The following is a 52,991-nucleotide window of genomic DNA, read 5'->3' on the forward strand; positions in this document are numbered from 1 at the left end:
TCTTCATCTCCCGATTACCTTACAATTAGAGTTCTGGTTCTAATTTGATGCAGTGGCAGGATATCAGGACACAAGTAATGACACCCTCTTCCTGCTGCTGCTGGCCTTTTCTCTGCTAGCAGGCAAGGTCATGGAGTTACAGCGTCTTTCTATAGCTTCACTGCAGTGTCCAGTCTTGATTGTGGGAATTAAGAGGCAGTTGTAGCAGTGCTGGCAACAACCTCTGATGCTGGCTTCCTAACAGAACAGTTATCCTAGTAATTTCTTGGACTCAGTATTTCTAATAGTGGATTCCTGACACCTCCCCCCCCCAAAGATAGAGATCTCCCTAACTGATCTATGCTGCAGGGTTCTAGCAGTCATTCAGACAGTCCCAAGCCTTTCAAGGATTTGGGAAACATCAAATTCCCCTAATTAAGTTCCTTTCTTCTTTATTTTTTAAATGTTTATTTATTTTGAGACAGTGTGAGTGGGAGAGGGGTAGAAAGAGAATTTCAAGCAGGCTCTGGACTATTAGTGCAGAACCTGACAGGGAGCTCCATCCCACAAACCATGAGATCGTGCCCTAAGCCAAGATCAAGAGTTGGACGCTTAACCAACTGAGCCACACAGGGGCCCTGGAAGTCCTTTCTTATTAAAACACCTAGATTAGTTTCTCTTTTATGCACTGAACTCTGACTGATAAAGTGAAAATAAGGAAATCCAGTGTCTGAATGAGAGTATCCTGGTATCTGAATGAGAATGATACTGCTAAGATTTGTGTTTGATAAGACAAAATAATTACTATTTCAGTTAAAAAGACAAAGTGATACTTTAATATTAATCATAAAAATAATATTTTTAAAAATATTATCATGTTAAATATATAGTACTTTTTCAAAACAAAAAATGCTTGTTTTCCAATGATACATACTCAATATCTTGTTCATGCCATTTCTTATTTATACTAGAAGTCTAAAGAATCAACTAATTTTAAAATATTAATCAACTTTCAAATAAAATGGGGCTTTTATTTTATATTAAATATATTTATATTAAATTTATTTTTCTTTGTGATAACAACTTTAAGTCATTAACTACAGTTTTTTTATTTTTTATTTTTATTTTTTAAAGTTTATTTATTTTGAGAGAGAGGGAGGGAGGGAGGGACAGATAGGGAATCCCAAGCAGGCTCCATGCTCAGTGCAGAGCCAGACTTGGGGCTTGATCTCACAACTGTGAGATAATGTCCTGAGCAGAAATCAAGAGTCAGACGCTCAACTGACTGAGCCAACCAGGCACCCTAGCTACGTATTTTTAAATGCTCTTATAAAAACCATGTCCAAAAAAGGCCTGGCTTTCATTTGCTATACTTCCCTATAATTTCTTTCTTTTTGATTTGGTCACACATATATATGTTTAACATATACAATGGACCCAAAGACAGTGTTATTTAAAACAAAATATGAATGTACCAGTTTCTAGTTTACTTAAGTCTGATCAATGTAAATATATATATATATATTTTTTTTTAAGTTTATTTGAGTGAGAAAGAGAGACCGAGAGCAGGGGAAGGGCAAAAAGAAAGGGAAAGAGAGAACCCCAAGCAGAGCCTGACTCGGGGGCTCCATCTTGAGAATGGCAAGATCACAACCTGAACTGAAATCAAGAGTCAGTAGCTTAACGGCCTGAGTCACCCAGAGCCCCTGGAATATATTTCTATATACTATTTCCTTCCAATCACTGGGATGGTAGAACCCAAGAAATTGAATTTTTCAAATCCCCACCTATTTGACAGTCCTCCAGAGAGGCAATCCACAGTGGAGAACCCTTTGTTTAGTAAAACATGGTAATGAGTCTATAAGCCCAAAGGAATCCAGTACAGAGTGAAGACCTCCATTTCTCTTTCAGAAAGAGCCCTAGGGAGAAGAAGTAACAGAGCTCAGGGGCAAAGCAAAGTTTTGCTTGGGCAAAAGACAGCAGGAGGGGCAATGCTTCCCATTGGGGAAAGAAAGAACAGTCCAATGACAAGAGTGAGACTTTAAATTCAAAGGGAAATCGGAGCAAGAAGTGGCTAGGATAAACTCCCTGCTACCTCCATCAACCATCAAATATATAAATAGAATGCTGGAAAGAACGTTTGAGCTGTTTTTATATAAATATTAAATAAAAGACATCTGACATTTGGCTTGTGTGAACATTAGCCATCACGAATGCTGTACACAATTGGGGAGCCATGGGGTTGGGGAGTGGAAGATGGCCTGGGGCGTAGAGAAGGTAGAGTTGGGGAGAATGATTAGGAGGCTCTTGCAATAATAGTTCAGATAGGTAATGCTAAAGACCTGATCAAAAGCAATGGCGGTAGGAATGGCGAGGAAGGGAAGAATTCCAAACATTTCAGTTGTAGAATCAATTGGAGTGGTGACTGATGGACAGAGAAGCATGGTTGGGATGCCTCCAAAGTTTCTAATATGAGTAACTCAGTGACCAGTGATGAAGTTATCAGAATTTTAAAATACAGCAAAGGTGGCAGGTTTTGTGGGGAGAGTGGTGCTTTTTATTTTTATTTTTAATGTTTACTTATTTTCCTTCAGTAAACTCCACACCCAAGGTGGGGCTTGAACTCACAACCCCAAGATCAAGAGTCCCATGCTCGACTGGGCCAGCCACGTGCCACAGGAAGTGGGGATTTTTAATTGGGACATTCAGTGGAGAAATCCAGGAGACAGTATATTTTGAAATTGTAAGCATGACTAAGAATCCCTAGAATAATAATAGTTTTAAGAGTAATTCACTCCCAACTTCTTAGGTTCTCTCTCCCATTTATCTTACTAGCTGCTTGTACTTCCCTAGCTTCCAACTCTTGGATTCTAAAGGTCAGTTTTGAGAAGCAACGTAGAAAATGGAGTGGAGGATCCAAACTTTGTTTTAGGTGAGCGGTACTACCTCGCACTTCATATGGTAAAAGAAAATTAGGTTAGGTCTCAATTCTGCGATCTACCAACTGTGGAGACGTAGATAAATCAGTTCATATCTCTGCCCCGCAGTTCTTTGTTTTCCCATCTTTTAAATGGGGTTAGAAGAATTTACACATGGGGAGTGGGTGGGTCAGGACTCGTTGAAAACACAGGAATAGCCACAGAGACGTCTGAATTCCGTGGATCTTAGTGATACTATCTCTCTGTGAAAGACTCCACCCCAAACGTACTGACCCTGAGTGGGGTGGGGCCCGGGAATCTGTATTTTAGTAGTTCCCAGGTGATTCAGATGCTCAGTCAGGATTGAGAACCAAGGACTCTTACCAGCCCTTCTGTTCTCTGAACCACTTCTCCATTTCCTTCTGGTCCCAGCGATTTCCAGCTCCCGCAACAAAAGGAGCGAGTGAGGAGGAGCGAGAAGGCGTCAACAAAGCCCGGCCGGCCCGGGTCCCAGCCTCTCCCGGGCCCTCTCCCTCCCAGGGCGACCGGCGCCGGACGCTAGCCGCCAGCCGCCACATTACATAACGGGCTCACGGCCCGCTCTCGCGAGGTTTCCACCCCCCCCCCACCCCCCCCCCGCCCCTCCTCGCTCCACGTCAGAGGGAACCGGGCGGAGCGGCCAACATGGCGGAACGCAGGCGACACAAGAAGCGGATCCAGGTAGTAAAGGCGAGCCCCGGGGTAGGGGGGCTTCAGGGCGCTCGGGAGTAGAAGAAGCGAGGGAAGCCCCCGGAAAGGCGAGCGAAACCGAGGGCAAGACGGGGTGGGGGGTTCCTCCGCGAGGCCTCCGGGCGCGGGCTGCGTCGTTGTGAGGGGCCTGAGGGGGGGCGGTGTTGGCGACGGCAAAGACCGAGGCGGAGGTGGTGGGGCAGCGGCGGAAGGTAAGAGGCGCCGCGCTCGGAATCGGCGGCGGAGGCGCGTCCGCCAGCCTAGGATTCCTGTGACTGCTCCGGCCCAGGCCTCCTCGCGAGCTCGGACACCGACCTCCCCGGGCTCCTCCCCTCCTTTTTTTCTGCCTCATCCTCTCGCCTTAGTTATCCCGAAATTAAGGCCATGGTAATTAGGGTAGGAGGAGGCGGAGGGCTGACCTAAAGCATTCGGTTCTTTGTGCGCGAATGGGAGGAACGTAGGTGAGGGAGTAACCTAGGTTTGGTCAGCTGCCCCGGGGGCCCGGGCGACGGTCTGGCAATCCAGATGTTCAGTTGCGTATATCCTCCTTTCTCAGTGTTAGGAACAGGCCAGTTGAAGCTTTCCGGCTTTCTTCCAGGCGACACGGTGTAAATAAACACAGCGTCGTTGGTACTGCGACGACCTGGTCGCTCCCAGAAACCTCTCACATGCCAGTGTGCCGGCCCCATAACCTACATAACATGCTTCCCTCCTTCCACATGCCTGTCATCTGTGCCCATCTTCCCTGCCGTTTTCCCCCTGTTGTTCTAGCTTTTTGCCAAGAGGATTAAACACATGGAACGTCTTAGACTCAGGACGATTTCTGTTAGTCGTTGCCTCCTGAGCTTATCTGCCTAGAAACCTTCCGACGGCATCACAAATGGATAAAATGTTGTGAGTTGTTACGATGCCAATCACAAATTGTGACACTCATCGTTGACTTTCTGTTTCTTGGTATTTCATTGCCTAGAATGACTTTTTTCTGTGTAATGTTTTATTCCTCCATTAAAAAAATTTTTTTATGACTTAATTGGACTACACCAGAGGTGATTTGAGCCATGCACGTTAAAATTCTCCTGAAGACTAGGAAGCGCTAGGGGGGGGAAAAAAGATGCCAGCGGTCAGTAAATTTGGAATTGTGGGATTGGGCAGAAGTAAGAAAGTCTTCCGAGCAGAGCGCAGAAGAGAATCAGAAAGAGACAAGTTCCCCCAGGTTCCAACAGGTCATCAAAGCAGGGTTTAAGGGGATTATGGAAGAAGTTTCTAATGACCCTATTCCCAGTGGCAGGATTTGGTGTTATCACCCTTGCATTAGAGTTTGTATTGAAGTTGCCAGTCAAATGCGTACTCACGTACGTAAACTCACACACAGAGTGCATTTTATGCGCTTTAGCACGCAGTATTTGCCCAATTTCAGCTTTAACGTTGTGAAGGTGAACCTTACTCACTTTTGAACAGCGGCTTTTTTTTCCCCGTCTCGATCCTGTCTTAAAGAGTAAGGTAGATGGAGAAGCTGTGTAGTGGTGGTTGTGTCAGGGACCTAAAGCTTGAGCCAGAGTGTTCTGTTTGCACCCTCGTTTCACCGGTTACTGGTTGTGTAACTTTGGGCAAGTTACTTAACTTTTCACCTCGACTTACAAATTGTAAGAAAGGATATGTACCTCAAAAAAAGGAGAGGTTGTAGGGTTGTTGCAAAAATAGGTGAGTCAGTGACTTGTTATTAAAGATTATAGACGTTATTAGGAGTGTTTGGCCTGTAACTCCTTCCTTTCCCCTTCTCCAAAAGGATGAAAGGTTTGGGTTGGCTGTTTTGGTTTCTGTGAAGCACTCTGACGTACTGAAGACAGATTAACAGCTATCCATTCAGTGAATAAACCATCACCTTGTGAATTCCGTAAATATAGCTATTTATCCACTGCTGTGAATTTGGGGATTAGATATATATGTGAGGATCCGATTGTTAAACATCAGTTTGGCATATTCCTAAATAAAAACATACTAACGTTTATTATTCCCATCCTGGAGGTTTACACATAGCTGTACTAGAATGTTGTAGAGATCTTGGGAGTGCTATTTGGAGTACTGCTGTGCAGTGTTAACAAACTAATACAAGTGTACAATATCTTACAATGTCCTTGGGTCCCCCCCCCCCACCCCCCAAATCAGAAACTGTAATATTGGCCTCACTTTGGACAAAAAGATCAAGTGTAATGTCAAAGTTCAGAGTTTAAGTTACAGAAAAGATTCTTTTATAAGACTTTTGGGCAAAAAAGTCTGTAATATCAACTGAGTTTCCTGTTTGTTACTTGATGTTTCATATTTAGAAAAGATTCTTATGTTTAATAAATTCAAGTGACCTTGACTTGTAATTTTATATTGGAAGAAATGATTGGTATAATATCAGAGTTTCGAAAAGTAGCTAATTCATTTGCTTTTTCTAGTGTTACATAATTTCAGATTCTGATATCCCATCAAAGTTGGAAAGAAGGGGACTGTTTTGTCACACTTTCTTCTTGGATTCACTTTACTGATCACTGAAAACTGGAAGTGAGCTACATGTTTATTAATGTTAGGAGATTTTAATGATTGAGATTCTCAAATGAGAGTGATCTCAATCCAAATTAATGAACCATTTGAAAATAAATAATTTTAAGATTTAAGAAATGAATTATGCAAGTTTTAAAAAATATACAGTATGTGCATATTGGTTAGCAAAGTGCTTACTGGTTTGGAATCCTGGTATCATGAAAGTTTAGAGTTGAGAAGGATTTTCAGATAGTAGAATTTGTTTGGAATCCTTTTGCACAAATGCCATTCTTATGGGAAAAGCAAGATGGTAAAGCCCTATAACCTGGTACCCCCTACCATTATCCCATACTCATTGTCCTTAAACTATTTTTGGGACCTACATCTAAAAGTATTACTAGTATAAAACTTACTGATCTAATATATCACCATCATTTTATGGATAAACTAAGGTTCAGTGAGGTTATGTGACTTGACCCAGAGTCAGTCATCAAGGTAGTAAAACCAGATTTAGACCAAGTCTTCTAGTTCCCAGTTGAGTGTTCTTTATACCTCCCCAGTGGTTAAAAAAAAAATTTCGGAAATACTTTAACCCTGAAGTCCTTATATTAAATAATATAACATAAAGATTTAACATGACTTGTCCCTGCTAAAGAGAGAAACCTCCCATTTAGTATTCTGTTTATGTGTATTCGGTTGAGTTTGGGGACATTTAAATGGCTTACTAATTCTTAGAACTTTGGTAATCTGCATCTCAGTTAATTTTATTGTACCCATCTGTCTTCCTAGCAGTAAAACCCTGACATGTCATGAGCCTGTATGCTTAATTTCAGAAAAGGGAAGGAAAGAGAAAGTTTGTGACTATATAATCTGACTCTCTGAGACCTTCTGAAGAAAATAAGACAGAACCCATGAAGCCAGTCCTAAGTCCGAAAACTCACCCAGAGGCTTACCTGGAGGGCTTGCAATAGGAGTCAAACACAGAAGGGCACTGTCATAGTCAAGATACAGAGACTCTTGTGAAGCTTTATTAGTAACATGCTGTGTGACTTTAAGCAAATAATTTACCTAAGTCCTCCTCCAGCTTTCAGGTTTTACTCTGTTAATCTATTTGCATTTCACAAATATTTTACACTGCTTGCATGAAGATACGAATTTATAATTTGTTAACTAACCTTTTTCTTTTTTCCTTACTTCACTTCACAGATCAACCAAACTTATTTCTACTGAATGTAGCAATTAAAAAAATTCTGTAAGATAGAAGACTGGCTTTTTTTTTTGTTTTTTAAGTTTATTTATTTTTGAGAGACGGACAGCACAAGCAGGGGAGGGGCAAAGAGAGAGGGGGCGGGAGAGAGAGAATCCTAAGCAGGCTCCACTCTGTTAGTGCAGAGCCCAACACAGGGCTCAAACCCACAAAACTATGAGATCATGACCTGAGCTGAAATCAAGAGTTAGATGCTTAACTGACTGAGCCACCCAGGCACCCCAAAGACTGGCTTACTGACTCTTGATCTAATGTTTTTTCTCAAAAAAATTCTTTTAACTACTGGCTAAAATAAAATACAGCTAAAAATGATAACCCCTATTTCATTACAGTATTTGCATGTTGATCTATTCTAAAGTAAAAATAGCATTTAAGTAATTTAAAAAGAGTGTTCTAACCAGCTTATATAATTTTGGGTTGTGAGTTGCAGCAGCCAGCATCTTGGTATTTGGGTGCAAAGATGGCAGTCTAGCCTCAAAAACATTGGCTCTTTGCTTTCTAAGACATTTGAGCTCATTCATTGAGCTATAAAGTTCTCTTCATTTAAGGGTTGATGAGCTGGCTTCTCTCTCTCTCTCTCTCTCTCTCTCTCTCTCTCTCTCTCTCTCTCAAGACTTTTTAAATGTTTTTTTATTTATTTTGAGAGAGAGAGGGAGAGAGAGAGACTCCCAAGCAGGCTCCATGCTGTCAGTGGGGAGCTCAATCCCACAAACCGTGAGATCATGACCTGAGCCGAAACCAAGAATCGGACACTTAACTGACTGAGCCACCCAGGCACCCCTGGCTTCTCTTTATTAGTGGTTGATGCTATTCCCAAAAGGCCTTCACCTTTTTGTTAGAAGGTTTCTAGAAAAGTTATGAAAATATTCTGAAGATTTGTTCACATCAAAAGAGAACAAAGAGGGGAAGTATTATAGTCTAATGCGTAAACAGGAAGAGAGTAAGACTGTTTTATACTCTTTAGGCTTTAGCAGGGCAGCAGTGAGAGTGGAGACTCCATGGCAGGATCTCCCTAACCAGCTTCCCATGGTCATGTTCTCTTGGTAGTCTTCTTTCTGGCTTCTTCAGGCTTCAAAGCCAGAATCTTTCTATCTGGCTTCAAAGCCCCAGCAGATGGAACAAATTCTATACTTTTCTCTTAAAGGCATTCTACAATATGATAACTTATATGTGGTATAATGAACATTTCATAATATTTCACAAAACAAATTGGAAACCTATTAAGATTTGAAGAAAGAGCAAGGAAGGTTATCAGTTGTGTTACACCAATATCTTGATAGAATTCACTACATTTCTAGGGAATTACTTCAAGGGAAGTTATTGATACTTTTTAATAAAAAAGTAACTGGATAAGTAACTGTATCTACTTGGGAAAGATTATCCAAGTCCATATTTTCTGGGTCTTTTCTGTTCATTGTTGCTTAGTAGTATCCTTAATTTACCAAGGAGGGAAAAGAAATAAAAGTAGATTACTTGAGTCTGTCTTGATGTTGTTAGAAGAGTTTGGTGAACTTTGAAGTTAGTTGTTAAAGTGAGGTTTAAAAGTGTTATGGATTCATGTAGTAACAGATTCCCTACTGTATAATATAATAATAGAATAAATAGACTTTTCCATTTCTTGTGTTTCATCATATCAGATTTTACACGTGATGCCTCTGTCAACAATCAGTAGATGAGTACATTTATACCTGTGTTTAGTAAATGGTTTGATTGGGTGCTAGTATGAGTATAGACTTGTCACGCCTAAAGTTGTGCTTGAGAAATATGTGTCATACGATTTTGGAAAATAACAATTGCTATTTTGTATAATTATAACAAAAGATAGGTATCATGCTTTACAAATTTTGGTATTAACTGAAGCACCTAAAGGTATTCTAGGTATACACTCGGTAAGTATGTATTTGAACAATTTATGTTTATCTAGACTTATTTCCCATGGTTATTTTTAATCAAGCATATACAGTAATAACTTATCAGTTGATTACATAAAACTTTACATTGACAACAGATGTATCAAATGAGAAAAAAATTGAGCATAGGTGGGTGTGATAATAAAATAGAATTGGTTTCCATGAGCCAATTAGTAGTAGCTCATTATTTTCAACTATTTGTAATATTACTTTTTGGAATACACAAATATATAGGATATTATTTACTAATAGATGAGCCTCTTAGAAATGCATTGTATTATTCAACCAGAATTTAATACTATCATTTAACATATGATACTAACATGTTAATATATGTTAGGGTGATTTCAAAAATTGAAATATAGGGGTGCCTGGGTGGCTTAGTTGGTTAAGCGTCCAATTCTTGATTTTAGCTCAAGTCATGATCTCACAGTTCATGAGATGGAGCCCAGTGTAGGGCTTTGCATTGATAGCACCAAACCTGCTTGGAATTATCTCTCTCCCTCTCTCTCTGACCTTTCCCTGCTTGTGCACGATCTCAAAATAAATATTAAACACACACACACACAAATTGAAATGTAGATTTTTTTCACCTTTTAGTGTGTCAAAAAGTATACTTTGTGGTTCAAATCATTATGAACCTTGTGGTTTTAGTGAACTGGGAGTGTTAACTTTTGTGAATTAATTTTTGTTAATAGTGTTAATTTTGAAATGCAATGTTTTCAAGATTCTACTTTTGTATGATACATATTTTTCTATATAAAACTAAAGGTTTTTTATTCACGCAAATATTTTGTTTTTACTGTAGTCTTCATTTGGATTGAATAGTTTGAACTTTGAATTTTTATTGCCACACATAACCCACAGATGGGGTACTAGTAAAGTATAAGAATCATACACTGTTAATTGGGCAACTGGGAGAAGAGGATTTGGAAAATGCAGAGTAAGAAATATGAGAAGTAGCTGCCAGGTGATTTAACAACCAAAGTACAGGCTTTCACTTCATCCAACAAGTTATTCCCTTTTCAGGATAAAATTGAAGCTGGTACTTTGGTTTGTTCATTGTTCCTCATTTTCATCAAACATAAGTGAATTCAGACTTAACTGAAATTTGTGGGAAAACTGACATAAAGACTGATAACTTGGATTATTTTTTCTATTTTGTGTTATTAGAATGTCTTATCTAAAACATAACTGTCTTTAGCATTAATTGTTTTCAGCATCTAGATTCTTGGCAGATAGTTCTTTACGAATATTTGGCACTTCATTTAAGAAACAGACCTTCCCGAAATTACTCACATTTAGATTATACATTGCTGAGAATATTGCTTGAGTGCCCTCTGTATCATGCTTACATATGTAATTAAAGACAGTACTTTTGTTTTTGTAGCTTATAGCACTACAACAACTTCCAAAAGTGTATCAGATGTATACAAATGTAGATTGCCTTCATTTTCTTCAGTATATAGGTGGGGAGAAGACGTACACAGGAGTAATTGAAAGGGAAGAGAATACACCTCTTTAGTATCTGAAATAGTATTCTTATGGCTCCCACACTGGGACAGATCTCTCTGGTTAATTTGGGAATTCCTCCTGTAGTTTGTTGTCCATTGTTCAGGGTACATAGCTTTGTTAAATTTAACATTTACGTATGGCACCTGTTTCTACTTACTTTGACATTTGGGCACTCACTACTGGCAACCTCTTAATCTTTTAAATTACCGCTTTGTGGCTTATAAAAAAAGACCGGGCAAGAGTGAGGTGAGCTAGTACAAAGTAGTTACCATACTGGAAAAACAACTCAACAGAAATGCCTTAGCTGAGGTAAAGAGGCAGGTTTTGGCCCTATCAACAAGTATTTGAAAAACATGTAATTTTTTAAATCTCTATTCTGTCTTTTGTGTATATTATCAGGTCTCCTCCAGAGAAGACTTGAAAGAAAGGCTTATACTCCACTTTAAAAGATTTGTAGAACACATATGTAAATTCAGCACATGAATTTGTGAAGTAAATGATTACACTAAATATTCTTATTTTGCAGGAAGTTGGTGAACCATCTAAAGAAGAGAAGGCTGTAGCCAAGTATCTTCGATTCAACTGTCCAACAAAGTCCACCAATATGATGGGGCACCGAGTTGATTATTTTATTGGTAGGATTATATCAGTAAAATTCTACTAGTGTACATATTTTATGAAGATACCTAAATTTGAGATATGTGGACATTTTAAAAGTGCTTTCCAAGTATTATACAGAGATGCAGCTGGGTGATGGACATATGGCAGTTGATTATCCTGTTCTTGCCTTTTTTGATTACAAATGTCAATAGTAAAAAGACAAAAGAAAGTGCTTTGTAATAACACTAGTTGCAATTTTTTTTAATGGGATTTATTTTCAGTGATAATACTACATTTTGTTCAGATAGTAAAAGTACTTGAAGACAATCTTTTTGTAAAACTCTGGAATAGAATTCAATGGGAAACAAGTTTGATGGAATCAATGTAGGAGCTTTGGTTCTTCACATAATCCAAAGGACCTCATTATAAGCTAATGTCATCTATAATATGGCCCTGTAGCTTATAAATAGTGGTTGAAAAAAAAATAATATGAAAGTAAAATAAATGCTAGTCTCATCAGACCTACTATATTTAGTTTCTTCTTGTGATAGCAGTAGATTGTTCACAGAGCTTATTTCTCAGTGGGTCATGGTAAACTTGATAACAGAATTTCTATTACTGTCGGGAAGATTTTTGGTTAGTTTATTCTACATTTAATTGTGATTATGTGATAAGAATGATACTTATATTGATTTTAAATGTTTTTGTCTAGAACATTTCCACATAATATATCTGGTCTTAGTTCATATTTTTGAATGTCAGTTATTTCCCAACATTACTTTAAAAAGACCCTTATTGCTGTGTTTCACAAATTTAAGTTTTGAGGAATTGTTTATGTATCATGATCATGTCCGAATTAATTTCCTTTGAATTTGGTTTTATTTTCTGATGCCAGAATATCTTATAAATTATTACTTAGACATAAATTCCCATGTATACATAATTTAAAATGATAAATTTTTTCTTTAGCTTCAAAAGCAGTGGATTGCCTTTTGGATTCAAAGTGGGCAAAGGCCAAGAAAGGAGAGGAAGCTTTATTTACAACAAGGGAGTCTGTGGTTGACTACTGCAACAGGTAGTGTTTATTTCTTAGTGATGGATAACATAAGTAGTGATTTCAAAATACTTGCCATAGTCCTAAAGCTCCTTCCCCATTTTTATCATTAAATGTAGTGATACTAGAACATAGCTCAAACAGAGCTTTTTCATGCAACCTGGATTTTTTTCAGTACCTTTGGAAATGCATTTATTTGGTATTAGACTATGATATTTTCATAATTTTAATTTGTATTATATTACAATTATACATTTGCCAGGCTGACCGAGCTGAAAGGTCAGCAATACAAATCCTATACCAGTGTTAAAAGTAACCAAAAAAAGTCTTTCTTTTCTACGCAAATGGCTAGGGAGTCTTTCCCAAAACTTTGGCAGGGATTCCTAATAGACCTGTTATATCTGGGTTGTTTGTTTTTGTGCCTGTTTGGGGTTAGTCAGTCAGGTACCCTTCCTTATTTTGTTGGTGATTGCTAATGTATTCCTTGTAAAATCAAGGCAACCACAGCATCTGCCTTTTCTTTTTTTTTTTTTTTTTTTTTAAATTTTTTTTTCAACGTTTTTTATTTATTTTTGGGACAGAGAGAGACAGAGCATGAACGGGGGAGGGGCAGAGAGAGAGGGAGACACAGAATCGGAAACAGGCTCCAGGCTCCGAGCCATCAGCCCAGAGCCTGACGCGGGGCTCGAACTCACGGACTGCGAGATCGTGACCTGGCTGAAGTCGGACGCTTAACCGACTGCGCCACCCAGGCGCCCCAGCATCTGCCTTTTCTTGATTCCATGGTGAAGCATAGATAGTTCAGTAACATATCCATGTTTTTCATAATAGGTACTTCTCCTTTGAGAAAAACTTCTGATGGTCAGTGGTATACAAAAACCACTTTCCTCTGAAAATAAATATATTGATTTTTCTTTCAGTTTTTTCTCTTGGCTTACTTACTAAAATAATTAGGCATATTTATTAAGATGTTAATAAACCAAATTTTGGGGCGCCTGGGTGGCTCAGTCGGTTAAGCGGCCGACTTCGGCTCAGGTCATGATCTCGCGGTCCGTGAGTTCGAGCCCCGCATCGGGCTCTGTGCTGACAGCTCAGAGCCTGGAGCCTGTTTCAGATTCTGTGTCTCCCTCTTCTGACCCTCCCCCGTTCATGCTTTGTCTCTCTCTGTCTCAAAAATAAATAAACGTTAAAAAAAAAAATAATAATAAATAAATAAACCAAATTTTGTCTTTATCACTGAAGTTTATAATTGGTAGTAATCTTACATTTTAGATTATTTTATGTTTGGTAGGGAGATACACATAGTATTTGCTAATATGTTGATTAATGGCATTTAAAGTATCAGTCACATGACAACCCTCTAAAAACCACTGTTTCCCAACCTGGTTTTAAAACTGAAGTTAGGGGCGCCTGCATGGCTCAGTCAGTTGAGTATCCGATTCTTGATTTCAGCTCAGGTCATGATCCCAGGGTCATGGGATTGAGCCCCACATTGGGCTCCACACTGAGTATCAACCTCTCTACCTCTGCTCCTTTCCCCAGCTCACTGACTCTCTCTCTCTCTCTCTAAAGCAAAACGAAATAACAAAAAATAAAACTGTGATGTTAAAGAACTATCAAATATTTCTTAAAATTCTTAGTTGTCAAGGGGCGCCTGGGTGGCGCAGTCGGTTAAGCGTCCGACTTCAGCCAGGTCACGATCTCGCGGTCCGTGAGTTCGAGCCCCGCGTCGGGCTCTGGGCTGATGGCTCGGAGCCTGGAGCCTGTTTCCGATTCTGTGTCTCCCTCTCTCTCTGCCCCTCCCCCGTTCATGCTCTGTCTCTCTCTGTCCCAAAAATAAATAAAAAACGTTGAAAAAAAAAAATTAAAAAAAAAAAATTCTTAGTTGTCAAAAAGTAGAGTCACTGTTGGACCTTTCAAAAACAATGAAAATTTCACTGTTGGGGCAGGAATGAGCTAACAGTGATGTACCTGGTATTTTTCTTTACAGCCATTTCTGTAGAGCTCCAAAGTGCAAATTTCTCTGCCTGCCTCAAAAATAGATTTTTATTTTACATATGGTGTGAAAATTAAGATACTATACATGAAAAAACAGAGAAGCTAGGTAATTTACTCAAAAGTAGTAGAGCCAGAATTCTAAATCCAACACTCTAGCTCCATAGTCCATGCTCCTAACCACCATGATATACTACCTCCTCCAACAAAATGATGATGCATTTAATGAAGCAAATTAAGATGAAGGATTCATCTGTCAATACTATTTGAATATTAAATCTGTGAGCCCAGAGAGAGCAGCAAGTATTAATCCACATCTCTTGTCCTTTTAGGAGCCTTGATCCCTTGTTATATGAAGAGCCTTAAAGACCTAGAGATATACTCACTTTTCGTTGTAGATGTTATTCCCATTCATGCCAGGTTGTTTGTGTCCTTTCTACATGGAAATAGAGAAGCATAACTACCTAAATGTTTCAGAGCCACTTCTAATAAGCCATGGCCAGCCCTCGTGGGTTCCATCCTGACTACAAATAAAACCACAGAGATATTTGTCTAGTCTCATTTTATGAAGTTGATCAGTAGACTTGAGGGAGTCTGAAGAAAAACAAAACAGGAAGATGTAGAATGATACAAAGAGCAACCTTTTCTAATGTGCTCTGTGCCTCATAATGGCCTGCTTTGAGTATGAATCTAACTCTACATGTGACTTTGCATCTCCAACCCACTACTCCAGTAATGTCTTTTTCACTCTCATTCATATACCACACTCATTCTTTTCTGGTCTTTCATTGATCATAACCTGCCATTTTCCCCAAATGGTTTTTTGTCAATCCTGCCTGCCTCTCAATATAAATATCCCTCCAGTTCTGTCTCTGCCATGTGCTATTCCACAGGTCCTCCAGCCCACATTAATCTTTGTATCTAAGGTTCTATAGCATTTATAAAGTTAGTTCATACACTATACCCCTTAGCTATTTGAGAATTGTTGCATATGAGTCAGTTTTTAAAATTTCCTGCCAGCCATATCTGAAGGCAGTTATAGGACTATTTTCTGCTTTAGTGTAACTCCATAGCAGTTAGCACAGCGTGGGCATTTAATAAAACGTTACCATTGCTACATGGGTGAAAGTCTTAAACATGTCTGGCTTCAATAAATGTTTGTTAAACCTGAAAAAAAAAGTAAGAGGTGAGGAAAAAATACAATTTAATGACTTTGCATAAGCTGCTTTTAACAATCCATTTGTGTATTCAGCAGTTATAAAATATCTGTTGTATTCCAGGCCCCAGGAATACAAAGATGACTGTGACTTGGTCCCCACCTCCAAAGTACATATTCTAGCCTTTTAGAGAAGACTCATGACTAATTACAATGCATTGTGTTCTATAAGGAGGACAGGGATGAGAAAACGTCAAGAATGGCTTCACAGAGAAAAGGTTTAATCAAAATTTGAAACATAAATAGGTGATTACCCAGCAAACAATGGGAGAAAGGACAGTCAATCCTGGCAAAGGGAGCAGAACATACTGGAAGAAGGAAGTAGTTCTGTGGAAATGTAAGAGAGCTTTGTGTGAGTGATTTGTACTATATGATATGTTAAATAAATGAAGGCACTGGTTTTGTTACAATAGTAAATGTCATCTCACTTTTCCAGTCATAGAGTGAGTTGAAGTAGGCATTCTCTAAAGACCTGTCAAGGAATATGTCAGTAATTTTACTTACTAGTGAATAGATTGATGCTATAATGTAATAATATGAAACCAAAGTATGTGTATGTATATTCTGTAACTATTAAATGAAATTCAAGGTTTTGCTATAGCAAAGTTTGCTTACTTTGAGTACATATATTCCAGGCACCATGCTATAAACAATCTACATGTGATTGTGAGATAGAAATTTTACTAAAATTAAATAATGTACCCAAACCCACATAGTTAAGTGGTAGAGGTGGTATTTGAGCTCATGTACCTGAATATGACTTGTTCGACACCAGTTTTATTGTTTAATAGTCTGCATTTGACCCTTGAACAACCTGAGGGTTAAGGGGTGTCAACCCCACACAGTCAAAAATCCATGTTTTTAACTCCCCTCCAAACTTAACTACTAACAGCTTTCGTTGACTGGTAGTCTTACCGAGAACATAAACAGTTGATTAACACGTATGTGGTATATGTGTTATATGCTGTATTATAAAGTAAACTAAAGAAAAGAAAATGTTATTAAGGAAATCATAGGGAAGAGAAAATACACTTATAGGGCATACTGTATTTATTAAAAAATAATCCGTGTATAAATGGACCTGCGTAGTTCAAACCTGTGTTGTTCAAGGATCAACTGCACATGGGTGGCAGATACTAATGGTACAGTCTGTGGGACATTTCAGACAGTTGCAGAGTTTTATGCTGTGTAGATGTGAACAAGTAGAAGGCCAAATGAGAAGACCTAGAAATTAGTTTTGTGGAAATGTTCATGGAGTGGACCCCAGTTGGGCAGCAGAATAAAGCCCAGCCAGGCAGTTCAAAACAGAGGCCTCAGAGGGCACAACATAATGACCAGAAATAAGTGGTCACTGGACAGGAAGAAAGCACTTAGTTAAGAAGTGGTATGATGTGCTGGAGCAGGCATTAGTGGAGGTAGTGGAGGTAGAAAGGTGGGCAGTCAGCAGGCACAGATGGTGGATTTGAGACTTAGTTTGTATGTTGTGTTTGGTAGTTGTACATTATCAAGGAAGCAATGAAGAAGCAAATCAGGAACTCTGAAACTGGAACATAAGATTTGAAAGGATGGCTTTTAGGTAACAAAAGTAAGGGCAACTCAGTTTCTTGAGTAGGATTGTGAGGCTAGAAAAGAACTACCACTTAGATCGACTTAATTTAGGGTCTTCTAAGCTCATCAGATGAAGAAATGAATAAAGCAAAGATATCTTAAGTAGTTTATGCTAGTAAAGGGAGCAAACAGACATAAATTATATATTAAGTTAGAAGATGAATGCAATGGCTAGGATAACAGGAAACAGGAGAGAGGATGGGGATGGGTTTATAATTTTAAACAGGATAGGGCTACTTGAGAAGGTAACATTTGAAGGAAGTGAGGGAGTGAACCAAAAGGACATTCTTGTTTGAGGGAAGAGCATTCCAGGCAAAGAAGGGCATACAGAGCAAAAGCCCTCGGGTAGGAATGTTTAAAAAAAAATAATTACTGAATAAAGAACAATGCACTGAGAGAAATTAGTGAAACAAGGAATACTTGGTGTTTTGCCAGTATATTGTACAATTTTCAGTTTGTTACTGCTGTGGTTGTTTTCAGAGTCCAGGAATATCACCTTAGCATATTTAGTTATTCATTACTTAATTGAAGATATTTCATAATAGTGGCAGGCTGAATCGTGAGAGAAAAAAATAACATCAAGGAAGACTGCTGAAAACACGATTTAGATCATTCAAATCATGGGCACATTTTTAATCTGCTAACATTTCTTAAACTGTTTTATTTATTTTCCCCTTCTATCTGCTCTTGAATTTGAAATTTAACATTAAATAAAGAAGCATCTTGATTTACTCTTAATTCAGAGAAAAGTTTCATAAGGATAATTCCAAACTTGTAATCTGTTATATCTAAATTATATGGTTGAAAAATAAAAATTAGATGAAAAACTTATGTAATCAAATTGGCAGTACATGTTTTGATTAGAGGTGGGTTGACTATTTTTCCATGGATTTACTAGTTGTAATTTCTTTCATGAGTTACCCTCATTTTGGGGGGGTGGGGGCAGAGGGGTTACTGTTTTTTCTTTTCAGTCTATATCTATATAATTGATAAGGAGTGTAATATCATGCCATTTTTCCCATAGGCTTTTAAAGAAGCAGTTTTTTCACCGGGCACTAAAAGTAATGAAAATGAAGTATGATAAAGACATAAAAAAAGAAAAAGAGAAAGGAAAAGCCGAAAGTGGAAAAGAAGAAGATAAAAAGAGCAGGAAAGAAAATCTAAAGGATGAAAAGACAAAAAAGGAAAAAGAAAAAAAAAAAGATGGTGAAAAGGAAGAATCCAAAAAGGTGATTTTAGCTAAATTTAAGTAAAAATAAAAAATTATTATTTGCACATGATCACTGGCATATGAGCATTTTTGAAATGCTGTGCAGCAACCACTTAAGATATATATATTAGGGTTCTTACGAATACCATGGTTGAGAATTTTTATTTCTGTGTCTCAAATAGTGAAACTTTTTTTGACTATGAATGAATGTCTTATTGTTTTTCCTTTTTGTGTTTTTTTTTCGTTCTGCTTAACTTGTGTTTTAATAGGAAGAAACTCCAGGAACTCCTAAAAAGAAGGAAACTAAGAAAAAATTCAAACTTGAGCCACATGATGATCAAGTTTTTCTGGATGGAAATGAGGTGAGCATATCTACCTTATAAATAGAAATCCAGTTTTCCATAGGAGTTTTTAGAGTTATCTGTGATGACTTTACTAAGAAAAGAAGTAATTTTGGTAAATCTAACCACATAGGCACTACTTTTTAAAAAAACCAATAATTTCTCTGAATTAGAGTTACAAAAAATGTATAGAATATTAGCCAGAATTAGGTTCAGCTGTCTGTGAGTAATAGGAAACCTGAAATAACAGTGGCTGAAAACAGAATAGATGCTTACTTCTCATCAGTTAAATCTGAAATTTAGTAGTACAGCTAATGGCAGCTCTATGGTGCAGCTGTGTGGGGCAATTAGTAAAGGTTACCTTATGGTCCAAAATGACAGCTAGCCTTATATCTGCATCCAAAGGAAGAAAGGAGAATGAGGAACATGCCTCCTCTTTAAGGACATCTTCAAGGAGGCTAGCAGTTGCATTTCTGCCTGGATTGCCATGGCCAGAACCTGGTCACATGGTCATGCCTACCTGCAGTAAAGTGTTAGAAATGTGCTTTTTGTACTGGTGGTCATTTGCCTAGCTAAAATGCAGGATTTCCTTACTATCAAAGAAAAAAGAGTAGAATGGTTAATGGAGGGCACCAATAGTTTTCTGTCTTTTATATTCAGACTATACACTGACTATACACTACTTTAGAGGCCTAGGATTTTCAATGTTACTTAATGCTTTACTCAAGGAAATTGTATTTATTTCTTTTGTAATGGAAGATTTGTGTGATGGTAGCCTTCCATGAAGACTACTTAACTTAGTCATTTAACCAATACAAAAACATTAGTTATACACTGGCCATTGAATTCTTGTGAATTTCAAGGCATATTTGTTTTTGTTGTATCTAATACAAAAGTAGTATATATAAAGTAGTGGTTCCTAGAGCTATGAGTTTGAAATTCTGGGAAAGCTTTTCAGAAAATATGTGCTCTTGGCTCATTCTAGACATACTTGCATGAGAATCTGTAGTATGGAATATAAGGGTGGCACGTGTGTGTAATTTGTCTAACGTGTCCCAGGACAATTCTGATGTGAATCTTTGGTTAAGAACTGCTAGAAGAGAAGACCACAGTTCTCCCCTAATGTGAAAGTTCAAACACCTTCAGTTAAACATCAAACATTAGCTATATGCAAGGACATTATAGGTGCTTGGAAAAGCATGATAAATAAGATAAATTCTCTTCTTGGAAGTGCTTGTAGTCTAGCAAAGATACAAGCTTTTAAACGTATCACTGTATCATAGGTTGGTGACTGTTAGGATAAGAGAACATCAGTTAAGAATAGTAAATTTAAGACAGGATAAGGAGGGTCTGGAGACCTTGAACACTTGAACTAAGTTTTGAAGGATGATTGGCAGATTACCAGGTACACTGAAGGAGTGTACAGATCTATTAGGTGAAGGACACAGCCTGAGCAAAAGCAGGAGTGCTTGCATTCCTGAAAATACTATATTTTGTTCTATAGAAGGCAACATGCTTTCAAATTTTAAAAGTGGGAAATGTCTTTAAAAACTGGATTTTTAGAATGCATACTGGCAGGTGTGATGTCTATGGGTCTGATTTCTAGGGGAAATGTGCAGTTAAAAAAGAAGAATTGTGGGCGCCTGGATGGCTCAGTTGACTAAGCATTCGACTTCGGCTCAGGTCATGATCTAGTGGTTCATAAGTTCAAGCCCTACCTTGGGCTCTGTGCTGACAGCTCAGAGCCTGGAGCCTGCTTCAGATTCTGTGTGGCTTGGGTCATGTGATCTTGCAGTCATGACAATGAGCTCCTCGCTTTATGTGGAGCCTGCTTGTGATTCTCTTTCTTCCTCTGCCCCTCTGCCCTGCTCACGTGTATGCTCTCTCTCTCTCTCTAAAATTAAAAAAAAAAATTTAATTTTTTAAAAAAGAGAAATGGAACCCCCAGTGTTAGAATGAAATCAAAGACAATAGAGTTCTGGTCAAAATAGAATCAGGAAATGGAAGAGTAGTGATATTTATAGAAACTAAGAGATAAAAAAAAAAAAAAGAAAGAAAGAAACTAAGAGATAAAAGTAGGAATTTTAGATGGTGATTGGAGCAGAGTTCTGATTGTTCTGAATGAAGTAAACTTCTCTTGTGTAAAGCAAATCAAGCTTTAAAGCAGTGGTTCTCAGCTTATGGGCTACAGACTCTCCACAAGGGAGGAGGCAATGAAATTATTGCAGTTAGTCATGGAATCTTTATGTTCACTAAGCATGGATCTTCATTAATGATTCTTTTGTGTTTCATCAAGTGAGAGGGAATAAGGTAGAGTTGATTGCTGCTGGATCTGTAATAGGGCCTGGCTGAATCTATCTTAACTGTGCTCTTAGCCCAGACTGCTTCTCCTTATACCAGTGTGCACCATTATGTTAGGAACAAAAAGTTACACAGTTGCTGCTCTTTGGGTCAAAATAAGCAATGGTTTGCACACATGAACAAATTGTTAAATGCATGCAAGTACATGGAAATTTACTTAAGTGCCTTAAGGAATTTATAGTTTAAAAAAATTTTTTTCTAACTGAATAAATACCCAAAGAAACACTATTCCTGAAAGAAGGGTCTTTGGAATTTGTTTTCTTAGAAACTTAGTTCTTATATGTGAAGAAGTTGGAAGTGACTGTTATAGATGATACAGAATTAAGCTTAACTTTCTAATGTAACCTTAAGCACTGGGGTTTCTTGATTCTTCTAGGTATTTGTGTGGATATATGACCCGGTTCACTTTAAAACATTTGTCATGGGATTAATTCTTGGTAAGTACAATCTCTAAAATTTAGAAAGGAAAATAAAAATGCAAAAGCCATAGAGAAAAATATTTAACATAAAATAGTTATTTTAAAAGAGGTGTACTTGAAATAAGGTCAGAAGATTAATGACAAGCTGAGAAAAATATTTACAAGACATTAAAGCAAAAATGAGATTAACAACCTGGTAGAAAAATGGTAAAGGTGGTCCACGGGTAAAGAAATACAGTGATCAATAATCAGCAATAAGGTAACTTAGCCCTGAAGGGGTTAAATAACTTGCCTAGAGTTACTTAGCTTATAAATGATAGAGGTAGAATTTGAATCCTGATCTTTCTTGCTTTCTAAAGACCTAGAACCAGACTTCTGATTTCTTCTGATTATTCCATGTGGTCCCATTGCACTTAGAAAAAAAACTGGAGATGCTTGTATCCAGTTTCCCTAACTACCGAAAAACCATCAGAATACCTGCTGAGCTTTTCAGTCTGTAGGTGCCCGAGCTTCACCCCAGACTCAGAATCTTCAGAGTGGAATCATTTTTTGGTTTAGTGTTGTTCGGAGGTTGTTTCTTTCAGCTCCTCTAGTTAGTAGACAGATACATTCAGACAATAAGACATTGCATGAAAGCAGCAGCAGTCGATCATTTAAGGAGCTGACAATGTCACATTTTTAAACAACACTTTTTTTCTAACTGTATGTAATTTATAGTAGAAAAATCCTAGCCTCCAAGAGTAATAGTTAAAATGTTAGGTTGAGCTATGTGAAATGGCTGATAAAATTTACCATTTTCTATCTATAAAAATGGCAATTTTATATGTCTTAATATGTTTATATTTCAGTTTTTCCCCCTAGGAATATGATGACTGTTACTGCAACCAAGCCATTTAAGTTTTAATCTAAAAGTTCTCTATGTAACTTTGTCATTTCTTGTTCTAGTAATTGCAGTGATAGCAGCCACCCTCTTCCCGCTTTGGCCAGCAGAAATGAGAGTAGGTGTTTATTACCTCAGTGTGGGGGCAGGCTGCTTTGTAGCCAGCATTCTTCTTCTTGCTGTTGGTAAGTAGCATTAGTAAATTTGACCTCAGTAAGGAACATACCAAGCAATTTGGGCTATAATCTGGAGCTTCAAGTAAAGCTTAATTGCAACACGAATGTAGGCAAATCAAGGAGTATATGGACCTACTTTTTGGGTCATATCCCAGAACTGACTCAGGCTTGAGGTAGAATATGTACCTGATTAGATTTGGTCTGTTGTGAAGAAAGTATTTAATGTGTCTTCATCTGCATGTATATATGGCTTAAAGTTTAGCTATCACAGAGACTAATATTTTTACGATGGTTGATGATTTATGAGACATAATCCTTTTAGTAAGACATTTTTGTATTTTGACTTAAGGCAAATGAAACTTGTATTAAATACTTAAATTGTATAAGCTTAATAAATATATATTCAATTCAGTAAATGCCATTTTGGGGAAAAATTTTGCACCCGTGTACCAAAATAAATTCTAGATGCATTAACGTGTTATAAATGGTTTTTAAAAATCAAACAAGGAGACATAAGTAGTGTTTTTTTTTACACGCCTGGATGAATGGGGTCTTTATAGCTAAAGACAAAACAATATAAAAATAATCTACTTCAAATGAGGAAATTAAAAACAAATGATTAACAAATAGCTGAAAAATTCTTATCACTAGTAGTCAAACAGTAAAATTAAGATAACGGAATAGTTTTTTGCCTGTTTAATTAGGAAGTTTTGTTTGTTTGTTTGTTTTGTTTTTTTGGAATGGAGATACTCAGGGCTCCTGGATGGGTCAGTTAAGTGTCCAACTCTTGATTTTGGCTCAGGTCATGATCTCACAGTTCTGGAGATCAAGCCCTGCGTCAGGCTCCATACTGACAGCACGGATCCTGCTTGGGATTCTTCCTCTCCTCTCTGAAAATAAATAGATAAACTTAAAAAAAAAAGAAAAGAAATGGAATCACTCAGTGCCAGGGAAGATCTGACTGAAAGGAAATGCACTTAAATATGAAGAGCGATGGTAGTTGTGAATAATTTTAATGTTGTTCTTTATACTTGTCTGTATTTTTTACAATGAGTATATTACTTACCATGGGAAAAAAACCCATTATTTTACTTAAAATCCTAGTCTTTGAAGATATTTCCATAAAGGGTAGGCAGATTTAATTTAACTTTTTTATTTTGAGAAAGAAGTGGAAATTTTTCTCAGCTTATCTAAAGCTGTGTATTGATATTTAAACTTACATACAGTATATTATTCCTTGATCCACCTAGATTTTATATTGGTATATGGTACTAAGTTCTGATTATTTTCCCTAACTGACAAATCCACCTTTCCACCAAGGCATAAGAGAGTACTTCCTATACAAAATTTAAAAAATCACATTATTGATCTAATATCTATTGTTAGAGGACATACTTTGACCAAGATTATCTGAACTGAGCAAATGTTATTCTGAGGTTCTGTGATACATAATAGATTGCTGTGTTATAAACCATTACTCCTGGGGCGCCTGGGTGGCTCAGTCGGTTAAGCGTCCGACTTCAGCCCGGGTCACGATCTCGCGGTCCGTGAGTTTGAGCTCCGCGTTGGGCTCTGGGCTGATGGCTCAGAGCCTGGAGCCTGCTTCCGATTCTGTCTCCCTCTCTCTCTGCCCCTTCCCCGTTCATGCTCTGTCTCTCTCTGTCTCAAAAATAAATAAATGTTAAAAAATAAATAAATAAATAAAGCATTACTCCTATAGTCCTAGCAATTTGCCTCTGCATGACCCTTCACCCTGGATATCAGGGTGTCCTGAGTTAGTGCCACTAACTGCACCCTGTAGCTTATGTAGTATTTTCATTCAGTTTATCATGTTTATGGGCTTCTCTTTTTTCTCTGTGATCTCTGACTGTGAAGCTTTCTTCACCCACCTTTCATATTTTCCCTCTTCGAGCTTAGTCACCTTCAGAAAATACCCTGATGGTTCTGCATGTAACACAGTGCATTTGTGGGCCAAGAAATTATATCTAAGATTGTGAAGCAGCTAACTAGTGGTACTATACTACCTGCATCAAGAATGAGAAGCTATATTAGGGCACCTGGGTGGCTCAGTTGGTTAAGCGTCAGACTTCAGCTCAGGTCATGACTTTGCGGTTTGTGGGTTTGGGCCCCGCGTCAGGCTCTTTGCTAACAGCTCGGAGCCTGGAGCCTGCTTCAGATTCTGTGTCTCCCCCCCCACCCCTGCCCCTCCCCTGCTCATGCTCTGTCTCTCAATAATAAATGTTTTTAAAAAATTAGAAAAAAAAAGAATGAGAAGCTATAAACTTAAATTAGTACTTTCTGGCTCTCAAATCCCTGAAAATTTAGAAGCTCTTTCTTTTTGCTCTTTAAAATATCATTTTTTCAGTAGTGTTTTCTATCATCTTTCATTTTAAATATCCTATGGATTTAAGTATGCATTATAGATTAAATAATCTTGTAAATTAAAGCAGAAAACAAACCCAACATTTTGTTACCTCTCTTAGGCACTAGAGTTCCAAATATACTTTCAAATAGTTTTGATCTGTAGCTGAGTTATAAACTGGATATTTATTTTATATTATCCTATGAAGTATTATATATTAGTCAAAATTCTATTTGGTGCTACTCTGAATATGTATAAGATCTTTGGCGGTTTTCTAAATGGGTCCCGTTTAGTATAAGGATGGTGTGACAGTACATATCACAATGGTTTTCCCATGATTCTTTCACTTTTGCCCCTGGTAATCTAATGCCCCATAGAGGAAGAACTGTAAAACCTGTTAGGATTCTGCTATGCCCAGTTTATATATGTGGAGAATTTAAGTTTCATTTGTGCCATTTCCATACTGCTTTTCGTTGGATTTGAGCCAAAATTTCATATTATGGACCACTGGTCTTACAGCCCTACAAAGTCTATAATAGTATCATAATTTTATTTGGAGAAAAAATGTGCAGCCTCCTTAAAAGACATTTCTTTTTATCAGTGGAATTTATTAATAAATCATAATTGCAAACATATTTGCCATTTCTGTTTGTACCACAAAAGACATTAATGTGTACAGTCTTTCAGAATATTTATGTTCTTTGTGAAAATAGAAATTACTGCTTCATAAAAGTCAAGGCAGCTATAACTATTTCCTTTTATTTACTCAAAGCAGAATAATGGAGGAGGCACAAATGGCTGAGCTTTTTGCAGACCTGATATGTAACAAAACAAAACAGGAAAATCACATAGCTCTGTATAACTGGTAGATGAAGAGAAAACTATATGAAATACTAGGGTTTGTGTTTGTGATAACTTATTGCCCTAAACTTTAAAATTCTCAAATTCTTCCATTATCTAACCACAGTTTTGAGTTTGAGTTTTGAGAGTAACCTCAAGTGCCATTTGTTTAAGCAATCTTTGCTTTGTTTCCTAATATTAGGAGAGGAATCATCCTTAAATAAGCAGAAGTGACATAGTTAATTAACAAAATTGTAGCTAGAAAAATGTTCTTTTATTGTTCAGAAGTGTGTAATTTTACTTAGAAGACTCACCATTTAGGCAGAGTATGCACATGTCTTGGATCCATGATATATTTAGGGCCCTTTGGAAATGTATTTTTGTTTCTTTTAAAATCAGCAGTAGTAATATATGCACATGTATATAACAACCTATGCAGGATTATTTTATATGTATACTACTATGGTCATAAAGAGTATAATTTTTAATATTTTTCTACAGAGTAATTGCCTCACAAAGGCAAAAATGCCTACTAGGAAAGTCAGGGTGCAGCCTTTTTCCCTTTTAAAGGCTTCTTAAGATATCCTTCATCCCTTACTACTCTGTTCCCTTTTTCTTACATCAGAGTCTCATGCATACTGAAAGATCTAACTGATGGCTGTGCTTATTGATATACGATGTAGTCAGGTGTGCCCTCAGCATCGGAGCAGAATGTTCTGTGCTTGGAATACTGTGGTTGCTGCTAGATTAGTCAGGATTTCATTGTTTGTATATAAGGTACATGTAATGTGCAAATAATAAACTCTGAATGCTTCTTCAGTGTTTTATTAATATTCCTTGCTATCCGAGTCAATGCTTGAATTATTCAATTAGAGCCATTTTTCTCCTATAGCTCGTTGCATTCTATTTCTCATCATCTGGCTCATAACTGGAGGAAGGCACCACTTTTGGTTCTTGCCAAATCTGACTGCTGACGTGGGCTTCATTGACTCCTTCAGGCCTCTGTACACACATGAATATAAAGGACCAAAAGCAGACTTAAAGAAAGATGAGAAATCTGAAGCCAAAAAGCAGCAGAAGTCCGACAGTGAGGAAAAGTCAGACAGTGAGAAAAAGGAAGATGAAGAGGGAAAAGTAGGACCAGGGAATCCTGGAACAGAAGGCTCGGGTGGAGAACGGCATTCGGACACAGACAGTGACAGGAGGGAAGATGACCGATCCCAGCACAGTAGTGGAAATGGGAATGATTTTGAAATGATCACAAAAGAGGAACTGGAGCAGCAAACAGATGGGGATTGTGAAGAAGAGGAAGAAGAAGACAATGATGGAGAAACAACTAAATCTTCCCATGAAAAATCATAATCTGACTAATTTGGGACTAAAGTGCAAGAGGTTGGATTTTCTATGTTGGCTGATCGTCCTAATGTACACATGACATTTGTAGTATTCTTTAAATCCATTTGCTGAAATGTATTTGACATCCAAGCAATTATATTCAGTCCTTCATTTCATAGAATACTATTATTGGTACAGTCTAAAGCCATTTATAAGTTGTATCTGTTTGATAATTTTACAATAAGTAGGTCTTACTTGTTTTGATAGTTATCAAAGATGCATTTTCCACAATGATATTTAGATTAATGGCATTTTTGATAGTTGTATGGCTTTTTACTGTTAGATTAATCAAAATAACCAAAAGGGATAAAAGAGAAACACCAACATTTCAGATTATGCGTAGTTATGTAGCCATTTCACAGTTTCTTTAAAATGAAATGCTTAAACTCCTTGTTCTTGATAGTTAAGTTTTGGTTGATTATAAAAGTATACCAGGGAATTTCTGGGATTCTGAGTTAGCAGGGTTCAAAAGCATTTTGTGGAAACAAGCCAACTAGTAATGGTGCAGTAACACTTTTAGTTTAGCTACAAATTCTCCTTTTCCAACTTAGGAAATCCAAACTGATTTGTACATCTGACTCAGAGAAAGATAGTCATCTCCAACAGAGGAAGCAAACAGCACTGGTTGGAAGGTGATGGCTCTTCCCATTTCCTTGTCGTAAAGTAAAATGTATTCTGTACATAATTTACAAATAAACATTTTATTTTAATTGTTACTTATTATTTAGACATTTTTCTCAACACTTAAATTTGTAAAATTAAGACCATGTAAGGGTATGTTTTTAGAGAAGTGGAAGTTTCAGTAACCCACAGAACATCTGTGCTCTTTCTACAGCAGCTTCAGTTTTGTGCCAACATTCCATGTATTTGAATATGAGTTAAAAAGATCCTTAATAAATAAGAGCAGACTTAAAGTAGCTGTTTGTATGCCTTAATGTTCATTTTGATTTATCTTAAATCGATACATTCAGAAAGGAGGTACTGTATTACCAGATCAGGAGGCACCTCTATGAAAGATAATTTACTGTTCTAAAATAATCCATTTAAAATAAAGAACATAAAAGAAAACATAAGAGAACCATTGGACTCTTAAGTGCTTTGAACTAGTTTTGCAGTTTGATTTTATGCCTTGCATTACCTTAGTTACAAATCTTTCAGAAAAATCTGGTGTTTACCTATGAGCATATCATTCCTTGGATTTAGACACTTCTAAAATGATGATGAATATTAAATTATTTTCCTTCAGTCACAGAGCATTTTGCTTTGTAGTTCAAATAGGTGTTGTGGGTAGGTTTTTTTTCTTTAGGCTGTTTCCCATCTAGTGTTTGACTAAAGATGTTAAATTTTTCTAATTGTGAAAAAAGGCATTTTCTGCATACTGACACATTTTATTAAACATGGCTTGACTGCTTCTTTATAGTATTCCTTGTAAGTGGACAGAAATACAGCTGTTGATGTTAATGCAACTCTGTCAAGGCTACAGTCATTTTAATAAGTTTCCTCCCGGCAAATGTTCATTGATTTAAGTGCCTGGGTGTTTTCCCCTCACATTTTCAGAACGCTGCTACTGCTTATTTTCACAGGAAGGATATGCATAATTACAGCTTCGAGCTTCTTAATCACCAGTAACACTAATCCCTATTTTGGGGTATGATAATGGTACCAAAAGTGTTTTTCAGAAATAAAAAATGACCTAACTTTTACTGCTGTGTTAAGACCCAGGCACTCAATATTTATCCTAAAGCTCTTTATAATATATGTAGTATGTCTAGTCTTAAAGACATTTGGAGCATGACAAGAAAGTCAGCTTCTTATTGATGTTTGTGGATTCTTACAGAAAGTTAGTACAAATTTTTATAAATACCTGGTGGTCCCTGGGGGAAATAACATCCTTAACGATAGAAAGTGGGTTAGAAATTTCAGGTCAGTGTCTCCTACTATTTGAGGTTGTATACCTAAAGCAACTAAAAATCAAAAGGCTGCCACTATTCTATGCCTCAAAAGCATCGCTGGCTGTCTTGTTGGCTAACATTAAATATTCTTATGCCAGAGCATGGAGGAATTGTCTACATTAGTCAATGGAATGGTGATTTCTTTTTTACAAGGAACTTCCAAGTTTGCTATGCTACTGTAAGTAGAAGCATGAAGCTTTTGGATAATGTATGATTTATTGTGGAGTAGGTATAAATTGGCCTAAGGACTGAATTAACCAGCTGAGTCCAGATAATAAGAATAAAGCATATGTAATTCTTTAACTTAAAGTCAATGTATTAGATTGTTTTCCCTTTTCCCTCCCACTAATTTCTTCAATTTTCCGACTATATGGCCTAGACAACTCTAATTGAAATAATTTGGAATTAGTCAAATACTATTCGGAAACTAATAAATTTTAATGTATCACATCGAAATTATGCGGTGGTGATGGGTTTTAATGTTTCTCCCCTCTTTGGCTTTACAAGTACCAATTAGCTGCCAACTATAGAAATATGTCTTTTGTAACTTGAATTTTCTTTGTTGAATCTTTATTAGGAACTGGAAAACTGCAAGTACAGTTGATTGTTGTTCTTCATGGCAGTTAGATTCTATAGTCACCACTAATACAGGACTAATACAGAATACTGAACCATTGCTCCTAGGGAAAATACAGGCCTATTGTTCTGCAAGCCTCTGGTCAACTAGTCAATACAGAAGCTTGTTTCAGGTGTCTTTGTGTTTTGTTGATTTACTAACATTGATTTACTAACATTGAAGTCATGGTCAACAGCCCTGTAACTTCATGCTTCACCGAAGCTCACCTAACATGTTATTTTCTGCATGAGGCATATCACAGCCTTCTTGCACCTATTAGGAAAAATTAGCACTTCAGCACTACATCTGGGGGGCATTTTAAACAGGGAAATCACCAATGAAAGCACAAAAATGCAAAAAAAATGGCACTAACTGGAGCAAAGGATATTCATCTACAGTATGGGAGGTGAAACACCTTGCTCAACCCCAAGTAGGAACATATGCATTGAGCAAGTCAAAATTTTCACTCTAGAGGTGACCATGAGAGCACCAGGGAAGTTTTAAAGAGTAGGCAAACACGGAATCCATGAATGAGGATGCTCAGTTGTACTTACTATGTTATAAAGCTATGACATCCATTTGCCTGAGCTATAGAATAGATCATCATGCTCCCATATTTCCATAACATTTTAGAAAATATTTTTAAGTAATCTCTACACCCAGCATGGGGCTCCAACTCATGAGATCAACTCTGCTCCACTGACTGAGTCAGCCAGGCACCCTTCCATAACATTTTAAATGTCCACTGTCTGAAAGTAAATACTTAGTTCCTAATTATTGGTAGTCGATAGTTTGCTTTTACTCTGTTTCAGTGGCATGGCAATTCTCTGTTTAGTCATTCAGTAACATTGAGTACTTACTGTGTGCCAGAATTTTATTAGGCACAGCCATGAATTAAAAATTACAAAAATAGGGGCACCTGGCTGGCTCAGTGGTTAAGCATCCAACTCTTGATTTCGATGGTCTCACAGTTCGTGAGATCAAGCCCCAATTCAGGCTCTGTGCTTTCAGCATGGAGCCTGTTTGGGATTCTCCCTCTCTCTACCCCTGCTTGCTCTGTCTCGCTCTCTCTCCTCTCTGTGTGTGTCTCAAAATAAACTTAAAAAAAGTTACAGATTAGTTAAATATTACAGCCCTCCCCCCTTAGACCATCAAATACTGTGATATGTGCTATGGTAGGGATTTGTCCTATGTGCTGGATATCTCTATCCCTTCCATCTCTACTCCACCCTCTTCCCCATGAAGCTGATGAATGGACCACAGCAATGAGCTCCTTTGCCTCCTGGCCTCTGGGTGGGTTTGGCCGAGGAGTGCCCTGGTCAGAGATAGACTGATGGTCAGAATACCTACTCTTTTGGTTCTGTCACCATCTTTTCCAAGCTTCCCTTCACTAATTTCCTTGGATTTGCCACTCCCTGTGCTTTTCCTTCTGCCCAAGAGGTAATATCAGCTCTGCTGCCACTAATCTGGAGTTGCTCAAGTTACTGTGCTTCCTGTTGTGGTTCCCTGCTCCCAAACCTTTGTGCAGTATCTCCTCAAAGTATCTTAATTTAAGGACCATCTGCTTCCCGTCCTTGGAACCAAGACAAATCAACCAAAGAGAAATTCCTAGAGGACAAATATTCCAATGAGTTTACTACCTCTGAGAGGTCCTTGTCGCCAGTTATTAGAAAGGATCTCACAACCTTGCAGAACATGTCCTAACAGTTTTAGTAACTAAAATCCTATTCTAGTAGATATCTATGCAGATACTACACAAAGAAATGAATTTGTCTTCTTGGACAAGTCTTAAGCCAAAGTCTGCAGCGTTTAGCTGTGAGTTTATGAGTAGATCCAAATGCATTTACTCCACTTTTCCAACCTACCCCAGAGATCCTCTGAAACTTAAATAACTCACATGGCTTTTCCATTCAAATAAATTTTCAGGCTGAGAAAGGACATCCTTTCTTAGATTTATAGTTTTTAGGATTGTCCAAAAGGCCTATAATCTCTATCCTTTGCCTGGTGGTGCAAAAGGCAGGAGGGCTAAGTTTCTCTGGAATTAGATCACCGCACTTTGGTCGCATTTCAAATGAATGCCACCATCAATTCAACGTTTTTGTGCCATGGATTCTTTTTCAGAATAATGTTTTTAAGTGCAGAAAATGAAATGCATGGGATTACAAAGAAAACCAATTAGGCACACCTGGGTGGCTCAGTTGGTTGAGCTTCTGACTCTCGATTTCAGCTTGGGTCATGATCCCAGAGTCGTGTTGTCAGGCTCCAAGCTGAGCATGGAGCTTGCTTGGGATTCTCTCTCTCCCTACCCTTTCCCCTGCTCACATGTACTCTCTCTAAAAAAAAAAAAAAAAAAAAAAATTAAAAATAATAATTTTTTTAAGTAAAAAAATTATATTGAAGTACAAGTTATCAAAATAATGTAAATGTATAATACAGTAATTTATGTGTTCATTTAATAACCACATCTAGCAGGAAGTCTAACAACTGCTGTGATCAAAGTAGCATAAACAGTATGATATCTCTACAACAGTTGTGGTATGAAAATACCTGATTTCTATTGTTGACAAACTCACAGCTACTGCCTGATACAGCTCTGGATTGTTGCATTTATAATAAAAAGAAATACTAAATTCCGCTTAAAGTTTAGAGGAAATAATTTTTATTCGCATCCAAGTTCACGTATCATCTGAATTCTACCCTCAAATCTCTTAGAGGTCTGCAGACTCTGGGTTAAGAAACCCTGACCTAGCTAACCAGATATTGGTGGCAATATTTCAAATAGGTATTCAATAACATGGTATTCAAAGGCCAATGATACTTAATTTAGCATGATTTGATATTTTATTTTCATATTATTCACATGTCTACTTCATTAACACATATATAGCAAATTACATGTGTTGTGTGAGGTTTTATTTATAATACATTATATCTTGGGGCATCTGGCAGGCTCAGCTGGTAGTGTACAACTCTTTTTTTTCTTTCTGTTGTCTTTTTAAAAAATTTTTTATTTAACTTATTTTTCTAATTTACATCCAAGTTAGTTAGCACATAGTGCAGCAATGATTTCAGGAGTAGATTCCTTTATGCCCCTTACCCATTTAGCCCATCCCCCCTCCCACAACCCCTCCAGTAACCTTGTTTCTTCTCCATATTTAAGAGTCTCTTATGTTTTTGTCCCCCTCCCTGTTTTTTTATTTTTGCTTCCCTTCCCTTATGTTCATCTGTTTTGTATCTTAAAGTCCTCGTCTGAGTGAAGTCCTATGATATTTGTCTTTCTCTAATTTCGCTTAGCATAATACCCTCTAGTTCCATTCACATAGTTGCGAATGGCAAGATTTCATTCTTTTTGATTGCCTAGTAATACTCCATTATACATATATATATATATATATATATATATATATATATATATATATACACACACACACACACACACACACACACACACACACACCACATCTTCTTTTTCCATTCATCCATCGATGGACATTTGGGCTCTTTCCATACTTCAGCTATTGTTGATAGTGCTGCTATAAACACTCGGGTGCCTGTGTCCCTTCGAAACAGCATACCTGTATCCCTTGGATAAATACCTAGTACTACAATTGCTGGGTCATAGGATAGTTCTGTTTTTAATTTTTTGAGGAACTTCCATACTGTTTTCTAGAGTGGCTGCACCAGTTTGCATTCCCACCAACAATACAAAAGAGATCCTTTTTCTCCGCATCCTCACCAACATCTGTTATTGCCTGAGTTGTTAATGCTAGCCATTCTGACAGGTGTGAGGTGTTATTTCAGTGTGGTTTTGATTTGTATTTCCCTGATGATGAGTGATGTAGAGCATTTTTTCATGTGTTGGTTGGCCATCTGGATGTCTTCTTTGGAGAAATGTCTGTTATTGTCTTTTGCCCATTTCTTCACTGGATTATTTGTTTTTTGGGTATTGGGTTTGATAAGTTCTTTATAGATTTTGGATACTAACCCTAATCCTAACCCTAACCCTAAATTCTTTATAGATTTTGAATACTAATCTGATATTTTGTTTGCAAATACCTTCTCCCATTCTGTCAGTTGCCTTTTAGTTTTGCTGATTGTTTCCTTCGCTGTGCAGAAACTTTTTATTTTGATGAGGTCCCAGTAGTTCATTTTTGCTTTTGTTTCCCTTACCCCTGGAGACGTGTTGAGTAAGAAGCTGCTGCAGCCAAGATCAAAGAGGTTGTTGCCTGCTTTCTCCTCAAGGATTTTGAGGGCTTCCTGTCTTACATTTAGGTCTTTCATCCATTTTGAGTTTATTTTTGTGTATGGTGTAAGAAAGTGATCAGGTTCATTCTTCTGCATGTCGCTGTCCAGTTTTCCCAGCACCACTTGCTGAAGAGTCTGTCTTTATTCCACTGGATATTCTTTCCTGCTTTGTCAAAGATTAGCTGGCCATACGTTTGTGGGTCCATCTCTGGGTTCTCTGTTCTGTTCCATTGATCTGTGTGTCTGTTCTTATGCCAGTACCATACTGTCTTGATGATTACAGCTTTGTAATACAGCTTGAACTCCGGGGTAGTAAACAACTCTTGCTCTTGGGCTGTGGGTTCGACCTCCACAATGGGTGTAGAGATTACTTTAAAAAAATCTTCTAAAAAAAATAATAGATTATACCTTAACTCCTAAACAAAAGTTCAAGATTTTTTGTAAGAACTTTATAAATGGAGGAAGCAGGGTATGATCTTATCCATACTGAGGTTATCTTTCAATCATTCAATAAACACTTGTGGGCCATTCATTAAGCAATCACTGAACACAAGGAGCTAGTTTAGTGAGGGAAGGACAGTATTTATGCAAACAAGAACTTGCAGCAGACTGTAGTGTGATGTCAAGAGTATCAATTACATGCTTATGGGATCACATAGTAGAGTACCCAGCCCAGATAGTGAGGATCAGGAAAAGCTTGAAGGATGAGTTGGCAGTAGGTAAAAAATTGAGGAAGGCTATTTGCAGCCAATGCAATGAGACGCATAAAATAAAAGACAAGGAAGTATGTCTGGCATATTCCTGGAACCAAAAATACTTCGGGTGCAGCTAGAAAAGAGATGAGTCTAGAGAATCGTAGTGTGGTGACTATTGGTCAGGCAGTCTGTGGGACCAGTCTGCTGCCGTGCTGCCGCCATGATTATACCTATGTGCTACGTCACTTGTGGCAAGATGGCGGGCAACAAGTAGGAGGCCTAGCTGGGGTTGCTGCGGGTCTCGGACACTGAGGGGGCGCCCTGGACTCACTGGGCCTGAGTGCTGCACGCTACTGTCTCACGCTGAACTGATGGAGAAGCTGCTCAATTCTGCATCCCTGGAGAAGTAACCGTGCTAGAGCCTCCTGCCACCTGCTGACCACGGGCAGTCAGGGTTGTGCCTGGAGTTCATTCCACTGAGGTAGAAGAGCTGGGAGCAATGCCTGACCACAGCCACGTGGGTATGTGTATGTCCTTCCTCTGGAAGGAACCATCAGTAAAGGTCCTTGAAGAACCAAGAGAGAGGAGAGAGGGAGAGACAGATAGATGAGTCTGGAGAGGGAAGAGATAAAGGTGTCATGGTTTGCCTAGAATCCTTTCCTTTGGGAAACACCCATTTCCCTCTGTTGTACTCCTCATTCTCTTCTGGAGTTGCCCTAAGAAAGAGCACATGACCCAACCCAAGCCAACCGCAATCCTCTCCCTTCCTCAGGATCCGAGTTTGAAGGACCATGGGGGCCTGGAGTTACCGATGGCATATTGCCTCCACATGGACAGAACCTGTCTAGAAACAAAACTAACATGAGAAAACCAGGACTAGGAAAGATAAAGCATGAATGCCATCTTTGAGCTCCTAGTCTAGCGCTGCCTAAAGCCAACCTCAGACTCTTTGGTTACATGAACAAAGAAATTCCTCATTTTTGCTTAAGCTACTTTGAATGAGGTTTCTGTCACTTGGAATTGAAAGGTGACTGACTTACATAGGATGGTAAGGACGAACAGAGACACTGACATCCGTTTAGAGGGAATTGACTCAAAGCAGGGAGGTGCCACCATCCAATTTGCATGGTGGATGACCCTGACCACTGGAAATGGACTGATGAGGGGCATGTCCAGAGGGAAAGAGAACGATGTGGTTATTGGAGTGACCATCGTTTTCTCTGAATGTTTGTAACTATTCTCAGATTTGTATGTTCTACCCACAACTCCCCTCTTGTTTCGAAATAACAAATTTGGGGCGCCTGGGTGGCGCAGTTGGTTAAGCGTCCGACTTCAGCCAGGTCACGATCTCGCGGTCCGTGAGTTCGAGCCCCGCGTCAGGCTCTGGGCCGATGGCTCGGAGCCTGGAGCCTGTTTCCGATTCTGTGTCTCCCTCTCTCTCTGCCCCTCCCCCGTTCATGCTCTGTCTCTCTCTGTCCCAAAAAAAAAAAAAAAAAAAAAAAAAAATGTTAAAATAACAAATTTTTTTCTTGGGGTGCCTGAGTGGCTCAGTCGGTTGAGTGTCTGACTTTGGCTCAGGTCATGATCTCACGGTTCATGAGTTCGATCCCTGTGTCAGTCTCTGTGCTGACAGTTCAGAGCCTGGAGCCCGCTTCAGATTCTGTGTCTCCCTCTCTCTCTGCCTCTGTCCTGCTTGCACGCGTGCACGCTCTCTCTCTCTCTCTCTCTCAAAAATAAATTTAAAAAAATTTTTTTAAGTTTTTTCTTATTACAGAAAACTCAGGAAATACTTAAGAGCAAAAATAAGGAAACAGAAAACCCCCAAACCTACCCTCCATGGACGATCACTGTTAAAACTCATATACATCCTTCTAAACCTTTACATATGTGACATGTGTCTGCAGGTTCACAGAGGTGGGAAAAGGTATTAAGCAAATGAGATTGTACCGTATGTACCTTGTACTTCAAATATCAAAAATCAATGATCTGGAAAAAGAACATTTTTTTCCAGAAACAACTCATTGATCAATTTATGATTTTAAATTGTATTCCTGTTCATCAGATCCAGACTTTGAAATGTGAACATATGTTATGTTAACCTTAGATTAAGTGTATGCCAAATGCATGTCACAGACACAGATTTCCACATTGCAGTGTGTTTGATGATCGACGTAAGAGGGAATCAGAAGAGTTCATGATTAACTTTCCCACATCTTCAAATAGACACCTTCACCTCTTACAGTGATGGTATTTTCCACTGCAAAGAAAAAGTAAAATCACTAACAAGCAAATTTGTCTAAAACTGAGGGAAAGCAGTGAGTATGTAGAAAGGAATTTGCATTTTTAGAATCTAATCAGTATCTGTCAGACTTCACGACTGTAAAGAGCTTTGGCGCACAAAGTAAGCAGGCTGCATCTCTGTCCCTAGTTCTTAGCTGCATAGAGGCTGCAAGGTTTACAGAGTTGAAACTTTTATTCTTAGTAACTTCTTCTCTCACTGAACTTTAATGTTTATTTATTATTGAGAGAGAGAGAGAGAGAATGAGCAGGGGAGGGGTAGATGGGGGGGGGGGGGGACAGAAGATTCAAAGCAGGATCCGCACTGACAGCAAATAGCCGAACACGGGGCTCAAACTCACCAGCCGTGAGACCATGACCTAAGCTGTAGTCACACGCTTAACCAACTGAGCCACCCAGGCACCCCTCTCCCTGAACTTTAACACCAGAGTTCTCCACTGCTCAAATTCCTATGCACTTTCTTCTACTTAGCCTTCCATCCTACCCACAATTTGTCTCTTTCCACAGGACTGGTTGCAGATTTTATTTCTTTAAAATGTATGTGCAAGGACTCTGAAGATGTCTAATACTTCTAAAGTGACTTACTAAGTGAGCATGCAATATTTGTTTTAAAGGTTCTATCAATGCCAAGCCACAATTATAAACAGATAATTTGCCTATAGCAGGGGAACCAACCCCTGGGAAATAAGCTCAAATTTTCGGCCCCATTGCCACCCCACATTCTTTATTCTGCAGTCTATAGGTTGAGAAGAGTGTGGTGATCAGTAGGGAAAGAAGGAATGCCACGTAGACCCCTTCTTCAGGGAGCCATCACAGTTTTCTGCAGCACTCGGGAGGCAGGGCTTCTGAAGAATCTAGAAATTGGGAGAACTGATCCACCATCCCTTCTTTTCTTCATTTAACCAGCACTTCTTGAACCCCTACTGTGTACCAAACAATGGAAATACAACATGAGGAACCTTCAGCTCCCCGTCTGAAGAAGGGGCAAGCAACCAGCCTCTGCCATGCAAGAACAGATATGGTGCAGGAGATCCATTTCTACCCAATGAGCTACAATTTCTGCCACTGGAAAGTTTCCAGCCTGGAGGGGGATAAGGCAGCTACAAAGTCAAACCCATGTGCCAAAGAGACAAAAACATAAATGCTGTGGGACTTTGAGAGAGAGAGAGAGCAGGAAGGTGAGCTTGGGGAGGCAAAAAGAGAAGACCAATGAGATAGCATTTATCCAGCCAGCAAGAATTTTACAGCTGCCATCACTCATTCCCTGTCTTTTTTTTTTTTTTTTTTAACCATCAACAGATGCTTTCCCAAATGGAGAATATTGGCCTCCAAGACTTTACAAATCCAAGTGAGAAATAACCCCTACTGTCTGGGTAGGAAAAAAGGAACAAAATACTTTGGGCCTCTTTGTGATAGAGGCTTCCAGCACCAAGACTTAACATTTGGACAATATCAAGTAAGTATTCCATTTCTCTCTAAGTATCTTGCACTTATTATGCTAAAGTTAAACCTACCTAAAATAAAATCCACAAGGATGCTCATTTTGTTTACTCTACCCTCACCTGCCATGTTACAAAGAGGAAGCAACCCAAGACATTGTTCTAGGCTGCTGAAAACAATTCCATTTCCTTCCTGTTGGATGCTTTTTTTTTCTTAATACAACATGCAATTATGGGAATTTTTTCCCCAAATAGATTTGTGCTCTAAAATTTCATACCTCCCAAAGGAACATTAAGAACCCCCTGCAGATGAAGGCAACCAAGAAGTGTGCATTTAGAGAAGGTGGTTTGCTTTAATTGTTGTATGTGATCAACTTCCTGTTGCCTTTTAATGTTCTGCTGCTAGAACAGTCTAACTGGATAATTTAGAAATGTATATACAGGCACAAGAAATATTTTAAAAGAAACCTTTATTATTATTATTATTTTTATTTATTTATTTATTTATTTATTTATTTTTGAGAAAGAAAGCACACAAGTGAGAGAGGGGCAGAGAAAGAAGGAGAGAGAGAGAATCCCAAGCAGCCTCTGCATTATCAGCACAGGGCTCAATGCAGGGCTAGAACTCACCAAACGCAGGAGATCATGGTCTGAGCCGAAATTGACAGTCAGAGGCTTAGCTGACTGAGCCACATAGGCACCCCTAAAACAAACTTTTACAATAAAGTGTAACATACCTAGAGAAAGCCATACACATCGTAAGTGCATGGTTCAGTGAAGCATCACAAAGGGAACATAACCATGTGACATCAGTCAGACCAAGCAGTAGAACACCAGCACCTAGAAGCACCCACAACTCCTAATGCCTACCAAGAACCTGACTCCTCCCCTCCCCAGCACGCTCACTTGTGACACCATGTGGTTAGTTTTGCCTTTTTTTTTAATGTTTTATTTTTAAGAGAGCGCAAACAGGAGGGGGGCAGAGAAGGAGGGGGGGGGGGACAGAGGATCTGAAGCAAGCTCTACACTGACAGCAGCACAAAACATGAGATCATCAATCATCACCTGAGCTGAAGCTGGACACTCAACCCACTGAGCCACCCAGGCACCCCTAGTTTCGCCTCCTTTTAACTTCGTGTATATGAAATTATCATACGTAGTTTTCTGTGTTGAACTTTTCAACATTGTGAGATCTATATTGTATATAGCAGCAGTACCTTCATTTTCTCTGCACAGATGATTAATCACATCCTGGATGGGAGGAGAACTACAGAGTGTGAGGTTTCTCTCAGACTGGGACTCCAAGTGCAACTCCATTTCCTCACCTCCCGGTTTAACTTTGGATGAACAGAGCTGCCATTATCCACTGAGAGTGGATTCCTGGCTACAATAATAAATTCCTGAGAACTTCCCAACCATTGTAACTCAATCCCTATTAAGAATTTTTCTGTTCCTTCCACTGTGAATTCAGCTAGTATTTGCTGAGCATCTGCTATGTACAAATCCTTGTGCTAGATGAGTACAGCAGCCATGTAATAATCCCAGCCATGAAGCTCACACTGAAAAGAAGGAGTAATAAGACAAGTACACAATGACTATCTTTCAAGGGCATAATCTGATTAGAAATGATAAGAGACATACAAGGTGCTTTGGGAATTTTAATGTCAGAGGAAATCACACTCATTCAAGGGATCTGAAGAAGCCTTTAGGATGGTGTCTGAGCCTTTGAGGACTAATAGGATCAGTAGAATGATCTGTGTATTTGGGTTTTTTGTTTGTTTGTTTGTTTGTTTGTTTTTAGGGAGAGAGAGTGCAAGATTGGGGGAGAAAGGCAGAGAGAGAGAGAGAGAGAGAGAGAGAAAGAGAGAATTTTAAGCAGGCTCCATGCTCGGTGTGGAGCCCGACACTGGTGGGGGTGGGGGGTGGCACTTGATCCTACAACCCTGGGATCATGACCTGAGCTGAAATCAAGAGTTGGACGCTCAACCAACTGAGCCATCCAAGCTATAATAATCTGTGTAAATATTCCAGGCCAAGGCTATATCCTGAGTAAAAACAAACCAACAAACCAAGTAAGCAAATTAAAAAAGACAGGGGCGCCGTGGTGGCTGAGCTGGTTAAGCATCTGACTTCGGCTCAGGCTCATGATTTCCAACCCCAAATCAGGCTCTGTGCTTACAGCTCAGAGCCTGGAGCCTGCTTGGGATTTTGTGTCTCCCTCTCTCTCTGCCCCTCCCCTGCTTGTGCTCTGTCTCTGTCTTTCGAAAATAAATAAACATTAAAAAAAATTTTTTTTTAAGAATCTTAAAAAAAAAAAAAACAAAGACAGACTATGGGGCATTTATAGAAAATATTAAGTGTCCTGATTGCCTTAATTATAAGGAATATTGGGAAGTGAGTCTAGAAAACAAGATGGGAATCATACTACAGGAAAATAATTTTAATTAAGCAATCTCTACACCCAACATAGGGCTTGAACTTATAACCCCTGAGATCAAGAGTCTCATGCTTGACTAACTAAGCCAGCCAGGCACCCTGCAGGAAAACTTAAATGTCAAGGTAAAGAAGAAATCTATTCCAGTGGCTTCTTCCACGGGTTTCTACCCTTCAGCCTACAAATGTGCTCAGACCTCTGCCTTTTCCAACAACCAATTTCTTTACACTTTACTTCTCTCTCAAATATCTTTATCCCTCCTTTCACTCCTTGTCCTTTTTAAGAACTCTTATTCTCCACTTCAGTTTAACCCACTGCAAGCTGGTTTCTGTACCCAACATTCTTCTGAAATCATTGCTGCTGAGATCTCTGTATCTCTCAGAGCTCTTGGTGACAATGAATTAAACCAACTCTGGCTAGAGGACACGGAAATGGGATTTTTGGGGAAGGATGTGAATGGCTCCCAAGATTGAAGGGAAGTCTGGAAAAGTATGCTTAGAAAATAGGAAGGAACCAGGAAATATCTGGCAGCCTAGAAACCCAACCACCAGAACAGGCTACTCAGGTTTTCAGTGCCATTGAATCCTGCCACCACACTTCTGCTTGAATGATCCGACTGCTCTCTTTGCGTCACTCTTTCAAGAGTCAAGGTTCTTGGTGGGAGCATCCTTCTGGCTGAGCTTGGATCATGGGTCTGGCCCCTCACCCAGGTTGGGAAAATGAATTAAGAACAGACAAACAGAAAGAAACTAGAGAGATGGTATATTTAAGGCCAACACTGAATATAAATGGTTTAAATAAAACTAAAAGGCAGAGGAGATCAGCTTAGATAAAAATTAATGCTTAGATAACTTAAAAGGAAAAAGATAGAAAAAGATATACAACACAAACGCAAATCAAAAGAAAGCTTCAGTGGATTTATTAATATCAAACAAAGTGGACAATAATAAATAGGGTCATTACATGATGATAAAGGAATTATTCATCAAGAAAATATAACAATCCTAAATATGTATGCACCTAAGAACAAAGCTTCAAAATACATGAAGCAAAAATTGTTAGAATTGATAGGACAAATAGACTATCCTACAGATAGAGTTAAAGACTTCAACACTATTGTCTCAGGACAAGTAGACAGAAAAATCAGAAAGCATATAGAAGAGAATTATACTATTAGCCTCTTTGACTTAATTTCCACTTATAGAACACTCTGCCCAATCAGAATACAAATTCAAGTGCCAATGGAACATTCACAAGTTAGATCATATTCTAGGCCATAAACATTTTTTTAAAAGAATTGAAATCATACTAACCTTTCTGTCTACAACAGAATTAAAATAAAAATCTAAAATCTAAAATAGAAATCTAAAATAAAATCTAAAATGGAAAAGATTTGGTAAATCCAAATGTTTGGAAATTAAGCAGGATACTTCTAAATAACCCATGAGTCTAAAAGGGGGTCAAATGGATGATTAGAAAATATTTTGAAAAAAATTTAAATAAAGACAAAACATATCAGAATTTTGGGCATATAACCAAAGCAGTGCTTAGAGAGAAATTTATAGCACTTAAATGTTTACATTAGAAAAATAGAAAGGTTTTTCTCTTTCCCATTTTGCAAGATGGCAGGTGAAAAATCTGAGAAGCCAGACACTAAGGAGAAGAAATCTGAAGACAAGAAGGCTGGTGCTAGTGACAAGGTTAAGAAGGGTAATCTCAAGCCTAAAACGCAAAGAAGGAGAAGCCCCACTGTGACTAAAACCCTGTCAGACAGGGGAACTAGCAGATATTCGAATGGCTGTGTATTCCAGAAAGGCTATATAAGAGGAAGTATTCAGCAACCAAATCCAAGGTTGAAAAGAAAAAGAAGTGGGACGCCTGGGTGGGTCAGTCAGTTAAGCGTCCGACTTCGGCTCAGGTCACGATCTCGCGGTCCGTGAGTTCCAGCCCCGCGTCGGGCTCTGGGCTGATGGCTCAGAGCCTGGAGCCTGCTTCCGATTCTGTGTCTCCCTCTCTCTCTCCCCCTCTCTCTGCCCCTCCCCCGTTCATGCTCTGTCTCTCTCTGTCTCAAAAATAATAAAATAAACATTAAAAAAAAAAAAAAAAGAAAAGAAAAAGAAGTTTCTTACTACTGTCACAAAACCAGTTGGTGGTGACAAGTGGTATCCAAGTGGTTAAACTTTGCAAAATGCCTAGGGATTATCGTATTGAAGATGCACCTCAAAAGCTGTTGAACCATGGTAAAAAAAACAAAAACAAAAAAAAAAAACAAAAAACCTTCAGTCAGCATGTGAGAAAACTACGAGCTAGCCTCATTCCTGGGGTCATTTTGATCATCCTCACTGGGTGCCAGAGAGGCAAGAGGGTAGTTTTCCTGAAGCAACTGAGCAGGGGCTTGCTACTTGTTTTTGTTTGTTTTATGTTTATTTATTTTTGAGAGAGAGAGAGTGCAAGCAGGGGAGGGGCAGAGAGAGAGGAAAACACAGAATCTGAAGCAGGCTCCAGGCTCTGAGCTGTTAGCACAGAGCCTGACGTGGGGCTTGAACTCATGAACTGTGAGATCATGATGTGAGCCAAAGTAGGACGCTTAACCGACAGAGCCACCCAAGCTGCCCAGTGGCTTGCTACTTGTGACTGGACCTCTGGCCCTCAATCAAGTTCCTCTGTGTAGAACACACCAGAAATATGTCATTGCCACCTCCACCAAAATTGATATCAGCAGTGTGAAAATCCCAAAACATCTCACTGATACTTTCTTCACAAAGAAGAAGCTGCATAAAGCCATTCATCAGGAAGGTGAGGTCTTTGACAAAGAGAAAGACAAATATGAGATTACAGAGCAGTGCAAGCTTGATTAGAAAGCTGTGGACTTGCAAATTCTGCCAAAAATCAAACTGTTCCTCACTTCAGGGCTACCTCTGCTCTGTGTTTTCTCTCACAAATGGAGTTTATCCTCACAAATTGGTATTCTAAATCACTTACAAGGAATCTAATTAAATAATTGAGCCATAAAAAAAAGAGAGAAAGAGATAATTATCAAATCAAGGATCTAAGCTTCTACCTTAAAAAACTAGAAAAAAAAAATTAAGCCCAAAGCAAGTAGAAGGGAATTATAAAGCAAAAAAAGGAATATCAATGAAAACGGTAGAGTGAAATCAAGGAAACAAAAGCTGGTTATTTAAGAGTGTTTAAAATGGGTACACTTCTAGCAAAACTCATCAAGAAAAAAAGAAAGAAGACAGAAATGACAAATATCAGATGCCTACAGACATTAAAGAAATCGTAAAGGAATATTGTGAACAATTTTATGACAGTAGATTTGATAAATTAGATAAAATAAAATTCCTTGAAAAATACAAATGATCAAAGCCCACTCAAAAGGAAGTAGACAACCTGAATATTCTTATATCCCACTTTAAAAATTAATTTTGGGGGCGCCTGGGTGGCGCAGTCGGTTAAGCGTCCGACTTCAGCCAGGCCACGATCTCGCGGTCCGTGAGTTCGAGCCCCGCGTCAGGCTCTGGGCTGATGGCTCGGAACCTGGAGCCTGTTTCCGATTCTGTGTCTCCCTCTCTCTCTGCCCCTCCCCCGTTCATGCTCTGTCTCTCTCTGTCCCAAAAATAAATAAAAAACGTTGAAAAAAAATTTTTTTAATAAAAATTAATTTTGTGGGGTGCTTGAGTGGCTCATTGGGTAAGCTTCAGGCTCCTGATCTCTGCTCAAGTCATGATCTCACAGTTCATGAGATCAGGCCCCATATCAGGTTCTGCGCTGTTAGCTTGGGATTCTCTCACCCTCTCTCTTTCTGTCCTTCCCCTGCTGTCTCTCTCTCTCTCTCTCTGTCTCAAAATAAATAAATAAACTTTAAAAATAAATAAATAAATGCATACATACACGCACATACTAAATTTGTATTTAAGAACCTTCCCATAAAGAAATTTCCAGGTTCAGATGGTTTCACTCATAAATTTAAAAACGTTACACACTTTATGATTCCATTTATATAATATTCTCAAAATGCAAAACTATAGAAATGGAGAATGGACTAGTGGTTACCAATAGACAGGGATAGTGGTTGAATATAAAAGGGTAGCACAAGGGAGACCTTTTGTGGTGATAAAACAATAATATCTTGATTGTGGTGGTATTACATGAATTTACATGTATGATAAAATTGCACAGAACTATACACACAAATACAAATGTATATTAAAAATGATGCAACCCAAATAAGCTATATAGCCTAGTTAACAGACGTGTACCTATGTTATTTTTCTTGATTTGCTCCTACACTACAGCTGTACCATTGTGAGAAACTGAGAGAAGAGTACAAGGGACTCTATGTATGCTTTTGCAACTTTCTGTAAGACTATAATTATTTTTAAATAAATTATAAAAAATGAGCCAAGCATTAGTGAGCTGTGGGACAACTTTAAGTAGCTGAATATGTGAGTAATTGGAATCCCTGAAATATGTGAGAAGGCAACTGAAAGAACACCAGAAGAAATAATGACCAAATTTTTTCAAATTTGATGAAAACTTTAAACCTACAGGTCAAAAAAATCCCAACAAACTCCAAGCACAAGACACATGAGGGAAAACAAACAAACTATACCAGGGTACAGCATAATCAAAGTGCTCAAAACCAGGGATAAAGGGAAAATCTTAAGTGCAGAAATGGAAAAAACACATTATATACAGAAAAACAAAATAGAGGTGACAGCGGATTTCTCATCAGAAGCAACACAAGTGAAGGCAACAAAAGCAAAAACAGGGGCACATGGGTGGCTCAGTTGGTTAAGCGTCCTACTTCGGCTCAAGTCATGATCTCACTGCTTGTGAGTTTGAGCCCCACATCAGGCTGTCTGCTGTCAGTGCAGAGCCTGCTTCAGATCCTCTGTCACCCTCTCTCTCTGCCCCTCCTCCCCTTGTGCTTGCTCTTTCTCAAAAATAAATAAATGTTAAAAAAAATAAAAAACAAGAGGGACTATGTCAAACTAAAAAGCTGCTGCACAGCAAGAGAAATTATCAACAAGATGAAAAGGCAACGTCTTCAATGGGAGAAAATATTTGCAAATTATATATCTGATAAAGGGTTAATATCCAAAACCTGTAAAAATCTCATACAACTCAATAGCAAAAAAACAATCTTATTAAAAAATGGGCAGAGGATCTGAACAGACATTTTTCCAGAGAAGACAAATGGATGGCCAGAAGGTACATGAAAATATGCTCAATATCACCTATCATCACATAAATGCAAATCAAAACTGCAATAAGATATCAGTCCTTACCTGTCAGAAGGTCAAAACAACAAGTAATAACAAGTGTTGGCTAGGATGTGCAGAAATGTGAACCTTGTTCACTGTTGGTGGGAATATAAATTGGTACTACCACTATGGAAAACAGTATGGCATTTCCTCAAGAAATTAAAAATACAACTACCATATGATCCAGCAATCCCACTTCTGGGTATTTACCTGAAGGAAATAAACATACTCACTTGAAAAGCTATCTACACCCCCACTTTCATTGCAGAATTATTTACAATAGCCATGACGTGGAAGCCATCTAAGTGTCCATCAATGGGTAGATGTATAAAGAAGATGTGGTATACAGAAATACAATGGAAATTTATTCAGCCATAAAAAAAAAAATAAGGAAACCCTGCTGTTTGTGAAAACATGGGTGAACTTTGAGGGCATTATGATAAATGAAATAAGTCAGACAGAGAAAGACAAATACTATATGATCTCACATGTAGAATCTAAAAAAAAATGAAATAAAAACCTGAACTCAGACACAGAGAATAGATTTGGTGGTTTTCAGGAGACAGATGGTGGAGTGTGGTAGAAATAGGTGAAGGTGGTCAAAAGGTACAAACTTCCAGTTATTAAACAAATAAGCATAGGGATGTAATGTACAGTATGATGACTATAGTTAATAAACCTATATTGTATATATTGTAAAGTTGCTAAGCGAGTAGATCTTAAAAGTTACCACAAGGAAAAGTTACTATGCATGGTGATGGATGTTAGCTAGACATATTGTGGTGATTCTTTCACAATACATACAAATATTGAATCATTATACTCCACACCTCAAACTGTTTTAATGTTATATGTTAATTATAATTACATCCCAATAAAAAAAAAAGAAATAGCTTAAGTGAAAAGACAGTGGAGCAACACCATTAAAATACTGAAATAAAACATTGCCAATCTAGAATTCTACCACTCCAGTGAGAATATCTTTCAAAAGCCAAAACAAAATGAAGACTTTTTTCAAGCATGCAAGTTGAAAGAATTTATTACCAACAGACCTCCATTGCAAGAAATGTTAAAAGGAAGTTATTCACACTGGAGGAAAATGGCGCCCAATGGAAGTACGGATCCACGCAAAGAGTGAAGAGTACCAAAACTAGCAACAGTTCTCAACACACGGTCTGGGGACTGCTGCTTGTCCCTTCCAAGAGGTCTGCAGGTTCTAATTATTTTCATAATAATGCTAATATGTTCCTGCCTTCCCATGCTCATTTTCTCAAAGTGTACCATGGAGTTTTCTGGTGTGATATGGCAAGAGGAGAAATGCACAGGCAGATATGAGAATCTAACTTTCTTCTATTAAGCCAGACATTCAAGAGATTTGTTAAAAAATCGTACCGCTCTTCCCACAAATGTTTTTTTGAAAAACATATTTATGGGACTTAAATTAACATGTAATCTCTTTCGCTGTTGTTTTAAAATCAATGAATAAATTTTTTTTCAATTTCTGCTTTAAAATTTTTCAATGCAGTGAATAATCTACAGAAACAGAAGCTTTTTTAGCATCCTCAATCATTTTTAAGATTATTTAAGGAATCCCGAGACCAAAAAAATGTGAGAGCTGCTGTTCCAGATCAGCTTAGCATTTAAAGGCCCTTGACAAAGATGATGAAAATAAGGGTTTGGTGACACATAGAGCCATGTGGTGAGAAAAAGGATGAAGGAAAGGCTTTAGAAATGAGAGGCAGATAGAACAGAACCTAGAAAACCCAAGCTGGAGGTTTGTACCAAGTAAAGGAAGGGCAAAAGCTTTGAGGAGATTGTCTCTGGGGTGTAAATCATTTACCTGCTCACCGTGGACCAGTTGTTCCTGGCAAATATAATTGCCTGGCAGCTTCAGAAATTAGTTGTTGGAGACACAAATATGATTGCAGATTGTGGCTGCATTTAATAATACTACCATTTGTATTGTATTGGGGAGCACCTTGCTGGCTCAGTCAGTAGAGCACACAACTCTTGATCTCAGGGTCGTAAGTTCAAGCCCCACGTTAGGTATGGAGCCTACTTAAAAATAGATAGATAGATAGATAGATAGATAGATAGATAGATAGATAGATAGATAAAGGGAGCGAGCCACTTGGACTTTGCCTCTAAATTCATTTTGTTCTCATAGCAATAAGTGAGGGTTCCAATTTACCACATCCTCCCTCACACTTGTTACTGTCCATCTTTTTTATGACAGTCATCCTGGCCATGGTCAATTTCCATTGTTTACAGCTAAAATAACTGTGGATCATCTCAAAACAAGTCAAGTCATAAGCAGGTCATGGAAAACCCTCATTATGTAATGCTTCAGCTTCCAAGTTGAGGGACTACTCTGCCTTGTATGAGCACAGAGCAGTAAGGAGTCAATACTGTATAACCCTGGGAGGCAAGTATCATTTGTCCATGAGGCTGTGAGGAATTTTCCATATTTCTGAAATGGAGAGTTCCTGAAAATATCTATCCCCAATTTCCAAGTCCTAACATTTGCAAACCTCTCTCTGAATCCTGGACTCCACATATAAATCTGGCCACAAGTTCCAGAGAATTAATACATCCCAGAAGCAGCCTTCAACCAATGACTGTTGGGGACTGGTTGATAGGTATTCCAGTTCCCTCATCCCGCAGGCAGGATAGTTTTGTTAAAGATCCACTCTCTCTCTAATTGAGGAAAAATTCACATACCATAAAACTCACACTTTAAAGTGTGCAATTTAGTGGTTTTTATATATTCACACAGCTGTGCAACCATCACTATTCAATGTTCTAGTTCCAGAACATTTTCATCACACCGAAAAGAAACCCTTATACCCCTTGGTAGTCACTCCCCACTCCACCATCCCTCCAGGCCCTGGCAATCACTAAAACACTTTTTGTCTCTATTGATTTGTCTTTCTAGGAATTTCATGTAAGTGGAATCATATCATATGTGGCTTTTTGTGACTGGCTTCTTTCACTTAACACGTTTTCAAGATCTATTCATGTTGTAGTATGTATCAGTATTTCATTCTTTTTTATTGCTGAATAATATTCCATTTTATGGATATACCACATTTTGTTTATCCATTCATCAAGTGGTTCATTTGCACTGTCTTCACTTTGAGCTATTATGAATAATGCTGCTATGAGCATTCATTTTACAAGTCTTTGTGTGGACAGACATATATTTTCAATTCTCTTGGCTACATACCTTGGAGTGGAATTGCTGGGTCATATCATAACTCCATGTTTAACTTTTTGAAGAACTGGAAAACCGTTTGCTGAAGCAGCTGCACCAAAATCTCACCAGTAAGAATAGGGTTCCCACTTCTCTATATCCTCATTAATACTTGTTATTAACCATCTTTTTAATTATTAACTATTATTCCCTAATTATTTATGATGCTGCTATAGACTGGATGTATGTGTTCCCCAAAATTCATATGTTGGAGTCCTATATGATGGTATTTGAAGGTAGGATGTTGGGAGGTAATTAGGTCATGAGGATGGAGTTTCATGATGGGATTAGTGTCCTCATGAGAAGAGGCAGAGAGCTAGCCTTCTCTCCTCCACAGGAGGATACAATGAGAAGACATCTGCAAGCCAGGAAGAGGGCCTTCTCCAAGAACTTGATCATGTTGGCACCCATGTTGGACTTCCAGCCTCTAGAACTGTGAAAAATAAATGTTGCATAAGCCACCCAGTCTATGGTATTGTGTTTTAGCAGCTCAAACAAAGACAATGTTAAACATCTTTTCTCGTACTCACTGGTCATTTGCATATCTTCTTTGGAGAGATATCTATCCTTGTCCATTTTTAAATTGGGTTGCCTTTTTATTGCTGAGTCTGGCAGGACAATTTTGAGGTGCACATTCCACATTGCCTACAAAGTTGTCCATTTGAGATTAAGACCCATTAGAGCACAATGGTAACTTGCCTGATAGCACATCATTTATTGGTGCCTTTTCTTCCATATTAGTTTGCTGGGACTGCCAGAACAAAGTTTTACAGAACTGGGGAGATTCGACAACAGAAATTTATTGTCTCACAGTTCTGGAGGCTGGAAATCCAGATCAAGGTGCTGGGCATCTTAGTTTCATCCAAACAGAGAAAAAAATCTGTTACATTCTTTTAAACTAGTTTCTAATTGTTTGCAATCTTTGATGTTTCTTGGGTTACAGAAGTATCGCTCTGATCTCTGCCTTCATATTCATGTGGTTTTCTACCTCTCTGTGTGTTTGTGTTCAAATTTCCCCTTTTAATATTGGATTAGGGCCCGTCCCATAATCCAGGGGTCTGTATGACCTCATCCTAACTTAACTAATTATATGTGTAATATCCTATTCCCAAATAAAGTCACATTTTGAGGTGCTGGGGGTTAGGAATTCAACATAAATTTTGAGGGAAAACAGTTCAGCCCATAACACCTCATTATTTCACTTTCTTATTCCCCAGTTGATGTTTGCTGAGATCACTGCCCAATAAACTACATGCACTCAAATCCTTGTCTCAGGGCCTACTTCCAGGAGAGCCCAAGTCAAAGCCAACCATCAGGCCCTCGCTAAGCTTCAAGGCAAACATCACTCCCAGGTCCTGTGATCACCCTCTTCCAACAGGACTGAAAGTCCCAGTGACACTCATCCTTTCTGAAAGCTCCAAGGGTTTGGTCTGGAAATCTGAACACAATGGCTACTTAAGAACTTAATATAACTTGGCAATTCTAGGGGTGGGAGTCTTTGTCAATCAAACTTTTGTGGCTTATTTGGTGACATTTTAAACTTATAAAAGGATTTCAGAGGCACCTGGGTGGCTCAGTCAATTGAGCATCTGAGTCTTGATTTCAGCTCAGGTCATGATCTCAAAGTTAGTGAGTTCGAGCCCTGCGTTGGGCTCTGTCCTGACAACGTGGAGCTTGCTTGGGATTCTCTCTCTCCTTCTCTTTCTGCCTCTTCTCTCTCTCTCTCTCTCTCTCTCTCTCTCTCTCTCTCTCTCTCTCTCTCTCTCCCTCTCCCTCAAAGTAAATAAACTTAAAAAGAAAGAGTTCAAATGAGGTAGGTAGATTAGAAGGAAAGTCTTTTGCCAAAATCATGAAGATTGAGTTAAGATGCTGTCTAAAACTCTAGATAAAAATTGGGTACATCAGTATTCACTTCCCCCAAAGCCCCTCCGGCTTCTAAAGAGCTGGAGTCTTAGATTTCCCTAAACACACCAAGCTCTCGTGTATCTTTCTGCCTTTGCCTGGGCTATTTTCTCCATCCCACTAACAATTCACAAGCTCTCACACATTAAGTTCCAGCTCAAATGTCACTCCTTATTTTAAGTCATTTCCAACTTAGTTTAATCAGAGTGAATTCCAGGACCTGTGTGGCAGCTATCAGTCCAGATAGCCTGGTGGCCTGGAGCTCCTGGCAGTCATCTTGCCACCATATGGAGTCTGAGAATGAAGCCAATATGGAGAAGAGTGGAAAAGAGAGATGGAGACAAGCCAAGAACCAGGACATCATTTAATTCCTGGATCAAACTATGCCAAACCCTGCCAATCCCTTGACATTTCCATGTCATGTGCCAAAGTATTTCACCCTCTTGCTTAACTCAATGTGAGTTGGTTATTGCTTTTTATAAATGAATCAGAGATCTAAGACTGATTCATCCATGAGCTATGACTTCCAAGACATGGGCAAGATGGCTGTGGACCATTTTGTCACAGCAGGGGTCCTAGAATGACACAGCACCTAACTCCTATGTCGCGTATCTTCTGGGTAGAACATTTTGTTAGTCAAGTCATATAATTTGGAAGTTCCTTTTATGTTATAATCTAAAAAACAATATTCCCTAATGTTTTAACCGAACAATTGAGGAAATCTTTATATTTTCACTATATCTTGCACTTAGTGGATATTCAATTAAAATACCTAGTTATAAGTTTTCTATTCCTTAGAATCTCGAATTTAGAACTACAGGGGATTTTAAAGGTCCAGAGTGTGCCCCTCTAGTTTTATAGATGAGGAAACATTTGCGTAGACAGGTTAAATGGCTTTACAAAGATCCTGCTGCTAGCTAAAGACTAGCAGGGAAGACTAAAGGGAAGCCAGAGGGATAGAACCTGGGTGTCTCAAGTCTCATGCCAATTCTTTTGCATTATATGTCTATCCCAAAGCATCTAGCACAGTACTGAGCACATGGCAAGTGCCTGATTAATGAAGAAATAATGGATGACCCACAGGGCCTGAGAGCATCAGCTCTGAGACTTCTCCAAGAAGACAGGATAAATGCTTGAAGAGCCTCCTGGTTGCAGGATTCCTAGTTTAGTTGGCCTGCATTAGCCCACTGAGTGCTGTTTTGGATAGCAGCTCAAATCTCAAGTAAACGGGTTTCTTGCAAGTCAAAATGATTCCTCCAGGGTTGCTGCCAGCAAATGCTGGAGGCAGCTGGGATTGAAATTGTGCTGCCTGAAGCCACACTCTTTATTGCTGCTTTGCAGAACCAGGTGATTCAAAAAGCAGGTCTCCGGCGCTGAAATAGTAACTTTCTGGTCTTTTAGGGGGAAAAAAACCACATAATCACCTTTGAGAACACATAATCCACCCCTGAGGTGCAGGTGGAAAACAAGCTGGCCTATGACATGCTCCGTTGTTGAAGGATTTGGTGTCTTGAAGTCACCTTCTTCCCCAAGTGATGGGAGATCACAGACAGGCCTCCCGATTAAAAAAACCTACACCATGTGTA

The 52,991-nt window shown here is 38.5% G+C and overlaps 1 protein-coding gene and 2 pseudogenes across 1 annotated transcript; all 3 read left to right on the plus strand.

The window, feature by feature from the left end:
• The first annotated feature begins 3,500 nt into the window (after window positions 1–3,500).
• SEC62 (SEC62 homolog, preprotein translocation factor) lies at window positions 3,501–28,218 on the plus strand. Its single transcript, XM_058730463.1, has 8 exons — window positions 3,501–3,617; window positions 11,371–11,479; window positions 12,414–12,519; window positions 18,342–18,546; window positions 18,797–18,889; window positions 21,606–21,666; window positions 22,594–22,713; window positions 26,799–28,218. The coding sequence occupies exons 1-8, from the start codon at window positions 3,582–3,584 to the stop codon at window positions 27,266–27,268; spliced, it is 1,200 nt and encodes a 399-aa protein (XP_058586446.1). The 5' UTR covers window positions 3,501–3,581; the 3' UTR covers window positions 27,269–28,218.
• A 5,143-nt stretch (window positions 28,219–33,361) lies between these two features.
• On the plus strand, window positions 33,362–36,097 carry LOC131511376 (DNA-directed RNA polymerases I, II, and III subunit RPABC5-like; annotated as a pseudogene).
• Window positions 36,098–42,602: 6,505 nt separating this feature from the next.
• LOC131513131 (large ribosomal subunit protein eL6-like) lies at window positions 42,603–44,409 on the plus strand (annotated as a pseudogene).
• Window positions 44,410–52,991: the final 8,582 nt, after the last annotated feature.

The sequence above is a fragment of the Neofelis nebulosa genome, chromosome 5, assembly GCF_028018385.1.
Source record: "Neofelis nebulosa isolate mNeoNeb1 chromosome 5, mNeoNeb1.pri, whole genome shotgun sequence".
In the NCBI taxonomy this organism is placed as follows: Eukaryota; Metazoa; Chordata; class Mammalia; order Carnivora; family Felidae; genus Neofelis; species Neofelis nebulosa.

Bases quoted from the DNA above. Each gene is read 5' to 3' on its own strand.
- SEC62 (XM_058730463.1), top strand. From the start codon at position 3,582: ATGGCGGAACGCAGGCGACACAAGAAGCGGATCCAG. The intron at 18,547-18,796 runs GTGATTTTAGCT...GTGTTTTAATAG, and splicing joins AAAAGGAAGAATCCAAAAAG to GAAGAAACTCCAGGAACTCC. The intron at 21,667-22,593 runs GTAAGTACAATC...TTCTTGTTCTAG, and splicing joins TGTCATGGGATTAATTCTTG to TAATTGCAGTGATAGCAGCC.